The 72,089-nt window shown below is 38.2% G+C and overlaps 1 protein-coding gene and 1 long non-coding RNA gene across 2 annotated transcripts; one reads left to right on the top strand and one right to left on the bottom strand.

Moving 5' to 3' along the window:
- Positions 1-2,100: 2,100 nt before the first annotated feature.
- On the top strand, positions 2,101-3,276 carry LOC307055280. Its single transcript, XR_013810973.1, has 3 exons — positions 2,101-2,423; positions 2,863-2,894; positions 3,139-3,276. It is a non-coding gene; the product is annotated as an uncharacterized lncRNA (long non-coding RNA).
- Positions 3,210-51,589, bottom strand: CEP295 (centrosomal protein 295). Its single transcript, XM_079708569.1, has 31 exons — positions 51,490-51,589; positions 49,375-49,410; positions 47,195-47,334; positions 45,901-46,101; positions 44,622-44,746; positions 43,819-43,912; positions 41,405-41,500; positions 32,454-32,594; positions 29,857-30,040; positions 29,477-29,644; positions 27,754-27,975; positions 25,400-25,492; positions 25,143-25,246; positions 22,892-23,029; positions 22,378-22,475; positions 18,644-22,119; positions 17,411-17,575; positions 17,131-17,274; positions 12,929-13,081; positions 9,703-9,806; positions 9,105-9,201; positions 8,470-8,718; positions 7,542-7,663; positions 6,677-6,854; positions 5,439-6,061; positions 4,436-4,576; positions 4,071-4,164; positions 3,775-3,939; positions 3,602-3,701; positions 3,422-3,521; positions 3,210-3,335 (listed from the first exon to the last, which is right to left on the bottom strand). The coding sequence occupies exons 3-31, from the start codon at positions 47,309-47,311 to the stop codon at positions 3,297-3,299; spliced, it is 7,731 nt and encodes a 2,576-aa protein (XP_079564695.1). The 5' UTR covers positions 47,312-47,334; positions 49,375-49,410; positions 51,490-51,589; the 3' UTR covers positions 3,210-3,296.
- Between the last annotated feature and the right edge of the window lie 20,500 nt (positions 51,590-72,089).

The following is a 72,089-nucleotide window of genomic DNA, read 5'->3' on the forward strand; positions in this document are numbered from 1 at the left end:
CCACATTAACATTTTTCTGTATTTTTATAATTGATATCAACTAATGAGAAAATGCTTTATACAGTTCTTAAATTAAGGCAAAAATTCAGTTAAAGTAAAAATTTTGCAGTAATCTGGGAATTGCATAGGCAAAATTGCAGTAATGAAGTTCTTAAAATCAAGCTTAAATTTTTATGTGGAACTCTTCCTTTGTTTGGTTCATGTATAATAGCTAATAAGTACTTGCATATTTTTATGTTAGTATAATGCTATCTTTTCTAAGCATTGTTAAAATACCTACCATGTGATTCATTCATGGGATGATTTCCTTAAATTTCTTAAACATCCTTTGTGATGTCTGATTGTTAATGCACAGTTTTGAACTCATCTAAGACTGGAGCTCTTTCAAACAATTGTTCTCTTGTGGACTTGTTTATATTTTTTAAGAAGTAAGCAGTGGTTGAGGTCTATCCCGATGGGGCTTTTTTTATAAACCTACATCGTTGGAAACGCCTCATAGATTAACTGTGTGGTTTCCTTTACTCATAGAACTACCTGTTAGATCTGTGGGAAAGAACTACAAGACAGAGCTGCCAAGTAAACTATGAAAAACCTAACAAACTTTTTATCTTAGGTATTGGCATGTCCCAATGATCTGTACTGTTCTAGGGTGTGGTGGCTTAGGTAAGTTTTAATCAGTGACAGTGTTATTTGTGCGGGGGTGGGGGTGGTACCATTCCAGTTCAGATGATGAATTTAACCGTTCAACTGCTGAATGATACAGACATGAACTAAAACTTAATTCTGATAGAGCTGAGTATGCTTATTAGTATCTAAATATTTTAAGTTATATATTGAGGTTTTTTAATCACATGAGTATGGTATCCATCTTTTGATATTTTATCTGCAGGAGTGAATATGATTTGAACCTAATACATTTTTAGAGGTAAGTGGAATATTTAATTTCTATTCAAATTAAGGATTCAGAAGTTCTGAAAAGAATGTAAATTTTGAGTATAGCATTCCATTACTGTTGTGACTGCTAGTTAATTAGGTATAAAACAATTATCAGGATTTTGGCCCAAAATACTGCTGTAATATTTGTGTTTACAGAATTGGAAAAAAATGAAGAGACAGCACTGACATGTAAATATGTATAATTGGATAGTTTCCTATGTAAGTTCTATAGGTATAGAGAGGGTAAAGGTAGCAATGGCTAGGTTTATAGTTAAAAATGGAGTTAAGGTAGTTGTCTCGTTGGAATGACAAATTAACATGTTACAAGAACTTAAATTTTGAGAGATGTGTGAAGATAATATTTCTCAGATAGTAACATTACAAACTTGAGGTTGAGGGGTTTTTCTGGTTCAGTCATAATTGCACTGCATGGTATCTACATTCAGCAGTTTGTTCCTACTGGGTGTTCAAAGGACAGTGCAATATAAATTCAGTATTTGGCATCGTTGGTTTTCTTGGCTTTGTGCATGTTAGACCTGGTATTTCTACTGATACAGTATTCCGATAGTTTCTCATACTGTTCAGTTTGACAGTCTTCAATAGTAACTAATACTGTTTTTCTAGGGTGTCAAATTCAGAACCAGGCAGATCCACCTCCTGACCCTAAACATGTAAGGCTTTCTATTTCTATTGCTTCTGGTAGCTTTCCTTCATTGATAGCATTGTTAGCAAAACAGCAGAACTTCTATACAAGTGCAGAAGCCTTTTGCACAGTGTATATATAAGCTTGAGAGGAATGTTTATAAAGCCTCATACTATTGAAAATGGGCACTGTTGTTCATGGTGCCCGTAAATTGTTAATGTGGCTACATTGAGAACACAGGTTTTGCTTCCATCACTGTAATTTCATTGCGGTGGTGACAATGAGACCTGCAACATTTTTTTTTTTTTTTTTGCTAGGCTCATGAGTAAAAATTGGATATAACAAGGCTTTTCAGTATTAGAAAAGATAAAGGGATAAATAGCAATGTACTTGCTATATTTAATTTCTAGGGTCCTAAAGTAAATCGCTTGAGGAAATTGGATCCCAAAGATTACAGGTATGATTTTCATTTCATTTTTTTCCCTTGTATTTAGTGAAAAAGACTATAATGACGTTAAAAAGGCCATTAGTTGTTCTACTATTGACCAGTGATGTATGATGTCATGATGATGGGCAAAATGTTCAACTGCTCTGAATGGGCTGAATGAAAATAGCCTTTCTGAACATCCATCTTACATAAAGCTATACTTTAAAACATGAAAGCACTAAGATGAAAGTTGCCTGAAACATGCATGTTTGGAAACAATCAGCTAAATTTAGGTATGAATGAAAATGGAACCTAATCAGTCCCAGTTGCCATTACAATCGTTTTCTGTAGGTGGGGAATTTTGAAGTGTGTCCATATTTTATTGGCGATCGGAGAAGCCTAACTAAAAGAATTGTGGTAAGTAATTTTTTTTATTTTACCACACCAAATTATTTGTCAGGTTTTAATGGTCATTACCAAGGCTTTTAGAATGCAGTTTCTCATTTGCTGTGGACATGACCATAAAAAAAGCTTCCCACTAGGTTTTATTTCTGCTACTTTGTAGCATTCAGCCTGTTGGGAACATTTTATTATTTACTTGTATTTCCATTGCCTAGGTCAGCACTGTTCCAGTATAGATAGAACACAAGCCATTGTTTCTAATTAGATTTTACAATACCGATACATGGGTAGTGACTATTATATTGAACAGTGTGTGCCTAGATTGCTGGAGTTCTTTGTTTAATCCTGGGCTTTTAGTTTAATTATTACAGTTACTAAAGGAGGGGAGGCTGGCTTCAGAATTTTACATGAGCATCTCGGAAAATGGACCCTTATCTTTATATTTGTTATACAGGGCTGACTCACATGATAACTTCTTTTTGAAAGGTATGTACACATTAAAGAAAATAATTTTATAGGTCATTTCAAAGAGGGCTGATGGGACCAAATCCAGGAGCTCTTTACGCTGTGACCAAAGACTGAGTTCTCCACTGGATAGAATAGTAACTTGATAGTGCTATGTTTTCCAGATGGAGATACAAGACACTCATACCCATGATTAGTGATGTGGGAAAGTAAAAATAAATTTAAATATCTCCCAACTTTAACCAATGTCTACTCTCTTCTTTAGGGCTATTTTATCTTGAGGATTATGAGTTTGGAGGAACTAAGGTGATTGGCAGTGGAAAGAATCAGACCGTGTGAAATTCCTTAAAAATTTATTGACTTAAATAACTTTGTGTTACACATAATAAAAAAAAAAAAACCCTTTACACTTTGTGCGGAGAGTCAGCATATATTTTTGGCTCGAAGTTTCTCTAATGTTTTCTGTAGAGGGAATAATAACGTTTATCAGTTGTAGATATGATGTGCCTTAGACATGAAAAATTGGGGGGGGGGCAGTGGCTGCTCACCTTATGAAATTCTTTTGCCCTTGCTCTGTTTTGGGCATATGCATCTTGCTTTGCTTTCTCTTCCTTTTGCTTTTTCACTTCAGGTAACTGATGGTATAATCTGTAAGAAATTTATATGGAATTAAAGACAGACGCTTAAGCTATGTGAATTCATGTATCTTCATATATCCACATACATACCTTAGAGCCCTTTGGTGCATATGGGCTTGTGCAGTCTTTCTGTCTTCAGGAAGAGACACTCTAACCTTGTTCACACCCTTTAGGTGACTGACAAATGAACCTGAGTGGAGAACAAGTCATTTAATATATATGTAATGCCAGATTCTCTTTGAAAACTGATGTGGAGAGTATACCTGTAGGTTTCTCCTTTACTATTTTGGTTTGAGAACTTCCAGAGACACGAATTTTATTCCTTATTTCTTTCTGTCTCTGTAAGGATCTCTCCATAAATGCTTTTTTTCTTTTTATAAATGCTTCTTGTAAGCTTCCTGGAGTAGCTGTGAACTTTGAATGGGTTTCTGTTTAAAAAAAAAAAAAAATCGAGGCTATCTGTCAGCAGTATACGAACGAGTGGGGTTTCTGCTCAAGTAGGGGGAACCCCACTGGCCCCTGGGCTCACTCACTAATCTGATGCTCAGGGCATACATACCTGCACACACAGCTGGTTTCTCCACAGGATGTTCTGATGCAGCTGGACAATCTGAGTTTTGTGTTTCTGATAGAAGAGGCAGAAATTCACTCACCTAATTGTGAAGAAAGTCATAGACTTTACCACTTTACCTCACTGTACAGATTCACAGTAAAGGTTCTAAACTTTACCCATTCTAAACCCTAGGTCTTTTGGAACTGCCTTTCTAGAAAGTTCAGTTGTCAGCTTGTCCACTGTGAGCACATTCATACAACGATTCTAATGTAAGAGGAAATGCCATGTAGAAAGCTAAGTAAAACTATCCTTTTCTATTCCCTAATTCTCAACTATGGGTTGCTGTATAAAATGAGAGCTATGAAATTTACCTGAAAACAGCTCTTTGCCTCATTTTCTCTCTTTTCTTCTAGAGTTAAGTTTGCAAAATCCATTTCAGCAATACTGATATCACTGTTGCTTATCAGTGTAAGTTCTGGTTCTTCCATTATACCATGGCCACATTCTGTCTCCTGTACAGTAAAAAGGGAAACAGTATTCAAAAATCATAGCCTCAAAAACACCCAGAATGTGAAAAATACGTACATTATGGAGGAAGAACAACAGGTTCTTCAACTAAGGATACTGGAGGAAGACAAATTACTCCGTGGGTTACAGAGCCAAGTGCCTGCTGACTGACTGGGAGCTGTGCAGAACTGCAGAGTGTGTGTCCCTTACCTATCTGAATGGCCATTGGGCTGCAGCTGAATGCTGCGAGACCACAAATTGCTTCAACCATGTTTTGTTTGTTTTTTGATGTGGACCACTTTTAAGTTACAGTATTGCTTCTGTTTTATGGTTTGGTTGTTTGGCTGCAAGGCCTGTGGGATCCTAGCTCCCTGACCAGAGATGGAACCCACACCCCCTGCATTGGAAGGTGAAGTCTCAACCACTGGACCGCCAGGGAAGTCCCTAGACCACACTTTATTAAGGAAAAAACCTTTCAATACTGAACAAGAATTTACAAAAAAAACACAAAACTCCAAAAGCTGCCAAGTATTATCTATGTGGGGAGGGACAAATAGTACTAGAAGGTAAGCTGAAACCAAGCAGACTAATCCAGTGCAGCACAATGAGGTTCAACACTTACGTGCTGAAGCATAGGCTGAGCCACCATTTTTCAGGAAAGCTGGAGAAAAATGCAAACTGGGAAGATGTGTAAAATTCAGAGGAAGGTCAAATTTAAAAAATTTGTTTTCTCATTTCATTGGAGATTTCCTATGATTATGAGATTGACTATATCTCAGATAGTAGCTCTGTTGCATCTCTTGCAATTTTGTTTAAAAAGTCCTGAAAATGAAACCAAAAATTACATACAACACAGATTTCACTTACCCAGATTGGAATAGAGTTCTGTAATGAAAACGATCCAGAACTTACAAAGAGCTCTGACTGTGCTAGTTGAGTTTGGTTTCCTCTGATTGTTGGAGTTTCTGCAGTAGTTGAATCCTCAAGACATTTTTCATTCTGAACAGTGACTGAATGTGGTGTCTGAATTGAAGTTCTTACACATAATTGTGGATTTATATTTAAAACTCCACAGGTTTCTTTATCATCAGTGAGCCCTTGACCTTGTAACACTGTACCAACTCCTCTTTCTGATAGTTCTTCAAAGCCCAGTCTTTCTTTTCTGCCTTCTGGTTGGTCTTTTACTGAGCACTCACTAGAGGCAGAACCACATGGAGTGCTATGCTGTAGATTTAACTGATGAAATACGTTAGCCTCACCAGATGAACTGAAGACTGAACTTTGCAAATTTCCTACAGAGAGCTGGAAATGAACACTTTTTTGCTTGTTTTGTAATATTTCACTCTGTTCAGAGGAGGAGGATTGATTTTCCGCCCCTTGGGAAGAATCTCTCGCTTCAATGCTGCTAAAAATACTCGGTAAGTCAGCATGCTGGCTTCCTTCCTGTGAAGAAAATTCTGGCAGAAGTTGTTGAAAAGATTGTTCAGACCCTATAAGAAATCAGTTGATCATAATTATATGTTGTAAAACTTGGATAGAGATACAGTCTCTAATAGTTGCTGAGAACATTGCAAATAATAAAGTCAGGTTACTTAAAATTTTAGGAATGAAAACTGATGTACATAGACATGAATAGAAAGTTAAAGGATGGTCACAGCGATTTTCGAATAACTACTGCTCACACCGTGTATTTTCTCCTATAATATTTAACAAAGGAACTATGACTATTAAACACGAGGACATTCCCCCCCATAACAGAATACTGACTTTATAACAGAAAGACTTAAACATGCATGTGCATCTCATATATGTTGTGATGTGTGCATACTGTATATATAAAATTTGTATAAAAAGTTTTAGAAGGATACTTAAACTGATATCTGTAAGGGTGGAGGTAGGGAAGTTGAGCAAGAGGCAGCACTTTTTATTTTATCAAAATAAAAGGCAAACAGCATATATTACTTCTGTTATTTAAATATACAGAGAAACTGGTGAGGAGTGGAGACAAACCAAGAGCTACTAGGTACAATTTCCAAGGAAAATTGATATAAACAACCATGAAAAACTACTGAGCTTTTATTTAACTTTTTTGAACTTCTACATACCTTCAATAACATTTTCTGTAGCAAAACTCTGAGCTTCCTCACGAGCCCAGTTAGGGTCGGGCTGCTGGTTCAGGCTGGTGTTAAGAGAAGAATGCAGGCTGGTCCTCAGTGCTATAAAAGAAGCTGTACTTTTGGGTGACAGACTAGAATGGAGGCTTTCACAGGAGGAATCTGGCCTCTGATGGAAGACAACAGGGAAAGGCTGAAATATTAGTATTTACTATGTGTTACCAGTTGAATCAGTCTTTTATGTTTCTTTTGATACTATTCTTCCCTAATTACCACTTTACTACCACATAAACCCCTTGCTTATTCAAACCCAATTCTTTCACTTTAGTAAATATGAAACAGACTTTTTGCTTAGAAAACAAATTGTGAATTAACAAGACAGAGTTTAGAATATGACTGAATCATTTTCTGATAAGCAGGAACTATGCAGAGCTGCCTGGAAATAGAAAGACCCAGGTTTGAATCTTAGCTCCTTTATTGTATAGGAAGAGACTTTAAATTTTGCGAAATTCTGTTTACCTGACTGTCTAAGACTGAATTCCATTAAAATAACCCCATCCCCCAAAACCCTGAAGACAAGTTTTTATAGGTCATCATAGCTGGAGATAAAACTGTTGGGACAAAATTCTAATGCATCTATTTTCAATCTTGGTTCTGCATTATAATCACCGTATCTGACCATTCCTAGGGATTCTGATTTAATTGGTCTGAGGTACAGTCTGGGCACTGGTATCTAAAAGCTTACCAGATGATTTTAATTGGCAGCCAAGGCTAAGAAGCATTGTTCTGTTCTAACAGAAGAAAAGACAGACAGACTTTGGAAATCCACTGCAAAGAAGCATCTACTTTATTATACCTGGTAAAAGTCTTTGCTGTCTTGAGAAATCCCAGAGAAAGATGATGACGAATCAAAATCTGGATGTGGTTCTAAGGGTTTAAACAGCTGACGATGCAAATTTGGAAAACTGTGCTCCAGTTCTGGAAAGTCAAAGTCAACTGTTGGAATTTTAACGAAAAAAGACACTTATTTTAAAAATAAAGCCTAGAAAAGTAGTACTAAGAACATACTCATAAAGGTTATTTTAAGGTAACTCCAATTCAACAAAATTACTTGCATTTTTTTCATTACCAGCAGATGCTTTCAAATTAATCCTACCGTTCTCTCTCATGTACAAAAGGGGTGGGTGGTGGCAGTGGTTTGACCAGAACCTTTAACAAATGCAAGTTTCCATTTCTACTAGCCTCAAGGTCTTAATGGGGTTAGTTAGGAGTAAGATGCCATCATGGTCACTGCTTTGTTACAGTAAGCTTTGTTATTCTCAATTAGCTCATTTCAGGATCAATGATTTGAAAAAAAGAAGAAGAGCTCACTGTACCGAGTGTTGCCACAGGCCAGACACTGCACTTTATGTGCATTATCCCCAACACCCCTCCTTCCACAGGAGACAAAAGTGTAAGCTGCCTGTGGTCTCACAGTTAGGAAACGGTCAAGAGGTCTGATTTCTGAGTTCTTGTGCTCAGTATTGGCAATACTGAGCTACTGTAGTTAACTTTGCAAAGGTGAAGGAAGATCTGCTCATCTCTTCTACACTGTCTCAGTCAGTCTGTTTCCAGAGGCCCTCTCTCACTAAGTGCCCTCCTCAGCGTTTTCCAGGTTATAACTGCTACAGCAAGCCATCAAAACACACAGCTCAAACAATCACTACTTCCAACTAAAAAGGATGAAAGGTTATGAAAGTTAACACTTAGTTTACATGGAAGCATCTGTTCACAAATAATTTTACCCCACAAGTCTGTTTTTTCAGTCATCAAATTTGCTTCATTTATGTACTTGTCTATCATCTGCTGAATGTGTGTCTGACCAGATGTAAATGTTTCCAATGCTGGTAAAAGAGGTTTAAGGGCATCCTGATGGTCCTGTCTTTGATAAATAACTTGTGTTGAAGGAACTACAGAACTTAAAACATTTGTTTCCTCTTCTTTACTGGTGGGAGATTCTTGTTCCCTCTGGTCCACAAGCTCTGAAAACGACTCTGAAAATTGGGTTTAATGAAAATATTTAGCGTCTGGGTACTTCCTTTGAGACAGATTTTAGCAGAGAGGCATAGCAATATACATCGATAAGGAATCAGTGCAGCCAAGAAATGTGCTCCGTAGATTCCCACCAACATTAGCAGACCCTCCTCAACGTGCTACTGGAGATTGGCAGAGTGTCTCTGCATCTGCAGCCCCGTGACTTCAATCACGATTAGATTAGAATGTCATACTGTCCAATATTCCAAAGGCATGATTACTTTTGAGATTTAAAGAACAATCCCTTTCAGCACCTTGTGAAAAGCAATGTTGGCTCTCACCGCTGTACTGCAGTGCAACTGGTGCTTCTCTTTCAATTTATTTATAAACATTCTGATATTCTTACCTGTAAGGCTCGAATCTGTGTTTTCATAACTTAAAAAGCTCCCAGTAGAAACAGTTATTGAAGATAATGGCTCATGATAAATTTCTTGTGTTTCAGCCTAAAAATTAAGGAGAACATTAGGCCACAATGTAGGAAGTAATATCTAGAAAAAACCCACATCACCAACATTAGCAGTTATTTATTCTGAGCTCAGATCAAGTGTAGAAACCTTCATAGTTATAAAGGTCCGTAGTAAAACCTTCTCATCATTGCTCAGAACTGATCAGCCTTTCATACACACCACCAGCCCATTCTCACTCCCCCATCAATAAGTCCTCAGTTATCCACTGTCACCTTTACACACACACACACACACACACCCCTTATTGTTTTAAATTATTCTTTTGCTTCTCAGAACTATAGAGATCATGCATCAGGTAGACTAAGAGGTCTTCTGATGCTCAGATTTGGCTGTTTTCATCACTGATCCACTCCAGTAAGAGCAGATCTCAGAGAACATACACTTTAATAACACAGACTCCACAACTTCTGTAAACTAAAAAGACAATATGAAGCCAAGCAACTCTAACAATGCAGCACACATCAAGACATTACTAACCTTATCATCTGGCTTCACATTTGGACCCAGGTACGTATGGTCTTCTTCCTCCACAGCGTAACTTAATACTGCATGATTCTCGACCACAGCCTCACTGACTCTGACTAAAATGGGGAAGGAGGGGGAAGGTCTGGATTATGACAAATCAAATTTTTAGCACCAGAGGGCGTAATTTCCTGCTTTCCTACAATTTTCTTTCATATTTTGCTTTGTAGAGTTGCCTTACTTAGACCAAAAAGAAAAAAAAAATCATGTTATTATTCATTAAAAGCATTTAGGACTTCCCTGGTGGCACAGTGGCTAAAAATCCACCTGCCAATGCAGGGGACACGTGTTCGAGCCCTGGTCCAGGAAGATCCCACATGCCTCGGAGCAACTAAGCCCATGTGCCACAACTACTGAGCCTGCGCTCTAGAGCCCATGAGCCACAACTACTGAAGCCCGTGCACCTAGAGCCCATGCTCTGCAACAAGAGAAGCCACCGCGATGAGAAGCCTGCACACTGCAACGAAGAGTAGCCCCCGCTCGCCTCAACTAGAGAAAGCACGCGTGCAGCAACAAAGACCCAATGCAGCCAAAAATAAACAAAATAAATTAAGTAAAAAAAAAATTTAGCACAATATAATTTTTCATGGAAAACTGTAGTTGTCATTATTATTCTATGAATAAAACCCTTTAGAAAAGAGCCAGTGTGATGGGAAACGCTTTTGTCATTAATTTTAACTGAAGAAGGAAAAATATTCAATTATAAGTATAGTGTGATCTCAAAGGTGAGACAAATGCACATAATAAAGACAAAAACACCAAGTGCAACCAGTGGTTGCTTAAGAATGGTAGGACAAGGAGGAATTTTGCTTCTTTATAACTTGCAGTGCTGTCTAAAATCACAATGAGCATACACTGCTTTTATTATGAATTATCATTCCTAATTACATTTGACATATTAAAAATACATAAAAATTATACTTTCTGTCTCACTATTAGTAATCCGGGTATTCTGAGTTAGTTTTTCTCTTACTCCCAATAGCCAACATTTTTGAGAAAGCCGGCCAAGACATATGGTCATCTGTGGCTCTGAAATAGAATAAAAATAAAACTGCTCCATCAAATATAAACTAAAATTTCTGTTTCATTATCCCCATGATATTAAAAGAGATCATGAACATTAAAAGTATGTTTCTTAGATGTTTGGGTAAGAAATGTTTTCTAAGAGGTAACCCAGGACACATACGCATGCACACATATGTATCTGTATATGTGTGTAGATACATATATTTATTCATAAATGGTATCTACATTATGGATAATAAAGTAAAAATAGCAAATATCAAATATTATATTTAAATATAATTTGTTTTTAAATACAATTTTTTACCCTCTCCTACTTCAATTAAAAATATATTATTGTGATACAATTGATTTAACCATTAAACAGTTATTTGGTTGCTTCTTTACACACTAAAATTTTAAGTGAAGAAAGTAAGAGATGGTGAAACTTTATAGTGAGTTGTTATTTTTTCTTAAGCAGCTCATTTCAAAAGCTAGTTGTGAGATGAGAAATTACGGGTTTACCATTTCGTAATCACAGTTCTATAACTGTTATTATCTGTAACAAACCAAAGAAGATTCCCCCAGAGGAGGGTGACCAGGGTAGCACTTGGGTAGTGATAAGAATTGAAAAATAAAAATAAGGGAAAGAAGCAAGGTCAGAGTTAAATAAACTTCAGTGAAACTGCAGTTTTGTGAAGGTGATAAATGAGGGGAGAAAAGTCTGAACATGTCTGAACATAGACAAAACCATGAATACTGTCCAAACCACTAAAATGACCTATCATCTCCTTATCCTGGCTAACATGAGTGACTGCTGCTTAATCAAGTACAGCATTACTTAGCCTAACTCCATTATTCCTACTTCCTAGGGAAGAATTTTGTAGGTATCCAATAACAGGATCACCCTTGCTTCCTGATAATATCCAATACTAACAAGCAAAGCCCTATTTCAAAATACTTAAACCCTCCTCAAAATCACCTAATAAAGCCCAAATCTTACAGTAAGTCCCTTCTAATACCCTCTCACTAATTCATTGGCCTCATGGTTCCCCACGGTGTGCATTCTCCCTCACTACAAGTCAAAGCACCCAGCTTTCTTCAATTACATGTGTGTTCTTGGTGGTCTTTGGCTAGAGGACACTGACAGGTAGAATAAAAAGGAATGCAAGTATTCACTGGCTAAATCTAAAAAAATGGTAATGGTTTTTATTTTAAAATGTCAAAAACTACAATTCATTGGAAATTATATTTTGTAGTTATTTCAATCTCCAATTAAAAAAGGAGAAGCTAAAGTCAATTTTTCTATAAACCCTCAAAAAGAAAATAGGTCTTGCTCATCTCTCATTGTATTAAACTCTAGATACAACTAAGACAACAATTATCCAAGTATATGTGACAGCTAAAATAAAAAGAAATCTGGTTAGAAAAGGCAACTACTTAAAAGGTGCTTTAGAACTAATGAAGCAGTACTGGAACTATGCTTTGCAGGGTCAATATTATACGTATAAAGTAGCTTGTTATAAATATGCACAAATTCAAAAGCGAGAAAATTAACACCAGTTGTCTCTGGGTGGCAGAATTAAGTGATTTAAAGTTTTTTCCTTGTAACTTGTTCCTTAATACTTTCCAAATATTTAAAACTAAACCTAAAACAGCTCGTTTAGAATGCCACAGAATTTTTAAAAGATAATACTCAGTAGTATTTAATTAAATGTGGATTGTTACAAATAGGCTTAAACACAAAATGTGTAGAGTTTGCCAACTGTAAAAACCTCATACCTCCTACTAACATTTACTTATTTAGTGAAACAATTTAAAAGTGTAATTAATTATTCTCTAAATAAACTTCACTTCCCTCATTCAACTTTTTGTGTACAGAAATAATATAGGCTTCTTATGGAAAAAAAATTTCACAGTATGTCAACATATGAAATAGAAGTGTGAAACCCAACCTCCAACAAAGATTAACCCATACCTAAACTTTGGTGATTCTTATTCCAGACAGTTTTCAAATGCATGAACACAGACCTTTCTCCCCTCATTTAACACCTTCACAAAACTGCAGTTTCACTGAAGTTATTTACCATTTTTCATTACAAATAACACTACAATAACTATCTTTTGTCCACATATTCTTATGCACAGCAATTCCAGTTTCAACTTCTTTCTCTCTCACCTGCTTTATCAGAGTCATCACCACAGATGTTCTCCTGGGCAACTGGGTGAAGATGACCAAATGGATCACAGTCCAGGGGCCTCCCAAGAAAACTTTGTTCTCGGCTTACTGAGACCCTCAGTGGGTCTCTGTCTTGATAAAAGTCTGGTTTACCTGGGAGGGAAAAAAAATTGACTCATTGGATTTCCACTTAACGTTTCTAGTTAAAACTAAAATGGCAATTTAGATTATGGGTAAAAATCTAAACTCTTAAAGACTTAATCAGTGTAGCAAGAAAATAATAACTGCTTGACTTTCACACAGCCTTTAATTATTTCACTTCAATTTTACTAAGTTTTTAATGAAACTCCTATTTCCTAATAATAGAAAATGCTTCAGTACTGACTAATCACAGGAAAAATGCCTGGAAAAATTATTAACCATTAAGTTTCATAAGGAATAATATGCATTCATAATATAAAGTTCAAAAACAGCTACAGCTAATCTGTGGTATTAGAGATCAAGATAGGGGTTTACCCTGGGGAGAAGAGGAGGAAGAGTAATTGCGAGAGTACAAGGGAAGAGTTTATGGAGTTCTCTAACATTCTAGTTCCTGACCTGGATGGTGTTTACCTGAGGGTGATTATTAAAGTAATAATCACTGAAATAAACACTTATGACTGAACTAAACACTCATGAAACAAACAAAGGAGTGGGAGACACTCAGAAGTAGAAGCTAATTTACTGTGCAGAACCCCAGAAAAACTTGGGAATTAAAGGCAAGAGGTATTACAAAAGGAAGGTGTGAATCAGGGAACTGAAAACAGGGAGAATGTTTAAAAACATGTACATGGAAAAGATCCCTCCCATCACCTGAGATTCCTATCTCTCAACATCATCCTCAGAGAAGACAAAAGGTTTATCCTCTAGAGAAACTGAATCCTATACACTCTGCAATCAAATTTATAGCAGACTCTCAAACTGGTAAAGTGTCAAAGGATTACCTTTCTAAGGGGAAAGGTGCAGTAGTTGACAGGATTTGAACCTGTGTGGGGAAACCCCAATGGATTTCTAGTCTATCGTCTTAACCACTTGGCCACAACTACATGAATCCAATACACTCTGAATTTAGGGGGATCAGGCACTGAAAGGGGCAAGGGTGGAGGGAAGAAAAAGAATGCCATAAGGAAATCAGAGGTATTAAAAGAAAGTTTGCACCCTCGACTCAGATCCCCCCAGGTATGGTTCCATAACAGCAACGGCCAGGCTTGTATCAAACTTGGAGGATCTTTCTTTGAAGAAACTAAACTGTAAATTGCTCAGGGAAAAGAACCACAGATACTAAGTTGAGGGTCCTCAAGGAAAAGCCACATTTTCCAATGAAATACAGAAGTAAATAAGGTCCCCACCTATAGAATTTCCAATTAGCCATTCAGTGTTCCACTCAAATATGCAAGATATTAGAGAAAAGCCTCTAAAATTTCAGACAAAAAAAAAAAAAGGAAGAACCCAGACAAACAGAGAAAATAAAGGAACCCAAACAAACAAAAACCTATGAATATTCAAAGTAGGTAGTATTTGCATCCATGAAACAAGAGCAGGGTGCTACAAAAAGAAAAAATCAGAAAGGAGGGCAAGCTTTTAGAAACTATACTTTGAGAGCCAAAATAAAAATTCCTATGAAATGTTAGAAGAAAAAGCTGAGAAAATTCTCCCAGAAAGTAAAGCCAAAAGAAATAAGACTACAGGGAAGAAATAAGACTACAGGGACTTCCCTAGTGGTCCAGTGGGTAGGACTCCATGCAACCAATGCAGGGGGTCTGGGTTCGATCCCTGATCGGGGAACTAGATCCTGCATGCATGCCACAACCAAGAGTTCACATGCTGCAACTAAGGAGTCCACATGCCACAACTAAAAAAAAAGATTAAGACCCGGTGAAGCCAAAAAAAAAAAAAAGTAGAATACAGAGAAGAAAATTGGAAGAATATTATAGCTCAGTGTATCGCAATATTAACTTTATCATCACCCACCTAAGGAGCCCTTTCAAGACTTTTTTCCTAATTGCCTCCTAACTCCATGAAACTTAATAACTATATATATACTGTATATCTTTTTATGTACATTTGTGCTTTGGTACATAAAGAGTAAGACTTTTTCATCTCCCTGAGAACCAATTTTCATCCCCTTTGGGGACAATAATAACCTTGTTAAGAAGGTATCATCCAATATCGCACTAAAAGATGTTCTCACAAACAGAGAAAATGATGTGATCTCAAATTATTTTAGCGATGTTTAATATTTGGCTTAATTTTTGCTAAAATCCATTGCCAACTACAGAAGTAAATACAAGAAGCAACACCTAGGAGACTTGAAAAGTGACTGTGTCTGGTGAGTAGCATCAAGGGGTGGGGGGTGTGCAGGGGCAGGAAGAAATGCTGTTTCATGTTGTAAGCTTTTAGCACTATTTGCCTATAATATTTTGATTAAAAGTATTACCCAAAGAAGTGTGATGAAGGCTATGATGAAAGCTCCCAAAGAGCACATGAGAGGGATGCCTGATAGCTCATGGAAAGTTTATGCCACACAAGTGGCACTTACCTCAACTCTGAAGGGAGGGAGTGAGATCATGAAGGGCCTTGTGGGTGAAGCTAGGGACTTAAGACTTCATTTAGACTTACTCCTCCAGTCAAAGGGAAACGACTGAAGAGTTTAAACATGGAGCAATAGAGGCAGATTACTCTGAGTACACCATGGGAAAGTGAATGAGAGTAATGCTAGACTGGAAACAGGGAGACATGGGGAGTTGTAGCAGCCCTTCAAGAAAGAAATGACAGCCTGAATTACAAGAGTGGTAGTGGAAATGTAAACAAATGGACAGATTCCAGAGTTGATCAACTAGAACTGAGAAGAACTGGTACTCTATAGGGTGTCGCAGACGTATAGACAAGGAAACAGTCAAGACTTACATCTGGGTTCTTTTCACTGAAAAAAGGCTGAAGGATAAGGAGGTGGAGGTGAGGGAATATATAGCTTTCCCTTTTAGATAGGCTGACATTTTTGCAATCTCAAACACAACTCATTAAATTATAGGAATCAATGGTCAGAATTTCCCAGTGCTCATTCTGAATTAGGGAAAGCACCAATCAATTCCTGAACAGTTGTGTTTACCATATAGTGCAAAATGAAGAAAAGCTTCCAAAGCCTAGTAATAAATAGAATCATTACTTTGTTATAATTTCCATAAGACCTAAGAAGAAAGTAAGAAGGGGAATGATTCTTAAGAGTTATTCTGAGTCTCTACCTTCTTAAACTCTTAGCTGGAAACAAAGGTACAATATTTTATGGCTTTAAGACCAAAATAGCTAATATTAACATTACATTTCTAAGTACCTTTCTACTGACAAAGTTATTTTCCCCCTTAAAAAAGAATTTGCTTTGGGCTTCTCTGGTGGCACAGTGGTTGGGAGTCCACCTGCTGATGCGGGGGACACGGGTTTGTGCCCCGGTTCGGGAGGATCCCGCATGCTGCGGAGCGGCTGGGTCCATGGGCCATGGCCGCTGGGCCTGTGCGTTGGGATCCTGTGCTCCACAACGGGAGAGGCCACGGCGGTGAGAGGCCCGCGTACCGCAAAAAAAAAAAAAAAAAAAAAAAAAAAGAATTTGCTTTGATAGATTTGATCAAGAGAATTATCTGGTTGAGTCTGAAATCTAGAAATAATTATAAAATGAAAATAGGGCTATTTACCAAGGATCGCAGGGAGGAATTTTTCTAGATAATTGAATCTAGGAAGAAGTACAGTGAAGAAATATACAACTGCTCTTAAAGCCAGGGTTTTACGTACCATGATTATCCTGTGAAAGATACAGGAAAAGAGCAGTGAAGGTACTGAAGTGAAAGAGCAGCAAGGCAGAAAAGAAAAAACTGGGTTATTTCCTAGAGAAACTGGTTTAGAAAGGAAGCAGAGGGAAGCAAAAGTGTCAGAATAATGGATAGCAAAGAATTTTTGTCTACAATAAATTGCTTTTCCTCATATATAAAGAAACTAGTTACCTAATGACATATCTCTTTAAGTCCACATTTTAAATAGTTTGTACAAACCATTTTTCCCCTTCATGAGTACTCACAGTCTAAGTTTCCTCAACAAAATATTTAGCATCCTGAAAAAACTGTAGAAAACTGGCAAATATTAAAAAATCATATTTTATCAAACCATCTGTTTACCTAGTATAGAAGTTCTGCCACTTGCTGGTGATTCTACCTCTTGTATGGCACTAAGTTCATGTTGGTTCAAGTCCAATCCACCTTTAACTTTTGCTACAGGTGGTTTTGAGGATTTCCCACCCAGTTCTTTGTCCTGATGCTCCCCTATCAAGTCAAAGACAAAGTTAGGCACAATACAAATCTGTTAACAAAACAAACTTCTTCAACCGGCAAGTTGCAGGAGGTTAATATGAAGAATCATCATCAGGATAATCAGTACAATAAAATGCAATTATCTTACCACTTTGCTTGGCATTACTATCTTCTGAAAGGAGCTGATTATCATCACAGTTTCTCCTGCCTGCAGTACCAATGTTTTCCTGATTGTCTTTGACTAGATCTTGGAGATGAACAAGGCATTCTCTGAGCTTCTTAGTTTCAAAATCATTTTCAACTGTGGGCTTACCTGTCTGAAAAAGTAGACAGACGAGGGTGGGGATGACACAAAATGAAAGATCATGTGAAGAAGTCATTAGATTTGTATCTCCCTTCTTCAGTTAGAACCTCAACCACATGAACAGCTCCGTCAACCACATTATTACAATTTTATCTACAGATAAAAAATGAGAAGTACTTCTTAATATTGAAAGGGTAATAATTCCATTGAAAAGTACAACCAGTCACAGCCTCGGACCTTACAAACAGCCTCCACTGCACCTTTCAATAAGAGATATACTTGTGTATCCCTCTCTGCTTTTCTTTTCCCATCCCTTTTCCTTAAAATGACCAGTAAATCCCCAGAACTCAAGTTCTCATGAACGCAACTCAAGCTTCTCCTGAGCATCAAAGGATTGTAGAATTCTGTTTAGGCTAACTCATAAATTTAGGAAGTGGCCTTTTAAAATAAAATGGACACATTCATATATAGGAGAATATACTGTCTCCCATATAGAGAAACTATGAATAGTCATCTGAGTGAGCACATCAGAATCCTCTCAACAATTCAGTCACAAGCAGCCGGTCCGGCGGTCCATCAGCCTAAAATCGCACCACTTTTGTAACAGATGTTAATATTGTCATTTATGGAAAAAGATGGTATTGATTTTGATTCTACACAAATGTCAACAAAGTGCTATACAGAAAGCACAAAGTCTGCCATTTGCCTAAGAGAAATTCTGCTAACTAGTTACTTTACAATTTAATCTTCTTGTGGTAAGCTCAAAATCCTTTATAACAAAACTTCAAAAGGCAACCTACATTTTCCATGATGTTTGAGTTTGGTTGTATCAAACCAGTGGCTGAAATTAGTTGGGCTTCAAATAACTATTAACTTCATAAACGCCATGCAAGGTGGATCACTTTTTACCTTTTAATTTGCACGTTGTTTAAGGTAGAAAATTAAAGCACAGTTAAGGTCAAACCACTTATTCTCAATAACTAAGAACTTATTTCGACCTAGGATTGAAACAAATATTTAGCTTGGCTGAGTTGGGTTATTGTCGATGTTTAATTCTTAGATATTCAAGATTAATACATACCTGACTGTCTTTAAAGAAATCCTTCAAGGTCTCCTGATGTTTCTGAATGTGCTGCTGCAATGCTGTTTGTCTCTGTACAAGCAATTCTTCTTGGGCTTTTTGGCCATAATGCAGAACTTCCTTTTGTAGCTTCATCTGCTTCTGAAGTCCCAAATTATCTTGCTGAGCTAAGAGAGGTTGTGAAAAACTCAAAAATCTATCTTGAAGTCTTGGGCTCATAGAAGCACTTGAAGGAGCTGCATGTTCGTTCTTGGCTGAATACAATTCACAAATGTTTTTAGATTTTACTTCAGCAAAAGGTAGTGGAATAAATGAATGCTCTCTTTCCTTGGGTAGAAACATAGAGGTAACAGGCTGCTCAGAAGAGTCACCTTCAATCAGCTCTGCTTGCTTGTTTAAAAGCAGTTTTTCCTGAGCTTTTTCATTAAAATGCAGCACTTCTCTCTGTAAGCCCAACTGTGCTGACACATGATCTTGCTGAGGCAGAAAAGCCTGGGATAAACTCAAAAGCCTATCCTGAGACCTTGGAATCTCAGGATGACTTGAGGAAACAGTATTGTCACTTCTGGTTGGAAGAGATTTTTGGATTCTTTCAGAGTCAGCAACAGGCAGTGCTATGTGGGATAAGGATGAAGAGGTGCTGGTCTGCTCAGGTGAGACCCCTTTCTCCAATTTACTTAGTCTTTGCAAAAGCAATTCTTCTCGGACTTCCTGTCTAGATTGAGTGGCTTTCCTCTGTATGTCTAACTGCTCTTGAAGTGCCTTCAAATCACCATGGAGAGGTTGGATAAAATGCTCAGATGACTTTTCCTCAAATTTATATTGTCTGGGCAAAACCAACTCTTTCTGGGTTTTCTCGCTACATGGAAGGGGACCTGTCTGTGTATACACGTGTTCCTGTTGAAATGTAATCGGATAATCTTGTTGAGGTAAAACAGGCTGTGGTAAACCCAAAAGCCTATCAGGCAACCTTGGTATCTCAGAACGACTTGGGGAGACTATATTATCACCCTTGGTTGAACAAGGTTCTTGGATTCTACCAGCTTCACTAAGAGGTAATGGAGCAAAAGGACGCTGTACAACTAGGGGCAGGAAGGAAGAGGTGCCAACCTGCTCGGGAGATATTCTTCCCTTCCATTCATTCTGTTTATGCAAAAGTAATTCTTGCTGAGCTTCCTGTCTAGACTGAATGGCTTCCCTCTGTGTAGCTAACTGTTCTTGAAGTGCCTTCAAATTATCTTGTTGAGGCTGGATAAGCTGTGATATCTTCAAAAGTCTATCCTGCAATTCTGGGATCTGAAAATGGCTTGAAGGAATTCTACTCTCACTCTCTGTTGAAAGAGGTTCCCGGGTTGTAAGAGATTCAGCAGAAGGCAATGAAGGAAAAGAAAGCTGTGCTAACTGGGGTGTGAGTGAGGGAACAGTTTGTTCAGAAGATACATTCCCTTGGGTCTTCTGGCTAAACTGAAGGGCCTCCTCTTCTGTGTCTAACCATTCTTGGTGTCCTTCCAAATTATCTTGTAGAGGTTGTATATGTCGTGAAAACCCCAGAAGTCTTTCCTGAAATCTTGGGATCTTCCAATGGCTTAAGGGAACTGTACTGTCACTCCTGAATGACATATAGTCCTGGAATTTTTCAGATTCAGCTCCCTGAGACAGAGATAAAGAGGTGCCAGTCTGTTCAGAAGGAATTTTTTTTTCTAATTCACTTTGTTTGTGTACAAATTCCTGAGTTTCTTGTTTAGCACCAAGTATTACCCTCTGAATGTGTGACTGACCTTCGAGTGTTGTTAGATTTTCCTGCTGTGGCAGGCTACGCTGTGGAAAACTAAGAGACTCATCCTGAAATGCTGGCATTACCAAATGACTTGAGGGAATAACACTCTCCTTCTCAGAGAAATAAAAGCTCTGAATTCTTCTAGGCTCAGTTTTAGAAGAAGCTTGTGAAGCAACTGAACGTTGAGTGACCACTGGCAGGAACGAAGAACTCATCTGCACAGACTTAGAGTCTTCCAAGTCCCTTTGTCTACGTAAAAGTAATTCTGCCTGGGCTTCATGCCTGGCCTGAAGAGCACCCCTCTGTGTAGTCAGCTGTTCTTGGAGCAACTTCAAACTATCATGCAAAGGTTGGAACTGCTGTAGGAAACTTGAAGACCCATCCTGAGATTTTGGGATTTCAGATTGGATTGAGAGAATTTCCTTCCCACTCTTAGATGAATACTGGTCCTGGATTTTTCCAGATTGAGTACCAGCAGAAGGTAGTGAAGTGAATGTATGCTGAGCTCCTTGAGATGGAACAGAAGGGGGCTCAGTCTGTTCAGCCCATACTCTTCCATCCAATTCACTCTGTTTATGTACACATAATACTTCCTGGGCTTCCTGTCTAGCCTGAAAGCTGTCCCTCTGAATATTTAACTGTTCTTGGAGAAATTTAAAATTAAGCCTATCCTGAAGTTGTGGGACCCCAGGATGGCCTGAGGAAACTGTAGTCTCTTTCTTGTTTGGAGGAGATTCCTGGATTCTCCCTGACTCAGCTTTGGCAGAAGGCAGTGAAGCAAACGAATCCAGAGGTACCAATGGAAGGAATACAGAAAGGCCAGTTTGCCCTTCCAATTCTTTCTGTTTGCACAAAAGCAATTGTTCCTGAGCTTCCTGTCTTAACCGAAGAACTTCTTTCTGTAGGTCTAACTGTTTTTGGAGAGCCTTCAAATTACTTTGCTGGGCTATGATATTCTCTGAGAATGGCAAAGACTTATCCTGCGTTTGGCCAACTACAGAATGGCTTACAGAAACTACACTTTTGCTCCCAGTTGAAAAGCATTCCTGGATTTTTCCAGACTCAACTTTAGTAGGCAGAGAACTAAAAGAATGCTCAGCTACCAATGGTAGGAATGAAGAAGGTTCAATTAACTTAGACGATATACTTTCATTGTTCTCTGAGAACATTTGCTGGGAGTCAAAAGTTTGAAAAGTTGTTGCCTCAGATGTTTCAGCTCTTTCTCTAGCATCCTGTACTATCAGTGGCTTATCATGTGACAAAGCCCTTGAAAGTGTATGAGAGTCTTTAGGGACCAATTTATAGTCTCTCTGTTGTGTTTCAGTCTGTGAGAGTTGCTTTGGCTGTTCCTGTGATTCCAAAGCTTGCTTGGCTAAAACATCTGAAGTGACTAATGTTTCGGTTGTTTCTACCTGTCTTTGTGGAAAGCGATGTTGTCTTGGAACCTGAAAATCTTGCTCTAATTTGGAGATCTGTACGGGTTGCATAGGTTGTTTGTTAGGACTCAACTTGGGTCTCTGACCTTGATCCTCATGTTCTGATGTAACAGCGGGTCTTTCAGATTTCTGTGGTGGAACTGATGTAACAGAACCAGGTATCAATGGTGTAGCTGACATGGATGGGTACTTTCCTTTTAACATAGTCTGATAGTCGAGTAATCGTTTCCTGGCTGTTTCAACAGACTGTTTGTGAAGCCTACCCAAAACAAACAAGCATTATTCTTTTTTGATTAAAAAAAATGCCCCACATTCTGAAGTGTTTATACATTAAATTCAATCTAGGGGTGGCCATAATCAAGGCAGAAATGGAACAACGTTATTAACATTGCTCTTTGAGAAATCTACAGGCCATAGTTCTAAAGGGAATCCTGGTAAGACCTTCATATAAACCAAATAATAAATCCTGAAAATGTAACCACACACTATCACATATAAATTGTACCCTAGCTAATACCTGTTTTGCTGTAATAGCTGTTGTTGATAGTTATGAATCATCTGCCTGTGATTATCTTCATCAGAACTTATGGTGCATGATGTTGGTGCAGTGCCAACCTAATAAAAGACAAAGATACTAACTAAAAGGCAAATCCAGAAATAAGTACTAAAGTACTTTACATAAACTGACGTTCTATAATTGTAAACTTCCATATAGCTTTACTTTTTATAAAAAAGACTGGCATTTCCATTGTTAAGAAATGAAGTAATCTACCACTCTCTTTTAGTGTCAAGCCCAAGAGCTCAACATACACGTTACATAGAAGTCATGGTCACGTATATTAGCACCCTCTAGAAACTGAAAGATGAAAGTCATTAGGTTTGTATAAAGTTATTTTTACATATACATTATTTTTTTTAAAAAATTATCAAATACAAATTAGAAATGCACTTTACTTTTCTGAATGCTAAGATTGCCCACACTTCTTTATCCCCCGACCATCTATGTAGGGATGAGATTTCCTGCATCGTACCCCAGTCTGTTGAGTTTTTTTTCTTTTTTCTTCTTCCAGCTGAGCTCTGAAGCAATCAGTTTCTAATCTTAACTTCTGTTGTTCAATTTGTTCAAGTAATTCCAATTGCTTTTGCTTCTGTTCTTCTATTTCCATTATCTAAATAACAAAAATACTATTGATTTATTAACAACAAACTCATGCCAAAGAAAAGTTTATATGCATTATAATGAAAAGAAACAGGTCTCATCACCAAGAGTACCAATTATCCAAGAAGAAAGTGGTGATGTTTTATCTGTTATTGCCACTGCCAGACGGAGGAAGGAAGCAAGAGATAGGAAAACGGGAAAGGAGGAAAAGGGAGAGAAGTAAAAATAAACATATTAACTATTTCTATTTCCTGGGAGCACAGGGAAACCTTGATCACCACTGAAGCACCACCTCCAGAGAAGTAGCAAACTCTGCGTTCACATCTTTAATTTTACCTTGTTCTCAGTAAGAATAATGCCTAAGAAATTAAATATCGAGAACGCTCACAACACTTTGATTTCTTAGGCATACTCATAGAAGGGTGCAGTTATCTACAAGCTAAATAAAAGTACAGTGAGCAACATTCGGTCCTTACTGTCAGGCATTAAAGAGATGGAAAATAATGGCAGAGTGATGACAAATAAACTCAAAATTATACCAACACACACACACACACACATAAATCCAAGAACTAAAAACGTGTTAAAGTAACTGTAAGATTCATGAGGACAGGGACTAGTCTGTCTGGTTGCCTGTTAAATCCAACACCTAGTAGTCCTTGAAACATATATAAGAAACATACACTGAATAAATAGAAAAGGGAATGTATGTGAAGTTTTATTAAGAGGAATACATCTACTAGAGATAATGAAGAATGATCTTGTTTTCAAAATTAAAAATGTCTCAATATGATATTACCTATTCTTAATCAGGCAATAGTGGCTATAGCTTAGTTCCTGTCTTCACCTTCCTTTCGTTCACTCATAGGAGCAACGGAATTTAAACCATTTACAGTTTTGTAGTAACTCTAGAACTGCACTATCAATATAGTAGTCACTAACTACATGTGACTATTAAAATTTACATCAACCCAAAACAAATAAAATTGAAAATTCAGTTTCTCAGTTGCACTACTCATACTTCAAGTATTCAACAGCCCATGTAGGTAGCAGCTACCATACTGAACATAGATATGGAACATTTCCATTACTGTAGAAAATCTATTGGACAATACTGCTTTAGAATATTGATTAGAAGGCATTTATCTGAGACAAAATACTGGCTCATAGAATTGTCATCCCTCAGCTGCATTTTTAAAAAAACTATGACTATAAACTGACTGGCTTAGTAACAATTAGCCTCTTTCGAGGCAATCTGTGTTAAGAAAATCTTTCATTAAAGTAGAAGGGACAAATATTACAGTTACGGAAGTTGAATTTTAAATTTTTCTTTGAAATACAGTTTTTCAAAAAAACTTTTGGGATTACAAAGCCCAGATCAATGTTTAATATTATGACAGGGACTCATTTATTCAACAGATATTTATTGAGTACTTACTGTGTATAAAGCATTGTACAAGAAACTATGTAGGATAAATTGACTTTTTAAAAAAGACAGTCTTGGACTTCCCTGGTGGTCCAGTGGCTAAGACTCCATGCTTCCACTACAGGGGGCATGGGTCGATCCACGGTCAGGGAAGTTCCACATGCCCATGGTGAGGCAAAAAAAAAAAAAAAAAAAAGACAGTCTCTGCCTTTAAAAAACTGATAAACTTTATAGGGAAGATAAAATACACACCAGAGTATAAAATACAAAGCAGAATGCATTAAGGGTCAAATGAGTAGTACAAGTGAAGATGAAGTACCTTCTATCAAATGAATGTGTAAGACAAGGCAGAAGAAATGGTAGCAAAAGTAGCCAGATGTTAAGACAAATTTCACTGGTCAAATAAAACTACAGTACATAGGGGAAGAAAGAAACCTTTAAAAATAAAAATTTCAGGGACTTCCCTGGTGGTTCAGTGGTTAAGACTCCGTACTCCCAATGCAGGGGGCCTGTGTTTGATCCCTGGTTAGGGAACTAAGATCCCACTTACCTCAACTAAGCCTGAGCACTGCAACTACTGAGCCTGCGCACTCTAGGACCTGCTCGCCACAACTAGAGAAGCCCGTGCACCGCAACGAAGACCCAGTGCAGCCAAAATAAATAAAAAAAATAAAATAAAATAAAAATTTCAAATTACCTGTTTCTGCCTTGCTGCCATTCTAATTCTAGCTGCTTCTTCCTGAGGATGAAGTAGAACTGAACTCTGAGCTACAGCTGTGATAGGCTGAGTCTCTTCCATTTCTAAGAGAATCCCCAAAGCAATAATTAGTTTCAATAATTTAGAATTTGATACCACTGTAATGTCTTTTGTTCATTTATTACATGTAATTTTATTAGGAAAAAGATGTGAAGAATCAAGCAAGTTTAATTTGAGAATATGATAAAAAGAAATACCTTGTTCCTTTTCAGAGTCTGTGTTGAATGAAAGTGGTTTATCTTCACTAGTAAGTGGTCCAGAGTCAACTGTTAGCGTGTCACTTTCAACAACTGTAATAGATACATCATTATGAACATATTATCACCGTCAAACTTAAATCTGACAAATGTAACAAAAATCTACATTCAGATTAACACTGGTCCACCTGAATGTCTTATTTAGTTAAGATCCAGCCACCTTCTAGAGACCACATATTTTATGCAATAAATTCTAGCCTAATACAAAAGACCTAAGACTAAAATTATAAACAAAAAAGAAAAAACGAAGGAGAACTGACTTAAAAGGTAGGCTGACAGAGTTTCAAACACAATGGGAAAGCATAAAAAGAGCAGAGTAAGCAAGGCACCAACGTGTAAAAAGAGAAGAAATTTAAATGTATCTTTGACATACTTAGGTGTTAGGATTTTTATTATTTATGAATCCAGAGCAGAGAAGGAACTTAAAGCAGTATACTTTGATCACATCAGGGTAGCCAGAAACTGAACGGAGCATTCAGTCACCTCATTCATTCAGCACCTACTTATGTGCTGTATGTACATTTACCATGGTCAACAAGAAAAGGCCTCAAAGGAGGTAGGTGGGGGACAGAACATTATCTAATTATCCTAGAAAAAAATTATAAAATTAGAAATGGTGCTAAGTACTATATAAGAAAAAAGGGGGCTTATACAATAGAGTATTTCAGAGGAATCTGAATTAGACTAGGAACTCAGATGAGATTTCTCTTAGGAAATGGCATTTAAGTGGACATTTGAAGGGTAAGGAGGAATCAAGCAGGTAAAGAGTGTGGGGATGTACAGGAGACCTTTCCAGACAGATCAGCAGGTATTAAGACCCTGTGAGGAGTGAAAAACTTGGCTCAATCAAGGGGAGGAATGAAGCCAGATGAGGCCAGAGAAAGCCTACTCACACAGGGCCTTTTCCAAAATAACCTGGTTATGGATTAAAGATGAAAGTGTCCCTTTGTATTAAACGCCAACACCATACTCTCTCTCCTTCTTCTCACTCCTTTTTACTGCCTTTGCTGCTTGCCGCTTCTCTAGCCATCTTCTAAATGATGCAGTCCCTTTAGATGGTCTTATAAGCCTTTTTCTCACTGAATTCTTTCCCCTAAAGAATTCTTCCATGCCCATGTGCTTGAATATCATATGTGTATCTGACTTCCAAACTTACCTCTCTTTGCTTTAGGCTAGTCAATTAATTCAACAAATATTAACTGAGCACCTTTTATGTATAAGGCACTAGTCTAGGCTCTGGGGATACAGCAATGAACAAAATTAAGCCCTATATTCCAGGACTGGAGGGTGAGGAAGGTGAAGAGGGGTAGGTGTCAAGACAAGAAGCAAATAAGCAAGAAAGTAAATTTATGGTCCATCAGATGTTAAGAGCTATGGAGTAGAGGTGATAGGGAGTGAAGATTATGGGGGTGGGGGAAGGCATAGAAGTTTGTTGTTTTACATAGAGTGGTTTGAGAAGGAGTTACTGAGAAAGCAGTATCTGAGCAAATATCTGAAGGAAGTGAGACAGTGAACCATAAAGATATCCAAGAGCATTCCTCCCTCCCCCAAACAAGACCAGCACTTGCAAAGACCATATGACTCGTATTTGCTGTGTTGGAAAAATAGCCAGGAAGCCAGTGCCTACGGTGCAGCGGTTAGGGAGAATATGAAGTCAGAGAAGTAGTGGGGAGGGGTGTGTGCACAGATCATGTAAAGCTTTGATGCCACTGTAAGCAAAATGGTTTTCCTGAGGGATATGGGTAGTTGTTGGAGGGCTTCTCCCAGAGGAATGATAAGCTGATGTGTTTTAACAGGATGTCTCTGGAAACAGATTATTGCAGGAAGGTGCAAAAGCTGTGGATAGAAGACCAGTTAGGAGGCCACCAGTTAATACAGGCAAGAATCTACACTAGAGAATGAACATCACTTAAACTAGGATAGTAGGTGGTGAGAAACAGTTGGACTCTGGATATATTTTGAGGGTAGGACCGACAGGATTTGATGATGGTTTGGATGTAGGATATAGAAGAGCAGAACCAGAATAATAAGCTTTTTGGCTTAAGTGAGAGAATTTTTTGCCACTTACTGAAATATGTAAGATTATATATATATATAATTCTACTACACTTAAAGTGCTCTGGAAGATTCACTAAGGTTTCTAACATTTATTGCCTTTAAGTGGCAGCACTATGGGCTTTAAAATATTTTCTTCCTTTTGACCTCTATTCTTCGATTTTTCAGAAATGAGCATATTTTTGAACAACTTAGAAAGGGTTTATGTGCTACAAAATGAGATGACTGGAGAGAACTACCTTGTTTCTGCCCAGAGGATAATGTTCTGTCTTCACTCACAGTTGCTCCTGATTCAACTGTCAGGGCTTTACTTTCAGTTTCACTAACAGTTGTAATCATTTCGCTTTCATCCTCAGACATGGATTTAATTGTCCAGAGAGACTTTTGGTTTCGGATCTTATTTAATAATTTTTTAAAAAGAATTTTTGAAGGAATCTGGTGGGTCTTCATTGCCAAGGGAACTAAAAGAAAAGAAAAAAAAATTTATTCAGCACCTATTACAAAGCAGGTAAATTATTCTATCTTTATACTCAGTTATTATAACCACCACTGGTTAAAACAAAAGCACAACTTTATTTTCCTCAATATTTATAATTTAACACAATTTTATAACCAGGAATAATTTTTTCAACTTAAATAAGGACACCAAAATTCAACTATAGTTCACCCTTGAACAACATGCACTTGAACTGCACAGGTCCACTTATTTGAGGATTTTTTTTCAATAAAGACATACTACAGGACTGCATGATCCAGGGTTGGTTGAATCTGCAGATGTGGAACACTGGATACAGAGGGCAGACTCTAAGTTATATGCAGATTTTTCGACTGCGTGGAGGGCCGGCGCCCCTAACCCCTTGCTGTTCCATGGGTCAACTGTATTTTTCAACAATAGGCAGCAACATAAATTTCAAGCGTAAAAATGTATCAGAAAGATGTTTATTCCATTTGCTAAATGAGGACAGAATGCACATCTCTTAATCTGTGTGTAAGACTAGCATTCAAAATATGTGCTATAAGGTTCACAAGAAAATAAAAGGTTCTGCAGAGGCCAGAAACGAAGTTTCAAGGGGAATTCACGGCAATTGAGCCCTAAACCCATCTTCTGAAGTTTATGCCAAACCACAGGAAGCTTACACTTTGTTTGGACAGCAGTGTGGGCACAGGAGACAGGGATAAAGCTTAGAGCCCTCACCCAAGGAGTCTAAGAGGAGACCCACATAAAATTGGAACCCCAAGGACTACCTATCCACAGTATACGGTGAAGACGAAAAGAAAGCCAGAGTGGTTTTGAACAAAGGCGATACTCATAGGTATGGGGAGAAAAGAAGTCAAAAGGAAGAGGACTTGGTCTCTAAGAAGACGTGGCGTAAGAGACACCTTTATCTTTTTAGAGGTACCTCTCATGTCTCTGGCTTGGATTACTGCAGACTGTGGTATCATCACTAACATGAGGAAGGCAGGAAGATAAGGTTTCAGTAGGCAAGAGAAGATGATAAATTTATTGTCAGACACCAAGTTCTAAGTACCTGTGCAACAGCCAAGTGAAAAAGTTCAGAATGGTGGAGCTAGAGATGAAGTTTAGAAGAGAGACCAAAGTTTGTGCTGATCACCATTATACATGAAGTGCCTAGCAGTAATTAATATGGTAGGATTTCCGGTGATTTGATCAAAGTCTTAAAAAAAAAAATGCTGACCTTTCAAATGAATTCAAAATTGATCATCTAACTTAAATAACCTAGAAATCTTTAGACTATATGTACATATAAATAAAATAACATTCCTCCTATGTATATGAAAAGGATCTTTAGTGATGGAAATCTGAAGTTTCCTCCTCCCATCACTCCCATGAGTATTAGTCACTGTTTGCACTTAAAAGAGACCAGACTTTCCTAACTGCTGGCAAATGATTAGCATTTTTTTCCTATGAAATACTGCAATATTCAGCTCAGAAGTTTTTACCGTCTGCTTCACTAGAACATATTGTTTCAGCTTCTGTCACTGGAATGTTTTCAGTCTCCCCTGAAATTTCTTGTTCCATTGAAAGGTCCAGTTCTTCATCTTGGATCTGATCAGTCACAGCGGGCAGAGGCTCTGGTTCAAGGTGCAAAATCAGGTTTCCTTTCATCTCTCAATAAAGAAATACAGAGACATGTTTCCATTCCAAAATGACTAAGAACTTGAGCATAAAATTTTAAAGACCATCATAGTTTAAAGTCTAAAATATGAGAGCCTCTTTCAAACTGAGAACTCATTTCAAAATAAAAACTGCTTCAAGACAAATGTATTTTCCCACCAAAACGTTTCAAAGCATTGTTGAAAGTTTACTGAAAATATCTTACTCCTGTCTGCATTGTACATGTCTTCAAAGGCAAATTCTAGCTCTCTCTGCCAATCATCTTTCATTTCACTGCGTTTGTATGGAAGTTCAACTAGTTGTGGTGGCATCCGCGCTACCATCTGTCTCCTGCGTGCCAGGTCCTCTTGTTGTAGCTGTTTGAGTTCTTTCATTAGTTTCTCCTGATTCTTCAAGAATAAAGAGAATTAATTAACAACTGAGTAACACACTTTGGACAGTGGACAGTAACGTGAATAGTGAGGGAAAAGTGGAGAAATCATGACGACAGGGACTTTAGTACCCTCCCCTCCTCTACCATTTGTTCAAACACAAAGACACTAATTAAGAGTCGGCCCTCCATACCCGCGGTTCCTCCACATCCACAGATTCAACCAACCATGGACCATGCAATACCACAGTATTTACTATGGAAAAATATGTGGGTGTAAGTGGACCCATACAGGGCCAGGGTCAACCGTATGATGTTAGTAAGTACTATGAGAAGATGGCTCTGGTTAGGCCTCAGGGCTTCAAAGTGTCTGCCAGGCACAGGTCTTCTTCCTCAGGACAGTCACGAAGCTACATTCTAACTAAGCTGCCACCGTTCCTGCAGTGTACTTTGTTCCAGCTCTCCACACAGCCAGCAGCAGCAGCCAGTCTCAGGTGAGCACCAAGACCCAGCCAGGGTAACTGTGGCTTAACAGATATTTCTTGTTACTCCACACTCTTATTAAGATTAAAGGGGATTTGTACGTATCTCTTTTAAGTTTAAAGAGTCTGGCAAATATGAAAGTTTAAGCACAATGTTTTAGTGAAGTCATCTAACTTAATTTTGGTGGTGGAGGATAAGGAGGGGGGGATAAGGGAAGACCTCTCACCCCCGGGATGAGGATTTAGCCAGATATAAGTGGGTGAAGGAGGAGGAGTACAAGTAAGAAATAACAACTCCAGCACGGAATTATGCAGATGAAGGCATGGGCAGTCAGGGAGAGTACAATGTTCATTATAGATAGGGTATGGAGGGCAGGGATGGTTAAGGAAAAAAGGTAAAGTTGGAGAGGCACGTAGAGGCCAAATACAACACACTATGGCAGGAAGTAAGATCCCAGGGCACAATAGGGTCTGCAGCAAAAAGGTTCAAACAGGGGAAAGGAAATCCTATGTATTGCATACCATTCTTGTGTAAGAGATACAGTCTAGAAAAAGGTAGAGAGCCTGTATAACAAAGTTTTTGTTAAGTGATTACACACTACTTATTTGTAAATATTTTGTCATTTGGAGATGAGGTTGTTTTGCCTGACCTTGAAAAGAATCAAATTATGAACAAATTCATTTTTTATATTGAGTCAAACCATCATTAAATTATCATTAAATTAACTTTAAAGTTATTTGAATAAGCATACTATTTCTGGCTCACTGAAAGTGTGGCATAGTATTCTACTTGAATTATTTATAACAACTACTATGACCACTGACAATGTGAGCTTATGAAATTCTAGGCACAATTCTAAGGGTTTTACTAAACTCATTTAACCCTCATAAAACAGATGATGAAACAGAACTCGGAGAGGTTAGGTAACCTGCCTGTGATCAAACAGCTAAGCAGTGACGAAGGGAGGAAAATCCAGGAAGACTGACCACAGAGTCCAGTTTCTTAAACACTAAACACTTCTGATTTATGGAAGAATGTGCTCTGTTTACCAACTGCTTTTTTCATGTTTTTTTTTTTCCTATAGGTTTAAATCTTAGATGAAAATTATGGGTAATAATTCAGACATTCAGTTATTTTACATTCAGTAAGTAACTGAATGTCTGAATTATTACCTATAATTTTCATCTTTTAGTTTTTATAAACCAGGGTTAAGTTATGATAATCACAACTTACGTTTAGTTTATAAGAACTAAAAATTTAAGGGAGAAGGTCATAATTCAGTTCAAACCATACAAAATAATTTTAAGGCATTTAATTCCCACAGAAGTACTTAAAAACTCATTCTTCAGATGAATGTTTAAAACATCTAAATGCATTAGTCAAATTCAGACTTCTAAAAAGATGAATCATTTTTATGCTGTTTCAAGAATAAACACTCAACAATAAGCAAGACAGATGTAAAGCTGTTGACTACAAAGCCAGTTTGCACGATACATATTTTACAGCTCTGTAACAAAGTCAAAGCTCCTTGACAGCAAGGATCATGACTCTACCCTTGAATCAATATTCTGCAAAGCCAACGAGTGCTTTGCTCAATAAATATTTAATGAATCGAATATTAAAATTTGCAGAGCACAAATGTAATTCAAATAATTAAATTAGAAAAGTGATTAACTTCTTCTTGGGCTATTTTTAGACTGATTAAAATATTAAACTTTTAATACATTCATCAGTAAAAATTTTAGAAGAGAAATGAGAACAGCTTCACCCAACCTGAATTTGAAACAGGAGGTTAAAGCAAGTTGGGAAGCTTGAAATGACATGAATCAGAGAGAATATGTTCCCATTCTTCACAACTCTGTCCTCTGAGCCTGTTCACGACCAGTTAAGTTTTACAGTGCCATTGCTAAGGCCATCAGTAGTGGTCACAGCCAGAATTTAATTCTTACTTGAGCCAAATGGATCTTCTTCATTGCTTGGAAACCCCGTGCATGTGCCTTCTCACACTGCTCCATTCTCTCTTCTGCTGCTTGTTTCTGTAGTTCTTCCAATCTTTTAGCCTCTTCTTTAGCAGCCAAACGAGGATCTGGCTAGCAGTCAATCAGTAACATTTTAGATAATTAAATAAAGTGTGAAACAAAGTGATAACTAAAAAACAAAACAACCTTAAAATCATGTTTTTCTACTTACATCAAATTAAATGATAACAAGTTATAGTTTTAAATGCCCACAATTATCAACAGCATGTACGTATGAAAAAAGTCAAACTGTTAGTGTAAAGTTTTACAAGTTGTACATTTTAAAGCAGAGTAAACTATACTCATCCAAATACATTCTTCCATCATTTTTTAAAGAAATTCTATTAAAACAACAGTGTTGAAAGGTAAACACCTGCAAAGCTAGTAGTTAAGAAACCACAAACACTGAAGGTCATGTAAGCCATTTGGGGAAGCACTAAGATTTGTCTTTGGTTTTTAGCCAAAATGTACAGCTTGGCTTCAGCCTCAGGAAAGCAAAATCACCAAAACACCTACTTTAATGTAATTTCTGGCTTCCTAGAACTTGTGCATAATCAATGATTATGTGGTTGCACAGTGAGCCATCATCTCATTGACGTAACAATAATATCAAATGTGGGAGGACACACAACATGTATTACACATAAACATTCACGGGGCTTCCCTGGTGGCGCAGTGGTTGAGAGTCCGCCTGCCGAAGCAGGGGACATGGGTTCGTGCCCCGGTCTGGGAGGATCCCACATGCCGCGGAGCGGCTGGGCCCGTGAGCCATGGCCGCTGAGCCTGCGCGTCCGGAGCCTGTGCTCCGCAACGGGAGAGGCCACAACAGTGGGAGGCCCGCATACCGCAAAAAAAAAAACCAAAAAAACATAAACATTCACTTTGTAAAAAATCTTATATATTCTATATGTTGACAATTAGTCAAGTGAAACAATAATGACCATGAAAGCTGTTAACTATATATCTAAAATTATTTATAACTCTCAAACAGTGAGATAAATAGGTAAAGAGACAGTTAACGTATTCAGAAAGAGTAGGAACTTCCCTGGTGGTCCAGTGGTTAAGACTCCACATTTCCACTGCAGGGGGTGTGAGTGGGTAACTAAGATCCCCACATGCCGCTTGGTGCAGCCAAAAAAAAAAGAGTGCACTGGCCAAACAAGTGTATGAAAAATATTAAATCCCTTTGGAGCTAATAAATATTTACGCATATCTAAATAAACACAGGTCAGATTGCATTAACGCATAACATTAAATAAAATAATCTTTAGGAGTAACATTTCATTTCATTTAGGCTGTGAGGTTTTCAAGAAAAAAGGTATTTGGGAATTCTTCACATCATGTGGGGGTGAATTAAAAGCAGAATGGCAATTTTGGTAAACCAAAATTTGAAGGGAAGGAAAAACTTCAAAACATACAATGTGTATAATAAACATGTTCAGTCAGATATAATGAGGTACATAAAGAATATCAAGTAAATAAAGGGTTAGAGAAAAATTAGGCACCCCAAACAAGTTTTAATCTGACTGCCCAATGTCAAAACAAGATTTTACAAGAATGTTTTAGAAAGACAATCCCTTAAAAATTTGTGTCAATACAATTAAAACTTTAAACAAAAATCTGGTTGAAATAATAGTTAGATTCCATTTTTAGCAGTTGAACTCAAAAGATATGTGAAATTTGCAAAAAACCGTGAATCCTAAGCAAAAAATTCTTTCTAGAAAACATGTTTCTGAAAATCTTTTCCGTGAACTGCAATCTGCAGTGCACAAAACAAGTGATTACTAAATATGCTACTTCTGCATCTTCTACATCGGACTTATCTTAAGTATGATGGTAAACTAAATTTAAGTGTTTCTGCTTGTCTGCTGACATTTCTGGGCCTCACAACAAACAATATAATGGATCTGACTGGAAAAATATTTCTAGGATGAAAAATCCATTTTAACAAGTGCTGTGTTAACTGTTGCTGACAAAGGAACAAACAGGATGAGGGGCACGAGTAATTCAGAAATTTCAAGCATACGAAGTTTTGTTTAACTGTGTGTAGAGAATGTAAATGTAGCATAAAACAAAATTTAGAGAATAACTGGCTCTAAGTAGGAATACAGCAGATCAAATTCATATTCTTCTTCAAAGACAAATTTTATAACATACAAGAAATTTTAGAACAACTTTATCAAGATATTCAAACAAAAAATGATAGCAACTCTTACATGCTAAAAGGCTGACTGAACAAAAAGAAAGTAGCTTATTTGGAGAAAGCAGCTGAAGGAATAACTAAAATGTATGCCAAGAGTGCAAGTATTTTTTATATAATACCTGCTGTAAAGATCCTATTATTCTACTCCAAGAAAGATTCTAAATTATTGTGCATGTGAAATAAGCTTAGATGCAGATGAAAATGCAGAGATTTGTTATATGGAAAACCAAGCACATTGCTCCACTGTCCCATTTTAAACCCAAGGTTTAAGGACAGATTTTTCCTAAGCGATGGTGTGAGGAAGCAAATAAAAGAAAATACCAGAATGCTTTAGTTGTGGGACTGTTTTTATAAAACTGCCTTATAACTACTGATATAATCTTCAAGTCCAGAAATTGAAAAGAAGGTAGGTCTTTTAGTTACTGTCAAACAGGAAAGTTTAATAACCTACTGTGATACCATCAGCGGCACACTATATTACAGCTAGAAGAAAAATGTCTTTCTTCATCAATCTTAGTATTAAACATCTATTTAATACTGTAAAAACATGTAAAAACAATGTTTTAGTGAAGTGAACAAACATATAGGACAAAAGCAAGTTAGCAATAGATGGACGTTATTATTTCTGTATTATAAAATACTGACCTTGTAATAATATTTTACAATTTTAAACAAGTTTCAAGATTTACTCTTATTTCCTAGAAGTTAATTCTATGATGACATGCACAGAAAGATAGACAAGATGAAAAGGCAGAGGGCTATGTACCACATGAAAGAACAAGATAAAACCCCAGAAAAACAACTAAATGAAGTGGAGGTATGCAACCTTCCAGAAAAAGAACTCAGTATAATGATAGTGAAGATGATGCAGGACCTCAGAAAAAGAATGGAGGCAAAGATCAAGAAGATGCAAGAAATGTTTAACAAAGACCTAGAAGAATTAAAGAACAAACAGAGATGAACAATACAATAATGAAATGAAAAATACACCAGAAGGAATAAATAGTAGAATAACTGAGGCATTAGAATGGATAAGTGACCTGGAAGACAGAATGGTGGAATTCACTGCCGTGGAACAGAATAAAGAAAAAAGAATGAAAAGAAATGGAGACAGCCTAAGAGACCTCTGGGACAACATTAAACGCAACAACATTCACATTACAGGGGTCCCAGAAAGAGAAGAGAGAGAGACAGGACCCGAGAAAATATTTGAAGAGATTTTTTTCAAAAACGTCCCTAACATGGGAAAGGAAATAGCCACCCAAATCCAGGAAGTGCAGAGAGTCCCATACAGGATAAACCTAAGGAGAAACACACCAAGAAACATATTAATCAAACCGGCAAAAATTAAAGACAAAGAAAAATTATTGAAAGCAACAAGTGAAAAATGACAAACAACATACAAGGGAACTCCCATAAGGTTAACGGCTGATTTCTCAGCAGAAACTCTACAAACCAGAAGGGAGTGGCATGACGTATTTAAAATGATGAAAAGGAAGAATCTACAACCAAGATTGCTCTACCCAGCAAGGATCTCATTCAGATTTGATGGAGAAATCAAAAGCTTTACCAACAAGCAAAAGCTAAGAGAATTCAGCACCACCAAACCAGCTCTACAACAAATGCTAAAGGAACTTCTCTAAGTGGGAAACACAAAAGAAAAGGACCTACAAAAAAAACCCCAAAAGAATTAAAAAAATGGTAAGAGGAACATACATATCGATAATTACCTTAAACGTGAATGGATTAAATGCTCCAACCAAAAGACACAGGCTTGCTGAATGGATACAAAAACAAGACCCATATATATGCTGTCTACAAGAGACCCACTTCAAACCTAGGGACACATACAGACTGAAAGTGAGGAGATGGAAAAAGATATTCCATGCAAATGGAAATCAAAAGAAAGCTGGAGTAGCAATACTCATATCAGATAAAATAGACATTAAAATAGAGAATGTTACAAGAGACAAGGAAGGACACTACATAATGATCAAGGGATCAACCCAAGAAGACATAGCAATTATAAATATATATGCACCCAACAAAGGAGCACCTCAATACATAAGGCAAATGCTAACAACTATAAAAGAGGAAATCAACAGTAACACTATAATAGTGGGGGACTTTAACACCTCACACCAATGGACAGATAATCCAAGCAGGTAATTAATAAGGAAACACAAGCGTTAAATGACACAATAGACCAGATAGATTTAATTGATATTTATAGGACATTCCATCCAAAAACAGCAGATTACACTTTCTTCTCAAGTGTGCATGGAACATATTCCAGGATAGATCACATCTTGGGTCACAAATCAAGACTCAGTATATTTAAGAAAATTGAAATCATATCAAGCATCTTTTCTGACTACAATGTTATGAGATTAGAAATCAATTACAGGGAAAGTAACTTAAAAAACACAAACACATGGAGGCTAAACAATACAGTACTAAATAAGCAAGAGATCACTGAAGAAATCAAACAGGATATAAAAAAATACCTAGAGACAAATGACAATGAAAACACGACAATCCAAAACCTATGGGATGCAGCAAAAGCAGTTCTAAGAGGGAAGTTTATAGCAATACAATCCTACCTAAAGAAACAACAAACATCTCAAATAAACAATCTCATCTTACACCTAAAGGAACTAGAGAATGACGAACAAACAAAACCCAAAGTTAGTAGAAGGAATGAAATCATAAAGATCAGAGCAGAAATAAATGAAAAAGAAACAAAGAAAACAATAGCAAAGATCAATAAAAGTAAAATCTGGTTCTTTGAGAAGATAAACAAAATTGATAAACCATGAGCCAGACTCATTAAGAAAAAGAGGGAGAGGACTCAAATCAATAAAATTAGAAATGAAAAAGGAGAAGTTACAACAGACACCGCAGAAATACAAAGCATCCTAAGAGACTACTACAAGCAACTCTATGCCAATAAAATAAACAACCTGGAAGAAATGGACAAATTCTTAGAAAGTTATAACCTTCCAACACTGAACCAGGAAGAAATAAGAAATATGAACAGACCAATCACAAGTAACGAAATTGAAACTGTGATTAAAAATCTTCCAACAAACAAAAGTCCAGGACCAGATGGCTTCACAGGTGAATTCTATCAAACATTTAGAGAAGAGCTAACAGCTATCCTTCTCAAACTCTGCCAAAAAATTGCAGAGGAAGGAACACTCCCAAACTCATTCTATGAGGCTACCATCACCCTGATACCAAAACCAGACAAAGAGATTACAAAAAATGAAAATTACAGACCAGTATCACTGATGAATACACATGCAAAAATCCTCAACAAAACACCAGCAAACAGAATTCAACAACACATTAAAAGGATCATACACCATGATGAGTGGGATTTATCCCAGGGATGAAAGGATTCTTCAATATACGCAAATCAATCAATGTGATACACCATATTAACAAATTGAAGGATGAAAATCATATGATCATCTCAACAGATGCAGAAAAAGCATTTGACAAAATTCAACACCCATTTATGATAAAAACTCTCTAGAAAGTGGGCATAGAGGGAACCTACCTCAACATAATAAAGGCCATATACGACAAACCCACAGCAAACATCAATCTCAATGGTGAAAAACTGAAAGCATTTTTTCTAAGATCAGGAACAAGACAAGGATGTCCACTCTCACCACTATTATTCAACATAGTTTTGGAAGTCCTAGCCACGTCAATCAGAGAAGAAAAAGAAATAAAAGGAATACAAATTGGAAAAGAAGTAAAACTGTCACTATTTGCAGATGACAGGACACTATACATAGAGAATCCTACAGATGCCACCAGAAAACTACTAGAGCTAATCAATGAATTTTGTAAAGTTGCAGGATACAAAATTAATGCACAGAAATCTCTTGCATTCCTATATACTAATGATGAAAAATCTGAAAGAGAAATTAAGGAAACACTCTCATTTACCACTGCAACAAAAAGAATAAAATACCTAGGAATAAACCTACCTAGGGAGACAAAAGACCTGTATGCAGAAAACTGTAAGACACTGATGAAAGAAATTAAAGATGATACAAACAGATAGAGAGACATACCATGTTCCTGGATTGGAAGAATCAATATTGTGAAAATGACTATACTACCCAAAGCAATCTACAGATTCAATGCAATCCCTATCAAATGACCAATGGCATTTTTTACAGGACTAGAACAAAAAACCTTAAAATTTGTATGGAGACACAAAAGGCCCTGAATAGCCAAAGCGGTCTTGAGGGAAAAAAAAAAAAAAGCTGGAGAAATCAGACTCCCTGACTTCAGACTATACTATAAAGCTACCGTAATCAAGACAATATGGTACTAGCACAAAAACAGAAATATAGATCAATGGAACAGGATACAGAACCCAGAGATAAACTCACGCAACTATGGTCAGCTAATCTATGACAAACGAGGCAAGGATATATGATGGAGAAAACACAGTCTCTTCAGTAAGTCGTGCTGGGAAAACTGGACAGCTACATGTAAAAGAATGAAATTAGAACACTCCCTAACACCATACACAAAAATAAACTCAAAATGGATGAGAGACCTAAATGTAAGACTGGACACTATAAAACTCTTAGAGGAAAACGTAGGAAGAACACTCTTTGACATAAATCACAGCAAGATCTTTTCTGATACTCCTCCTAGAATAATGGAAATAAAAACAAAAAGAAATGGGCTCTAATGAAACTTAAAAGCTTTTTCACAGCAAAGGAAACTACAAACAAGATGAAAAAAGAACCCTCAGAATGGGAGATAATATTTGCAAACGAATCAACAGAAAAAGCATTAATCTCCAAAATATATAAACAGCTCATGCAGCTCAATATTAAAAAAACAAACAACCCAATCCAAAAATGTGCAGAAGACCTAAATAGACATTTTCCAAAGACATACAGATGGCCAAGAAGCACATGAAAAGCTGCTCAACATCACTAATTATTAGAGAAATGCAAATCAAAACTACAATGAGGTATCACCTCACACCAGTCAGAATGGCCATCATCAGAAAATCTACAAACAACATATGTTGGAGAGGGTGTGGGGAAAAGGGAACCCTCTTGCACTGTTGGTGGGAATGTAAATTGATACAGCCATTATGGAGAACAGTATGGAGTTTCCTTAAAAAACTAAAAATAGAATTACCATATGACCCAGCAATCCCACTACTGGGCATATACCCTGAGAAAACCATAATTCAAAAAGACACATGCACCCCAATGTTCATTGCAGCACTATTTACAACAGCCAGGTCATGGAAGCAAATGCCTATCAACGGATGAATGGATAAAGAAGATGTGGTACATATATACAATGGAATATTTGGAATATTACTCAGCCATAAAAAGGAACGAAACTGGGTCATCTGTAGAGATGTGGATGGATCTAGAGACTGTCATACAGAGTGAAGTAAGTCAGAAAGAGAAAGACAAATATTGTACATTAACGCATATATGTGGAACTTAGAAAAATGGTACAGATGAACCAGTTTGCAGGGCAGAAATTGAGACACAGATGTAGAGAACAAACGTATGGACACCAAAGGGGGAAAGTGGCGGGCGGGTGGGGGTGGTGGGATGAACTGGGAGATTGGGATTGACATATATACACTAATACGTATAAAATCGATAACTAATAAGAACCTACTGTATAAAAACATAAATAAAATTCAAGAATTCAAAAAAAAAAGAAGTTAATTCTATGATAATACTTATCTCATGTCTTGACTGAATACTGACTTGCTCTTATGGAATTTGTTGAATTCTAACCTCCACATGAATGCTATACTATGAAAGTTTATTTTCCTAGTAGACAGATATATCTAATACGAAAAAAGTGAAAACCCACTGTTACAAAGAAATAGCAATTATAATGAGTGATAATCATTTGTCACTCTTAAGACTGACAATATTTAAACCACAACATTTCATACAGACAAGGGTATGATAAAATGGCCATTTTCATATGTTGCTGATGTTATTTAAAAGGCAATTTAATGATCTGTATTAAATATCTGTTATCAAATGTTGTATAGTTTGGAACCTATAATTTCTCTCTAGGAATCTATTCTAAACATACAGTCAGAGTTGTAGACAAAATGTGCAAGATGATTATGTTTGCATTTATGAAGCAAAAAAAAACCCAACACAATAGAATGGTTAAATAATTCTATAATGAAATATTAAGTAGCTATTAAAAATCATGTTTTGAAAAGTATGTATATATGTTTATATATAAACACTATAACAAATCCATTAATGTATTAACTGTATTACTTTTTGATGATGGAATCATGGGTGTTTTTCCTACTTTGCGCCTATGTGTATAGTTTCAAATTTTCACAGAGTATGTATTATTTTTATGTCAAAAAAAGTTTTATGGTAAAAAAGAAAACTATTTTAAAATATAACTGTTTAAGTAGCCAACTCTTTTCTTTCATGTTAAATCAGCATTCATAATAAACATGACATCATAATTCAAAGCATATTTAAAAGTTTTTTTTATCACTATTACCCTAATATGGTTGGCAGAGCTTTTCAAATTTTGATATCTGAGAACAATAAACATAGAACAAAGGTGTAACTCAATTCAATGAACAGAGAAATAATTAAGTGAGGGTCATGAAAAAACAGTCAATCACCTGCTTTGTGTCCACCTCTCTACTAACAAAAGTATAAAGATGATGGTAAGTAGAACTACTGGTTTTCACATTAGAAGTTTTCTTTACTTCAATGTTCTGAAAAATGAAACAGAAAATAGACTGTTAGGTTAAAAGTATTAATTTTCATTTAAAGCAGGATCCAATGAAAAAATTAATTTTGTATTTTAATCAGTTATTCTTTTTTTTCATGAGATCATGCACTGTATTTCCATTAAGCTGGAATTTAGGTTTAAAAGCCAGATTATATTTCTTTTATTTTTTAAAATAAATTTATTTTATTTATTTTTATTTTTGGCTGCACTGGGTCTTTGCTGCTGTGTGCGGGCTTTCTCTAATTGCGGCAAGCAGGGGCTCGTCTTCGTTGCAGTGCGCAGGTTTCTCATTGTGGTGACTTCTCTTATTGGGAGCATGGGCTCTAGGCACGTGGGCTTCAGTAGTTGTGGCACACGGGCTCAGTAGCTGTGGCTTGCGGGCTCTAGAGCGCAGGCTCAGTAGTAGTGGCGCACGGGCTTAGTTGCTCCGTGGCATGTGGGATCTTCCCAGACCAGGGCTTGAACCTGTGCCTCCTGCATTGGCAGGTGGATGCTTAACCACTGAGCCACCAGGGAAGCCCCAAATTATATTTCAACAAGAATACTCAATAGGTGATGCTGTACAGTTTACTACATGATATCAGGAGGCACATAATGGCAAGGTGCTCTGCTATTACTGATTCTAAGTTTGATCATCTGATTATGGTGGTTCATAATCACTGATAAGAGAAAGTTCTCTCCTCTTTTGTCTAACAGAAGTAGGCCAATGAATAAATGTAGAAGGGTGATAGATACCTATTTGGTGCCAAAGTATCACTTCCCAGATTACTTGGCAATTGAAAAGAGAAAAATATACCTTTATAATGGAGATCTCTTGTAATCACATAACCACATCAGATAAATACAGAATATAAGAAACTAGTCTAGTCTATTCAAAAATTCTGAAATAAAATGTTAGCTAGGGTTGGGGGAGATAATGTTTCACATTGAAAGAGACCAAGAGACAAAGCAAGCAGAAGCAACAGGTAAACCTTGACTGGATCCTGATAAATTTTCTTAGTGTGATATTGTGGTTGCATAAGAGAATGTCCTTATTCTAGCAGAGGCACGCTGAAGTATACAGGGTGAAATGCAATCTCTACAATCTATATTCAAACGTATGTATCTATTCATTCAAATGTATACACAACCATTTGAAATCCACACAATGCAAACAGCTGTTCCTTTGTACTCTCCTTTTAACTTCTCTGTATTTTGAAAATTTTCATAATAAAAAGTTGGGGGGAAAAAAGTACAACCACACTTTTACATATAATGCATATTTGCCAAATCACTTACACAGACAATGTTTTGCTTGCTTTAAATTTTTGACCTTGGCTTGTTAGGAACATTAGGAATTATGACAAAAGTAATCAAAAAACATGGATAAAATACTGCCTGCCTTTTAACAAGGTACTGAGGGAGTGGCTGAAATTTGCCTTTTCCATTTGGATCTTGTTGGATCAAATGTCACATGGCAGATGGCTCAACATAAAAGCAGGAAGGCTGACAAAACCAGAGGCTTAAGACAAGAATATCTGGTACTTAGGCTGATCATACATACATAAAATACACTTGTCTATACAACTAAATTAGATATCCCTGTATGTGTATTTTTTTTTTTTACTTCTACTTAACTTTTTTGATAAAAATAACTATGTAATTTTGATAATCATCCAAACTAGCCATTTTAATAACCATAACAAGATAATCTGAATGAGAGGCAAGACCTTTCAAAATTAATTTCTGCTTAATAAGTTAAATGTTTTTTTAAAAAAAAATAAGCTCCAAATCACAAAATCAAACATTTTACTCCCATAAAGAAACAGGCCTCTTTGATCACTTTACACAATCTTGTGTAAATTTATTAATTTATCTGAATCTAATTTCTTTATCTGTAAAATGGTAACTATTTACAATAGTCAAATCTTGAATGTAGGAAAGTCTTTAGGGCAAATAATCCTTTTCTTTCCCAATAAAATAAAAAACATTACAGTTTTTCAAACAACAAAAGAAAATTTTGAGACAACTGGGGAAAACTGAACACAGACTGGGTATTAGATTATATTGAGAACAATATTATATTAGTATTGTGCTTTTTAAAAAGTCCTTAAACATCAGAGATATCTAGGATTATTGATATCTTTTTTTTATATTATTTATATTATTGATATAAATGATATCTAGGATTATTTTTAAATATTCCAGATATGTGTTACCTGTACAGTTAAAAATTAATACAAATGGTATTTTGACCTACACTGAATTCTAATAGTAAAGGAGAATTATTATAACCTAGCTCCAATACTCAAAGTAATTCACCTCAAAAAGAGTTGGAGGAGGAGGTGGCAGACTTGTAATTTTGGCAGATCTCTCTTTTTCTGCAAGCAGTGCTTCTTTTCGAGCTTTTATATGCCTTAAAAAACACAAGATGTCATAAATTAATCTCTCAGATAATATTACAGTACAACTCTTAGGGTTAAGAATATAAAAGCCATTACAATCTCAAGAAATCCTCCAGTTTGATCCCACAGGCTCAATATGCTGTTTAATAAAGAGTCTATACACAGTGAACAGGTAAAAAGATGTTTACCAAGTGAAAGAGGTATATCTAAAGATATAAAGCTCCACAATGGGGAGTGACCCAACAAACACCGAATGTTCTTTACTTGAGAATAATTTAGAGTAAAAAAACTAGAAATTATCAATAAAGACAGGCCACTGTATAAAATGACCACTGCTGACTAGTAACACACTCTTTCATTTTTACAACATGCAAAAATCTCATCAATGACTTGCAAAGAGTCTACAACCTCTTTTAATGTTCATAATTGCACTGATATTTTTCTTTTTATATCAGAGGCAGACAGATTTTGGTTGACTTGCATTCTAAACTAGTAATACATTTCTCCAAAAACTTAGTAATTGCCACTACAGTCACACTAGAAGAGAAAGCTCATTTGTTAGTATGTTCATCTAAGCAACCACTCCCCCACTGCATTATTTTAAACCAAGTTTAACAAACACAATGGATATACTGACTTTTAAAAAGTATCCAGTGTACCCTTTACTTCCAGCCATATCAGTTTCAGTGGAGAATATGGTAAAAATCACTATTACTTTACCAGGTTTTCTGTTTCATTAACATTTCTTTTTGATTTTTCTGTACTTTCAGGGCCTCTTTATGCCTCATTTCTGCTTTTTTTTTCCTTTCTGCTGCCCGGTGTGCCAGAGCATTTAAATCAGGCTCCTAAAAACAAATATTACTTAAAATGTCATGTTAAACAGGATTAAAATGTCAAATATATGATAATATGGGTGGTACCCAGTAAGAGTAAAAATCATGAAGGTGTATTCAAATGAAACACTGCACTAAAGCACAAAATTAATGATGGCATACATAAAGCTACAAAAATCTGATGTCAGAACTTATGGCTATTACTAAAAAACACAAACTAAAACCAGGGACTGAGAATATTTTGATAGCCACATTCTTTAAAGAGTTCTCTTATTCCCTAAAAGTTTGGTAACAAAGACGTGCCTTCTTTGGAACCCAGCTTGTTTATTTTGTGTGACTACCTCTGGGACCACAATCTAGCATTTTCCAACCATAAAGCACAATAAACAACAAAATAAGGTCAGGGAGCAGTCTTAAATACTGAGTTAAGTTTTACTTTGCCTGTGTGAAAGTCATCAAAGAATTTTTACTGTCTGTGAATGAACTCAAGTGTATACACACTCCACTACACGTTTTGGAGGTATGAGGAATAATGAATGATAATGAAAATGAAACCAGAAATCTGAATTCACTCCACTGAATCTGTCCAAAATGCCTGAAATGAGTAACAACTTCTAATTCTGAAGGTTACTATTTTATTTACACAGATAGTTAAGGACTGGAAGAGAATGTTTGTTTTTTTTAATTGAAGTATAGTTGATTTACAATGTTGTGTTAGTTTCAGGTATACAGTAGTGATTCAGTTATATACATATATATATTCTTGTTCAGACTCTTTTCCTTTATAGGTTATTACAAAATATTGAGTATAGTTTCCTGTGCCATCCACTAGGTCACTGTTGGTTATCTATTTCATATATATTACTGTGTATATATTAATCCCAACTTCCTAATTTATCCCCCCCACCTTCCCCCTTTGGTAACCATAAATTTGTTAGAGAATAATGTTAACTTAAACATCATTGGAAATACATTATTACTGACATGACTCTTACTAGGAAATGAACCTAGCAGAATTCTTAAATTATATTAAATTTACAAAAAAGTTTGGGCTGCCCACAGCAAATTCTACACATGAAAACATTTTTATAAGTGTCTAACAACTGTAATCTGCTTTTAACAAGTATCACTACCACAGGAAGGTAGTCAAATAAGTGCTCACTTACATTTTCTTTGGCTTGTTGATGCCCCTCTCCCATATTTCTTAAACTTGCCAAATACAGTTTTTCCAAGTTCTTTATTTTCTGAGTTTGTGATTCCTCCCATTCTGTCCTTAGTTCTTCTGCCAAACGAGTGAGTTGCTGATTTCTCCTCTGCTTTATATCTTCTCTTATTTGTAAAGCAATATCTCTTTCTTGTTCTCGAACCTGAAGGATGAGTATTTAACACATTTTATGAAAAGAGGCTTCCTTCAACTTTTTTGAAAAGCTATTTGGAAAGAGGAACTTAAATGAATTCTCTTTAGGTATTAGCTACATCAATTCTCCTGAATATTCATATTATATTAGATAAGGCCTATTTAAAGCAGAAAAATCCAAGTGATGGAGGAAAAATTAAAATCTCAAGACTACTTCTAAACTTCCGTGATTAGCAATTATGTTCCCTCCCCAGAGATCTAATCGGACTGCCATTATCATTCTAATAACATCCAAGAGGCTAAATTGGTAAGCATGATTCAATAAAATTTATAGCCCAGACAAGTACAGAAAGATCTAGATGAGAATTCCGTATCTGTGATACAACATCCCCAATTCTAGACAGAATGGCACCTAAAATGTTTCACAAAGACTTAACTACGTAACTCTACAAAGACTTCTAGAGAAGAATAGACAACTTCTGAATAAATTTATTTCAGTAGCTAATTACCTTTCCAGTAAATCTTCTTCAAAGTCATTCTAATATTCTTGCTCGAATCTTCATCAGTTACATATGATTTTTAAAATGAACTATTTTCAGCAATGGGGTTGGGATGTTGGCCTATGTTTTTGTATTGATTCATAGGTTTTTTTGTTTGGGTTTTTTTGTTTTCTTGGGTTTTTTTTTTTTTTTTTTTTGCCTTTATGTCAGATGATGTATTCTGCAAATTTATTGGGGGAAGATTTTGGGAAATAAGTATTGCATATATATGTTATATATATATATATATATATATATATATATATATATATATAGAAAAAAGAAAAGAAAAAATATTGCTAAATATTTAATAACCTCAAAAAATGAACTATTTCCTAATAATTACTGAGTCAGTCCTTATCCTCAAACTCTTCTTCAATTTATTTACTGTTTCATCATACTTTTCAAATGTTCCAAAACTAGTTAATACGCAAGAACCAGGGCTCTTGTACAGCCAGAAAAGACTGTTAAATGCGACATTTTATTTAAAACACTCTAATGTAAAAAATACTGATAATTTGGGTAAGACAAAGAATTTGACACTATGTTCCAAATAAATCTTACCTGTAGCAATCTTAGTTTTCGTCTTCTTTCATAATCTTCCTTTAAAATGAAGGCTTCCTCATTAGGACTCAATCTCAGCTTGCCGGCAGCATTCACCACCTTTCTTTTCATTTTCATGTAGTAGTTTAAATATGAAGGTTCTGATTTTTTAAAAATATATATCTATTAAAGTAGGGCAGCAAAGATTAGAATAATTTTTAAAATTCATATTAATATTTTCTACCATTTAAAGGGCTGTGTACTTGCAAATAAAATAATTTGGGTAAACTAAGTCTAACTGATTTACAAATAGCAATTTTTTTTTCGGCTGCATCAGGTCTTAGTTGAAGCACATGGGATATTTCGTTGCAGTGTGAGGGCTCTTTGTTGTGCCGTGCGGGCTTATCTCTAGTTGTAGTGCACAGGCTCCAGAGAGTGAGGGCTCAGCAGGTGTCGTGCAAGGGCTCTGTAGTTGTGGCATGCAGGCTCAGTAATTGCAGCACGTGGGCTTAGTTGCGCCACGGCATGTGGGATTTTAGTTCCCCAACCAGGGATCGAACCTGGGCCCCCCTGCAATGGAAGTGCAGAGTCCTAACCACTGCAGAGTCCTAACAACTGGACCACCAGGGAATTCCCTTTCTGAAGCTTAAGCACCACTTCTCCTTGAAGCTGCCCTCCAGTGATTCTTGTTCCACCCACCTACCACTCATTCTTGACTTGCCCACCTATAACGAATATTATCTTCACATTCATATGGGGACTAACCTTACGCTATCTTGGTATCACCTTCCTCTCGTTTTTCATCAGTTACAGCTTGTCCTTTCTAGTTAGATTCCTAACAATTAAAGGACAGAGGCTCTAGTTTTTTTTTTAGTTTTAATATTCAAATTAAAATAACAATGAATAACAACTACCAGGCATTATTTCACACACTACGGATAGATACTGCTTTCACTCAGGTGTAAAAACAGCAGCCGGAAGAAGTTGGGGTTATCTAACAGGAACTAATATTTTCTCAATGAATTCTCCACCAAAATGTAAGCTCAATGAGGGCAGGAATGATGTTATTCATGGTTTTATGTGCATAGCCTAAAAACAGCGCCTTGCATGTAAGCAGCTCCTTCAGTGTGTTGACTGAATGAATGAATGACTCATTCAATGAGTTAATTCATGTAAAGTGTTACATACATATATGTGGTCACTGTTACAAGCTGATGCCAAAAAAGGAGTAATCTTTTCCAGTGCATCCCACTCAGCTGATACTCACAAGGCTTTGGTAATGTACTCACAAAACTTTGGAAAAGTGCCAATTGTTCTCCTTATTTTAGACAAGAAGAAACAAAGGCCTCTTAAGTTAAAGGACTTGACCCAAATGACAATATCTACCGGCAGAACCAAGGGAAGAATCCCGTTTTCTTATTCCATATGGCTCCTAACTTTCTAAAATGCTAAAATATATGGAGTGAGGAAAATTCTGTTTAAGCCAGTATATTTTGCGAGTGGGGACTGAAAAACAGGTAAGAACTAAACAAAGAAGAAAAACTTGAGCAAGATTAAATTGTCTTCACAATGCATCTTTTTTTTTTTTTTTTTTTTTTTTTTTTTGCAGTACGCGGGCCTCTCACAGCTGTGGCCTCTCCCGTTGCGGAGCACAGGCTCCAGACGCGCAGGCTCAGCGGCCATGGCTCACGGGCCCAGCCGCTCCGCGGCATGTGGGATTTTCCCGGACCGGGGCATGAACCCGTGTCCCCTGCATCGGCAGGCAGACTCTCAACCACTGCGCCACCAGGGAAGCCCCACAATGCATCTTTATTCATTTGTCTGAAGCTCTCTGAAAAATCACTCATATTCAAACTATTAAAACTAATTTCTGATAAGTCCCACAGACATAGTACCAAAGGAAAAAAAGCAAAAAAAGAGACATATTATAAAATTCCATTTACATGAAATTCAAAAACAAGGAAGACCAATCCATGATGAATGAGGTTAAAATAGGGGTCAGTCATCTTTCTGAGACTACTGAGAAGGAGGGGGCACAAAGGACTCTGCTGGAGTACTAAAAATATTCCATATTTTAATCCATATGATGGTTTTACACAAGTGTAACAGGTGTATACATATGTAAGGATTCCTCGAACAGTACACTTAGGTTTGTGTATTTAATTCTAAGTTAAACCTCAACAAAAAAGAAAAAAACTTAACTTTTCAGTGTTTTGAGTATCCATCCATTTCATTTCCTAGTGGATTACAGGAAAACATAATACACTTGTTATTTTTACCTCCTAACATGTGATAGAATAACTGTTTTCTTTTGTATATCATTTTCTTACTTTTTAAACTTATTTGGAAATAATTTGACTTAGAATTCCCAGCTTCTCTAAATGTCAACCGTAGTACAATGACCAAAACCAGGAAATTAACACTAGCACAATACTTTTAACTAATCTACAGACAGTATTCAAATTTTGTCAATTATCCCACTAATGTCCATTTTCTGGACCAGGACCCAAGCCAAGGGAAACATATCCTTTGACTGTTGTGTTACTCTGGGTCCTCCAAGATGCCAAGTTGGGATGAAACCCACAAAGATTTTATTAGGAGAAATTCTGTGTGAGGGAAAATGGGGAGGGAGCTGGTAAAAGATGGGAGCATTTCAGACTTCCATGCAAATCAGACACTGAGTGAAGGAGGGAGGGAAAGTTGGATAGATGCCTCTTAGACTGCCATGCAGTCTAAGGAAGGTTCAGCAAGACTTCCGGGGAGTCCTTAAGCCAGAATCCCTGTGTCTTAGGAACGGGCCTGCCTTCACATCCACACCAGGCTCAGTCATTAACTAGGAGCAGTCCATGGAAGGCACCCATGCAAACAGATTTCAGAACACCGGGGCTGAGAGTCTATGAATTACGTTCTAATGGCTGCCAAGGTTGTTTTGCCTCCTTCAACTCCTCTAATCTGAGACCTTCCTCAGTCTGTTTTTTTTTCCCCTCAAAATCTTGACATTTTTAAAAGATGCCAGTCAGTTATTTTGCAGACTGTCCCTCAATGTGGATGTGTTTAATCCCTTCTTGTGTTTGGACTAAGATTATGCATTTTTGCCAAGACCACTGCAGAAGTCACTAGGCACCCTTCTCAGTGCATCACACCAGGATGTAAATGATGTTAACATGATGCAAATTTTGATCATTTGATTAAGGAGGTGTCTAACACGTTTATCCACTGTAGATACTACTTTTCCTTTTTAAGTATTTGATGGAGAGATAGTTGAGGCTCTATAAATATCATGTTCCTCACCATACTTCTACCAACTAAATTTAGTATCCATTGATGACTGCCTGAAACAATTACTAAGGCATTTGTCAAAAGGTATTCTCTATTTCCATTATTCCTTCTACACTTACCAACTGGAATCCTACTGTAAGAAAGAGTTTCCCCCATTCCCTCACTTTAGTATTTATTCATATCAATATGGATTTTCAAACTGTATGTATTCTAACTGACAAATAATAAAGGTGATGCTACTTATCTTGCAAGACTTTGTCCTGAGGATTAAATGGCAGCTAGCACATCGTAATCACATATACCAGACTTAGAAGATCTGGGTTCAAGGCCCAACACTACCACTTTAAAGAAGGAAGACCCTTAAGTCACTTTGGTCTCGTTTCCTTAAACTATATAAGGGGAATCACAATATCGTGTCCAACAGGTTGTTCTGATGATTATGTGACCTAACGAATATAAACTGCCAAATATTTTCTAAATATTAAAGATACAAAATTCCCCACTGTTGTAAAAGCTCGGGTTTGTGGCAGGACTTAATATCTAAGAAATTAAAGGTGAGAGACACCGAGAAAGAGTACGCTCTCCGCATGAAACAATTCCAGGCAGTGCTCTTAAACGGCTACCAGGATTGAGGCCACTCCGCAGGTGACCTGGGGGCAGGGTGGGCAGGACAGAGCCAGAAGCGTTCGCAGTAGCGACCGCGAAGGCCCTCCCGGCCGTCCTGACTTGGAAGCTCAGGGACCCCGCGAGACCCGATCCCGGGAGAACGCGCAAAGCCACCCGCGCCAAAGGCCCCGGAGTGGCCTCTCGCACGAAGCAGGCGGGTCTGGGTCGGGACGCGCGTGCCCGCTGCGCCGGCGCTCCTCCCGGCCGCCTGCCCCGACCCCAGCCGGGGCCCGCGGCCCGCCGAGGCCGGAGAACCGCGGGCCGTGCTGCGTGCGCGGCACCCCCTTCATTCGGAGCATACTCCCGGTTCCCGGCCTCGGGGAGTTGTGCACGCCCGCGGCCGCAGGGGAGCCGGCGCGGCCGTCACTCACCCGAGAAACGGGACCCCGGACTCAGGAACCGCGGCTCAGACAGAGAAGGTCTCGGCGGCCGCCACACAGCAGCCTAGCACCAGCCGTTTGTGCGCCTGCGTGGCGGCCATCGCCAAGCTCTCGTCACTTCCGTCATTCAAACCGCCCGCCAATGGCGCGGCGGAACCGCGGGAACCCGCCTCGTCCCGCCTCCTCCGGGGGCCGCCGGGACTGCCGCGCCGGAAAGCCCGCTCCCTGCGCACGCGCACGAGCAGGCACTCTGTCGACACGGTTATTTCTCACACCGGGGGCGGCTCACGGGTTTTATCTCACCTCTCACAACGTGCTCATTTTGCAGATCGCGAACAGAGGTCCGGAAAGGGGAACACGTTTACCTAGAGCCATGAGGGTGACGTTAGTCTTTAGTGCCGTCATGAAGATTCCTTGGGATATGCATCCTTTTGTGTACTGACTATGCAATTCATGTAGTACTATTACGGTGCAGTTGTTTTTTTGTTTTTAAAAATTTTTTTTGAAGTATGGTTGATTTACAATGTGTTCATTTCTTCTGTACAGCAAAGTGACTCAGTTATTCACATATATTCTTTATCGTATTCTTTTCCGTTATGCTTTGTCACAGGATATTGAATATAGTTCCCTGTGCAATACAGTAGGACCTTGTTGTTTATCCATCCTATATATAATAGTTTGTCTCTGGTAACTCCAGATTTACATTCATTCCCTCCCCTACCCTGCCCCCCCAAACCACTAGTCTGTTCTCTATGTCTGTGAGTCTGTTTTTGTTTAGTAGATACGTTGATTTTGCAGTTATTTTATGATAGCTTTCAACTCGTGCAACAGTGAACCGTATCATGATACTCTGTGCCTCCAGAGGTCTGCCACACCTAGAACATGTCAAGGATTTATCTGCTGTAAATAACGGAGAGTCAGAAAGGGGGTGAGCGCGGGTTCATATTTATTGAGCACCTATTCTGTGCCAAGTACAATGTGGTAGGTGCAGGGGAGACAAGGGTGAATGGATTATGACCCCATCCTAGATTTTGTAGTCTAGAGGGTGAAACATACCAGGAATCAAAGAATTAGAAAATGGGGAGTGGGGGAGAGGGAAGTTGCTGATATGATCAGATCTGGCTTCATTGTGGAGAAGAAGGCAAAGGAAGTTAAGACTGAAGCCAAGGCAGGGAAGCCAATTAGGATTCTGCTGCAGGAAGTGAAAGATGATCACAATAAGAATGGATAAGTGGATAGATTTAAGAGGCAAATAAGTCAGACATCGGGAGTTGGTGGTTATCTGGTTATGGAAGGCAAAAAAGAGGGAGAAATCAATGGTGATGCCCAAGTTCCATATTTAGCAACTGAGTGGATGGGGATAACATTCTCCTAGAACACACAGGAAGAAGATCAGGTTTGGGAAGGGAAAATAATAAGTTTTGAATATTTTTAATTTGAGCCGTTTCTGGGATATCTTGGAAAAGGAATGAATTCCAGAAATATTTAGGTGGCAAAATTAGCAGTACTTGACAAACAATTACTTGTGAGGTTAAAGGAAAAGGGGGAGTGAAATTAACTTCACGGTCATTGGCTTGAGGAGCACTATTATGGTGCTGCCAGTAACCAAAGGGGAAGTCAGAAGTGGGAGTCAGTTTAGTGGGCAAGGTGATGAGCTCAGCTCCGGACATGTTGGGCTTCACGTGCCTGTGGAATGACGTGCAGCAAGAAGAGGAATACAATGGTAGACAGCCCACAGAACTGGGCTAGCGTATAGACTCGGGTTTCATTTCCATATGAGTTATAACCAAAGCTATAAAAGTGGATGAGATCATTTAGGGAGAATTTGCAGAATGAGAAGAGCAATGAACTAAGGACCAAACTCTGAGGAACACCAAGTCTTAAAGGAATTGGAGAAAGGAACTGTCAAGTACACAAAGAAGAAATAGTGTGGGGACTTCTGTCGTGGCACAGTGGATAAGACTCTGCTCTCCCAATGTAGGGGGCCCAGGTTTGATCCCTGGTCAGGGAACTAGATCCCACAAGCATGTTGCAGCTAAGAGTTCGTATGCCACAACTAAGGACTCCATGTGCTGCTGCAACTAAGGAGCCTCCCTGCCACAACTAAGACCCAGTGCAACGAAGTAAATATTTTTTTTAATATCAAGAAAGAAGAGAAACCATTATGTTAAAAAAAAAAAGAGGAAGAAGATGAAGAAGAAATAGTGTGATCCAACTTGGTTTTACAGACAAGGAAGCTGAGTTACAGAGAAATTCAGTGACCTGGCCAAGAGCACATGTAAGGGAAGGGTGCAACCAAGACTAGAGTTCATGTATTTATCCCAAATACTGGGGTTCTTCCTCCCTGCTTCCCTATCCGTTTCCTGTCACATTTATCTTAATGAATAGATGTATTTATTCTAAACATACCTCTTCAACATCCTCAACACAGATTCATAGATACTCTCCCACACCCAACAAAAGGTGTGCCCATTATTTCATGTCTTGGGCTAGTTTTAGTGCCCACCATGTTTTCCAGGAGCACCCTGCACATTCCCCATCATGGCACTTATCAATTCTTATTGAAATGACCTGTTTATTAGGCACTCTGTTGATTAGACTCTGAATTCCTCAAGAATCAGGAGTGCATTTTGTTCAGTTGCCTGCCACATAGAGCTTCTCAAATGTTTGTTAAATGAATGAATAAATGAATGAATTATATGCATCACTTCCTCTACCTCCATCCTGGGCAGAAATCTTACAATTGAAGATTTCGAATTACGACTTGTTATGGTTTTAATAGGAGGCACTGAGGAATCAAAGAAAGCCCAGTGGGCCTACAGTCAGAGTGTTTGGTTTAGCATCATAACTCTGAGACTTTCCAGCTGTAGGACACTAAGCCAATGAGCCTTAGTTTCTAGTTTGGTTCTCTACTGTTGCCAACCAGACCAACCCAGAATGTCCAGAATGGCTCACTCATTATGACTAGCATTTGATTCTGATTGTCATTTGAAAACTTAGCTGCAACTATTGACTGAAGTGCCTTCATGTGGCCTTTCCTTGTGGACTGGACTTCTTACTAGCTGAGTTTCAAGAGGGTGTCCAAAGAATAAGTATTTCCAGGGCAAGAAAGTGAAAGCTGCAAGTCCTTTTAAAGGCAAGGCTGAGAAATAGTTATAGTAAGTTCTGCCACAGTGTATTGGTTGTTTCATAGGGCCAGCCCAAATTCAAGTGAAGGGGAAACAAAAGCCATCTCTCAATGAAGTGACAAAAAAATCTGCGGCCATCTTTAATTTACCACCATTTCCTTAGTAATACTTGACCAGTCCTCTTCACAGGCTCGTTGTGAGACTCAAAGGCATGAATCAAAAAGAGCACTTATAAACTCCAAAATCATGTTAGATACATTAGCAGCTATTTTATATATAGGAAACTTCCTCTCTTGTTCTCATACAGACCCAGCCCTCCAGGCCACAGGAGTAGGCATGTGACCCAGACTGGGCAAATCACAGTTCTCTATCTCCCTTGCCATTGAGATTGACCCAAGGATAGGAACATAATCTAAATTGGGTCAATCAGAGTCTTTCACAGGAATTTTCTTGCTGGAGTCAGCAGGGATGAATATTTAACTCTCTGAGCTCATGTTATGATATGAAGCTGGAGATTCCCCAGCAAGATTTCCCACCATGTGGTCACCCACAAGCTGGTCTGAAAGAATAAGTTTGACACTCATCCAGGAACACAGAGAGAGAATCCTGACAGTTGTCAAGTGCCTGGATCCAGCCATCCCTGATGTGAGCTCTTTCTAAAGCTTACTGGTAGGAGCCATTAAGCTCTCCCTGACCTTTTAATTAAGGTGCTTTGAATGGGAGTTTCTCTTATTTTTGCAAATTGAAAGAGGCTGTAGGTTTACATTTAAATTCTCACAGGCAAACAACATCTGGGCATCTTGGGAAATAGCATAGAATCAAAGTTAAGATATTGGACCTACAGTCCAACTGCCTGGGCTTAAATTTATGGCTTAGCAACTCTGTGACCTTGAGCTAGTTCCTCAACCTCCTGAGAAGTCAGTTTACTCATCTTTAAAAGGGATGTAGTAAAAGTACTCAAAAGGTTATGAGGTTTAAAACTCTTAAGACAATGCTTAGCACAAAGCATGCCAGAAATGTTATCTTTTTTGGTTTTTATTTTAATACATTCATCTCAGACTGCAGGAGGCAAAACCAAAACCAAACCAAACCAAACCAAAAAACCTTTGAAATGTGTTTATTAGTGTTTGGGGTTTAATTTTTTTTCCATATTAGTAAAAAAGGAATAATAATATCCGCTATGCCAAACTCACAGGAATGTGTTAGAGTCGAACAAACTGATGCATCTGACAGCACTTTGCAAAACACCAACACAATGTTACTAAGGAAATGTGATTATTATTATGATGGTGCTCTTATCCATCCAACCTTATTTCACGACACCCTTCACACTGCTCTTCAGCTGGACAACGATGTGCTGTGACCACTCCCGTCTCTGATTTGGGGCTCATACCAGTCCCCAGCACAGTGGGGAAGAGAGCCGACCGTGAGGCCAGACTGGCTGGGATCCGGATGATAACAGTACTTGCTCTCAAGGCTGTAGTGAGGATTAAATGGGTTCCTGAGGATAAAGCCCCTAGAACGTGCTTGGCATGTCACATCACTCCTGGCACTGTTGTAGCAAGTGCTTTTCATACCTTACCATGTCTTCCAGTTCTAGTTCATGTCCTGTTTCATCCATGAAGTCTTCTCCCTTGGTTTTCTCCTGCCTATAAAATGTTATACATAGAACTATGTCACATGGGTTAACTATTTGTTTATTATTTCATGAGATGATTGTCTTACCTGGTTAGATGCATTAATTCAACATTTAATGAACACCTGTAATGACCAGGTTCCTTATTAGACCATGAGAATAAAGAGATACAAGACACAGAGCCCTCTCTGTGGGGATGATGATCACTTCCCCATCTGTGGTCAGATGACCAAGCACACAATTCAGCTATAGACTGAATGTTTGTGTCCCCCCCAAATTCATATATTAAGTCCTAACCTCTACTGTGGTGGTGTTTGGAGGTGGAGCCTTTGGGAGGTGATTAGGTCATGAGGGTGGGTTCCACATTTGGGTTCCTGTCGACTCTTCTCCTTTAGAAAAATCCCCTGTCTTATTTCTTTTTTGTTTGTTTGTTTATTTTGCAGTACGCGGGCCTCTCACTGTTGTGGCCTCTCCCTTCACGGAACACAGGCTCCGGACGCGCAGGCTCTGCGGCCATGGCTTACGGGCCCAGCCGCTCTGTCGCATGTGGGATCTTCCCAGACCGGGGCACGAACCCGTATCCCCCGCATCGGCAGGCGGACTCTCAACCACTGCGCCACCAAGGAAGCCCCCCCTGTCTTATTTCTGTGAGTTAAATCTCTTACCTCCAATAGCCCTTCTCAGGTTTCAAGTTTCTGTGCTCTTTTTTTCCCCTTTTCTTTCCCTCCCCTTCCATCTTTGCTCCTAAGACTTCACTATTAGAACCACAACTGAAATTTCCCTCAAACATTCCAGTAGGGATCTACTCATCCTGTGCTCTCTCTCCGCAGCTTTTACTAAAGAGCCTAATGACTTCATAATCCATTCCCTGATGTCCTAAAGCTCAGCTCAGATGAGGGGTGTCTTTTAAGTACGTGCCCCTCTTTCACCTTCAACACCAGTCCCAATATACCATGTTCAGAGAGACTTAAAATAACAAAACTGTTACATGATCTATGGCTTAGCAAGCATTTCACTGAGAGCAGAATTATCACCATCATGCCTGTGCTACAGATGGGAAAGCTCATGCTCAGAAAGACTAAATAGTGTGCCTGGTATTACACATCTTGTCTTCTGCTCTTTACATTTGGAATAGCCAGGGGACCCCTTTATGGCTCACTTTTTGGCTGACTTCCCATGGAATTCCCTGACCTCATCCCACTGAGTCTCATTCCTCAGGCTGGCTACATTCAAGCTAAAGGATTCTCAGGCAGACCACTCCTCCTAGGCATAGGCATAGGCACAGGTGTGTGTTTTTAGAAGGACTGTCAAAGCCTTAATACAAGGAAGTGAGCAATGGGCTAGTTTTAGGCACTTTCCTCGCTTTACATGGTGGTTGCAGAACCAGTATTGGGAGGTGAGGCGAGCACCTCAGATGCTGTCCTTTATGCCTTTATGGGCATTTTTCTATTTCAACTCCAGTTGGAGGAAAAGTGGTGGAAATTATTATGTTTACCACTAGAGGGCAGATTAGTCAAATTTTAGAATGTCTGCTGGCCGTTGAGAAGCCGTGGGAATGTGTTTTGTTTCACATCCCCTCCACCCTCTGCCCCGCCCCACCATTAGACAAGGGAAGAGAGAGACAAGGGTCACCAGAAATAGGAAAAAGCAAAGGCAGTGCCATTGCTGTTGATAAGAGCGGGTCCGCCTCATCTTCTCTACGTGTGTACAGCATGCTAGACCTGCCCTAGGGAAGCAAATAGGGAGTACATCCGGGTAATAACAGCTTAGTATTTAGTGCCTGTTATATACGAGGCACCTTACTAGGCATTTTACCTACAATATCTTCTCTGATCCTCACAACAGCCTTCTGAGGCAAATTTTTAAAATCATTACTTTACAGATGAAGGAAAAAAATGATTTTTAAAATCATTACTTTTACAGGTGAAAGACATGCTTGTTAAAGTTAAATATATTGCTCAAAAGCAAGTGACTAAGTGGCGGATGTGGGGTTTGAGTTGATGTTTATGAAGGAGGGTGTTGATAGGAAAGGGGGAGTCTTGAAAGGGCCTGAAATTAAGTGGTAAATTACCATTCAAAGCCTCCAAGAGGGCTTCTGGGCTGGACACTGTCTTATGGTAGCCACTCTAAGTGGAGAAAATACCTTTAAGCAAATTTTGTATATTCACTGTAAAAAAAACCCCAAAAATCAACACAGAATATCTAAAGAAGAAAGTAAAAACTATCTTCAAATCTTATCATATAGGTAAAGCGTGTTTAACCATTTTTAGTCAGGGTCCTACGATACTGTTTTTATTTTGCTTTGTTTTTTTATTAATGTTTTGTTTTTTATGGATCCATGTCACTACATGGATACATTACCATGTAGGTAAATACAGAATCTTCACTATCAATTTTAATGATTGTGTTTTAATCTATTGTACTTAGATCCCTAAAATCACTTATCCAGTTTCTGTTGATAAACTTTTCATTAATTTCCGGTTTCTTTTTTTACCATTAGAACAATTGTGTAACAAATTCTTTGTATCTGCTTCTATCCAAATCATCCCCCTCTTTTGTTAACTAGATCCCATCTCATCTCCCTAAATTCCTTTGCTATTTTTTCCTTTCTGCTATACCATTTCTTTAGCAAACAGATATCAGATAATAGCTCCCATCTTAAAAAAAAAAATCTTCCCTGATGTCACTCCACCTCCAGCTGTAGCCCATTTTCTTTGTTTCTCCAGACACCTAAAATTGTTGAAAAATTGCTTAGACTTGCCAGTCTCACTTTCTATACTTCTGCTTTCTCTCCAATCAGATTTTCATCCACAGTCCTCCACAGACAGTTCTTGTCAAGGTCACTGTGACTGTCACGATGTCAAACTCAATGGTCATCCTCCATCTTCATCTTTCTTGCAGCCTTTGACATATTGGCCATTCCTTTCTTTTTTTGGAGTTCTTCACTTGCCTTCTAGGAAACCACTTTCTTGGGTTTTCTCCTGTTTCATTGGCCACAGTCCCCTTTGCTTGTTTCTCCTTGTCTTCCTGACCTCCAAATTTTGGAGCATCCCAGTATTCAGATCTCAAACCTCTTCTCTTCTCTATCTACACTCATCTGGTCTCAGGACTAAGAACTATCTGTATGCCCAGACTTCTCCCTGAACTCCAGATTCATATCCAAGTGCCTTCCTGACAGCTCTACTTTGATGTCTAATAGACATCTCAAACCTGACAAGTTGAAAGCCTCGATTTGTCTCACCTCACCCTCTTCCTACAGATTTCCTCACTTCAATAAATATCATACTTCTTAGCGCCAAGTCTCAGTCATCCTTGGCTTCTTTATTTCTCTTACAACTCACATCTGCTCTGTCAGGAAATCCTGTTGGCTCTACCTTCAAAACATGTCTAGAACTCAACCACTTTCAACCACATCACTGTCCCCCTCCCCCATCAGATCTCATGTAGATGATTGTAATCTCACCCTAAGTGGTCTTCCTACTCACGCTGTTGCCCACTTCCAGCCTACTCTCCACCCAGCAGTCAGCGAGTCTTTACAAACTCAAGTCACCTACCATCACTGCTCTGCTCAAAGCCCTCCAATTCTGCCTGTTTCATTGATGGTCAAACCCAGTGGCTTTATCATGGATTGACAAGGCCCTGTGTGGTCTCAGAGCACCACGCCCTGGGCTTTTACCACTTAACCCCACCCCTCATTCTGCTCAGTCTCACTGGTCTCCTCCCTGACCCCACTTTTGCACCTGCTCATCCCTTTGCCTGGAGTCATCTTTCCGCAGGTATCCCTAGGCCCTGCTTCCCTACTTCCTTCAAGTCCCTGCTCAGTGTCTTTATCAGAGAGCCTTTCCTAATCACCTGGCTAAGAACAGCACATTCCATTTTCTATTGCCCTTACCCCTCTGCTTTATTTTTCTTACCATTATCACCACAGACACCCAGACACAGACACACACAGAGACACACACACAGACACACACACACACACACACTATATTTGTCTTTGTCTCCCATGACTATAACGTATGCTCTTGTGAAGGCAGGCATTTTACTTGTTTTGTTCTTGGCAGTACCTCTAACTCCTAATCTAATGCCTGACACCTATAAGGGCTCAATACATATCTGTTGAACGAATGAATATGCATCTTCTAGTGCAACGATTTCCTTCGGGTAGATTTCTAGGAGTGGGATTATTGACTCCCAGGTTATGAATTTTAAAGACATATTTGACCAATTTATATTCTTGTCAGCAGAGTACATGACAGTGCCATTTACTCAATGCTCACTGAAAAGGGTTTTGTCAATACTTTTCATCTTTAGTAATCTTACAGGCAAAAAATTTTCTTTTCATTTGCATTTTGGGATTATTGGCATGTTTTTATGTATAGATTTATTGACCGTTTGTACATGCATTATTTGTGCAAATTCCTAGATTGTGTTCTTCGTCTACTTCTCTATTACGGTTATTTCCCTTATTGATTTGTTCTTTGTGTATTAAATCTTTGTTTAAATTGCCAATATTTTTTTCCAGTTTTTCATCTGTCTTTCAACCTTGTTTTTGGAGTTTTTGCCTAAAAGAAGTTAACAATATATTATGCAGTCAAATTTATTCATTTTCCCCTGGTGATTGTTTATTTCTCCAATAAGAATATAGTTATATGAATGAATACTTGAATATTGAGCTTGCTCAGGCTTTCTTGGAAATGTTTACTAAGCATATTCTTTTCTTGTGGATAAATTTCCTGCTAACGTATTATATTATGGGTCCAGGTAGAAAGAAGTGGTATAGTACTACCTAACCCATCAAATATATAGTCCCAGGAATCTGGGGGTGGTGGTGTAGGAATGTTATATACCAAGGCAAAATACCATGAACCCAATTCTCTGGGAAGTTCACGGAAGGGCGAGCTGACTACAGCTGCTAAACACCTATTCATAGAGCAGGTGCCAGAGACAGGACATTGTGTAGCTCCTGGAAACTGTGTGCTCACATTGTTCTGCTCCAGGGAGAGACACACAAAGGAACAGAACTACAGAGTTCCAGAGAATCAGAGAGGTTTACCTTGACAGGTTTCCCTGCTTTCAGAACTATATAATCACCAGCTATTTCCCTTCCCTTGTCAGCGCTATTGGCTGACATATACCTCACCACAAAGTGGTATATTTATGCACGGAGGCAGATGTCTTCCCATCCACCCTGACACCATGTGCATCAGGCACTGAAGATGTCCCCAGGTTCAGAAACAACATCGTCTGTTCCCAATATATATGATGAATTCACTCAAATTAATATGCGTGAGGATAGCACTTCCCATCCATTGTGCCACAGATGTGTTGAGGTGTCCTAAGATATTTACTCCTCCCTGGCCCTCTGGGCTGCTGGTAGAGGGCCTGGGGGGGGCCCTGAATCCCCAACTCTTATGCCTCAAATAACTGTTCATAGACAAGCAGCATCTTTTGGGAGCTTGTCAGAAATGCAGAATTTTAGTCCTCATCTCAGAATCTGCATTTTCACAAGATGCCCAGGTGATGGTCTGCTCATTTAAGTTTCAGAAGCAGTGCCCATAACATTGGACTCTGGTCTTGAACAACCCCATCCTGTTGTAAACATTGTTATTTATTTTTTGATTGTGAAAACCTTTGGAGAGCACTGATTATTACAAACAGAGCCAGAAAGGATGTCAAATAATGTTGCTGCTGCTGCTGCTGCTGTTGTGTTTTTTAATGGAAAAGTGTGAACACTACTTAGCACCTGATTTTGTTGGCTTTGTCCCCATATCTAATTGCTCATGTAAAATACAAGTCTTATTCCTTTCCAGTGAGACTGTAGAATCCTAAATGACAAGGGTTATTTCACCCTTATAACACTTCCCTACAATTTTTTTTAGTGCCATAAAGCAGTGTTTTGCAAACTTTGCATAGGAATCACAGAGTGGATGGTGGCGGGAGCGGGGGTGTCATTAAAAGGCAGATTCTTATTCAGCGGCTCTGAGATTCTACATTTCAAGCAAGCTCTCAGGTGGTGCTGATACTGCTGGTCCATGGACCACACTTTGAGTATCAAGGTTTTATAGTGTTCATCTGACTCTCATAACAAGCTTATAAGGTAAGTGGGCTAGATGTTATCCCCATTTTATAGATGAGGCTTTTGAGAAGCAGGGAGTTACAGTACCATGCCTGAGATCCCACAGCTAGTAAGTGATGGAGTTGGGTCCCCCATGGTGTTTGCCTCTTGAAACCCTTCTTCCTTTGCAAGATACAGAACAGCAGTTGAGGCTGGCCCCATAATGAATGGTTAGAGCAGTCTAGGGACTAAGACCAGAGTTTTCTCTCACGCTCTCCTTTCCTTTTTTGATGACCATGACTTAGGCAGTACACTTTAGTCAGTTCAGGATGCTATAACAAAATACCATAGACTAGGAGGCTTATAAACAATAGACATTTACTTCTCACAGTTCTGGAAGCTGGGAGGTCCAAGATCAAGGTGCCAGCAGATTTGGTATCCAGTGAGGCCCCTCTTCTGCTTCACAAATGGCTGTCTTTCTGCTGTGTCCTCACATTGTGAAAAGGGCAAAGGAGATCTTTGGGGCCTCTTCTTATAAGGGCACTAATCCCATTCATGAGGGCTCCACCCTCATGACCCAATCACCTCCCAAATGTTCCACTTCCAAATAACTTGGGGATTAGGATTTCAACATATGAATATTGGGGAGACACAAACATTCATTCACTAACAATGGTAAGTAAGAGTTTTGTACTAGGGGGCCATTTTGACATTTCTTAGTGGCTACAAAATAAATTTCATCCAAGATACTAATTACTTTATATCCAATGGCTCTCAATCCTACCTCACTTGTGGAACTTTAAAAACATAAATTCCTGGGCTTCACTATAAAGATACTAAAGTCAGAATCTTCGGACATGGGAGCTCAGTCCATCTACATTTTTTGAAGCACCATACATGATTATAATGAATTATTGGGATTTTAAAAAACGATTACTCTCTCTATCTTTCCATCATTGTCAAGTCAGATTTTTTTATTGAGATGTAATTGACATACAGCACTGTGTGAGTTAAAGCACTGTATAAAGTGTACAGCATAATGATTTGACTTACATACATCACGAAATAATTATCACAATAAATTTAGTGAATATTCATCACCTCATATAGATACAAAATTAAAGAAATAGAAGAAAATATATATTCTCCCTTGTAAGGAGAATGCTTAGGATTTGTTCTCTTGACAACTTTCATATATAACATACAGCAGTGTTAATTATATTTATCACATTGTACATTATATCTCTAGTACTTATTTATATTATAACTGGAAATTTGTACCTTTTGACTGCCTCCATCCAATTTCTCCTCCCCCTGCACTCCAGCTCTGGTAACCACAAATCTGATCTATTTTTCTATGAGTTTGTTTGTTTTCTTATTGGGGTATAGTTGCTTTACAATGTTATCTTAGTTTCTGCTGTAAAATGAAGTGAATCAGCTATATGTATACATATATCTCCTCCCTCTTGGACCTCCCTCCCACCCACCCCCATCCATCTAGGTCACCACAGACTACTGAACTGAGCTCCCTGTACTATACAGCAGGTTCCCACTAGTTATCTGTTTTAAACATGGCAGTGCACATACATCAATCCCAAACTCCCAATTCACCCCCATCCCTGTGCCCACACATCCATTCCCTACCTCTGTGTCTCTATTTCTGCCCTGCAAATAGGTTCATTTTTACCATTTTTCTAGATTCCACATACATGCGTTAATATATGATATTTGTTTTTCTCTTTCTGACTTACTTCACTCTGTATGACAGACTCTAAGTCCATCCATGTCTTAACAAAGGACACAATTTTGTTCTTTTTTATGGCTGAGTATTATTCCATTGTATATATGTACCACACCATCTTTTTTTTTAACATCTTTACTGGAGTATAATTGCTTGACAATGGTGTGTTAGTTTCTGTTTTATAACAAAGTGAATCAGCTATACATATACATATATCCCCATATCTCCTCCATCTTGCATCTCCCTCCCATCTTCCCTATCCCTCCCCTCTAAGTGGTCACAAAACACCGAGCTCATCTCCCTGTGCTATGCCGCTGCTTTCCACTAGCTATCTATTTTACATTTGGTAGTGTATATATGTCATACCACTCTCTCATTTCATCCCAGCTTACCCTTGCCCCTCCCCGTGTCCTCAAGTCTATTCTCTACGTCTGCATCTTTATTCCTTTCCTGCCCCTAGGTTCTTTAGACCTTTTTTTTTTTTTTTTTTAGATTCCATATATATGTGTTAGCATATGGTATTTGTTTTTCTCTTTCTGACTTACTTCACTCTGTATGACACACTCTAGGTCCATCCACCTCACTACAAATAACTCAATTTCATTTCTTTTTATGGTTGAGTAATATTCCATTGTATATATGTGCCACATTTTCATAATCCATTCATCTGTTGATGGACACTTAGGTTGCTTCCAAGTCCTGGCTATTGTAAATAGTGCTGCAATGAGCATTGTGGTATGTGTCTCTTTTTGAATTATGGTTTTCTCAGGGTATATGCCCACTAGTGGGATTGCTGGGTAATATGGTAGTTCTACTTTTAGTTTTTTAAGGAAACTTCATATTGTTCTCCATAGTAGCTCTATCATTTTTACATTTCCACCAACAGTGCAAGAAGGTTCCCTTTTCTCCACATGCTCTCCAGCATTTATTGTTTGTAGATTTTTTGATGATGGCCATTCTGACCAGTGTGAGGTTATACCTCATTGTACTTTTGGTCTGCATTTCTCTAATAATTAGTGATGTTGAGCATCTTTTCATGTGTTTGTTGGCCATCTGTATATGTTCTTTGGAGAAATGTCTATATAGGTCTTCTGCCATTTTTTATTGGGTTGTTTGTTCTTTTGATATTGAGCTTCATGAGCTCTTTGCATATTTTGAAGATTAATCCCTTGTCAGTTGCTTCATTTGCAAATATTTTCTCCCATTCTGAGGGTTATCTTTTTGTCTTATTTATGGTTTTCTTTGCTGTGCAAAAGTTTTAAGTTTCATTAGGTCCCATTTGTTTATTTTTATTTTAATTTTCATTACTCTAGGAGGTGGATTAAAAATGATCTTGCTGTTATTTATGTCAAAGAGTGTTCCTCCTATGTTTTCCTCTAAGAGTTTTATAGTGTCCGGTCTTACATTTAGGTCTTTAATCCATTTTCAGTTTATTTTTTGTGTATGGTGTTAGGGAGTGTTCTAATTTCATTCTTTTACATGTAGCTGTCCAGTTTTCTCAGTACCACTTACTGAAGAAGCTGTCTTGTATCCATTGTATACTCTCGCCTCCTTTGTCATAGATTAGGTGACCATAGGTGCGTGGGTTTATCTCTGGGCTTTCTATCCGGTTCCATTGATCTATATTTCTGATTTTGTGTGAGTACCACACTGTCTTGGTTACTGTAGCTTTGTAGTATAGTGTGAAGTCAGGGAGCCTGATTCCTCCAGCTCCATTTTTCTTTCTCAAGATTGTTTTGGCTATTCGGGTCTTTTGTGTTTCCGTACAAATTGTAAAATTTTTGTTCTAATTCTGTGGAAAATGCCACTGGTAATTTGATAGGGATTGCATTGAATCTGTAGATTGCTTTGGGCAGTACAGTCATTTTCACAATATTGTGAAAATCCAAAATATGGTATATCTCTCCAACTGTTTGTGTCATCTTTGACTTCTTTCATCAGTGTCTTATAGTTTTCTGAGTACATGTTTTTTACCTCCTCAGGTAGGTTTATTCCTAGGTATTTTATTCTTTTCGTTGCAATAGTAAATGGGATTGTTTCCTTAATTTCTCTTTTTTATCTTTCATTGTTAGTGTATAGGAATGCAAGAGAGTTCTGTGCATTAATTGTGTATCCTGTAACTTTACCACATTCATTGATTAGCTCTAGTAGTTTTCTGGTGGCATCTTTTGGATTTTCTATGTATGGTATCATGTCATCGGCAAACAGTGACAGTTTTACTTCTTCTCTTCTGAGTTAGATTCCTTTTATTTCTTTTTCTTCACTGATTGCCATGGCTAGGACTTCCAAAACTATGTTGAATAATAGTGGCAGGAGTGGATATCCTTGTCTTTTTCCTGATCTCAGAGGAAATACTTTCAGTTTTTCACTATTTTGAATGATGTTGGCTGTGGGTTTGTCGTATATGGCCTTTATTATGTTGAGGTAGGCTCCCTCTATGCCCACTTTCTGAAGAGTTTTTATCATAAATGGGTGTTGAATTTTGTCAAAAGCTTTTTCTGCATCTACTGAGATGATCATATGGTTTTTATCCTTCCGTTTGTTAATACGGTGTATCACATTGATTTATTTGCATATATTGAATAATCCTTGCATTCCTGGGATAAATCCCACCTGATCATGGTGTCTCATCCTTTTAATGAAGGGATCACCAACCCCTGGGCCAGGGACTGATACCAATCTGCAGCCTGTTAAGAACCAGGCTGCACAGCAGGAGGTGAGCGGCAGGCAAGCGAGCGAAGCTTCATCTGCCGCTTCCCATCGCTCCCCATCACTCTCATTACCACCTGAACCATCCCCCCCAGCCCCATCCGTGGAAAAATTGTCTTCCACGAAACCAGTACTTGGTGCCAAAAAGGTTGGGGACCACTGTTTTAATGTGTTGTTGGATTCTGTTTGCTAGTATTTTGTTGAGGATTTTTGCTTCTATGTTCATCAGTGATATTGGTCCGTAATTTTCTTTTTTTGTGATATCTTTGTCTGGTTTTGGTATCAGGGTGACGGTGGCCTTGCAGAATGAGCTTGGGAGTGTTCCTTCCTCTGCAAGTTTTTGGAAGAGTTTGAGAAGGATAGGTGGTAACTCTTCTCTAAATGTTTGATAGAATTCGCCTGTGAAGCCATCTGGTCCTGAACTTTTGTTTGTTGAAAGGTTTTTAATTGTAGTTTCAATATCATTATTTGTGATTGGTCTATTTATATTTTCTATTTCTTCCTGGTTCAGTCTTGCAAGGTGGTACCTTTCTAAGAATTTGTCCATTTCTTCCTGGTTGTCCATTTTATTGGCATATCATTGCTTGTAGTAGTCTCTTATGATCCTTTGTATTTCTGTGGTGTCAGTTGTAATTTCTCCTTTTTCATGTCTAATTTTATTGATCTGAGTTCTCTCCCTTTTCTTCTTGATGAGTTTGGATAAACTGTTACCAATTTTGTTTATTGTCTCAGTGAACCAGCATTTAGTTTCATTGATCTCTGTTCTTTAGTTCTTCTAGGTCCTTGTTAAATTTCTTGTACTGTCTTGATCCCTGCCTCCATTCTATTTCTGATATTCTTGATCATTACTATCATTTACTATCTGGATCATTTACTATCATTACTCTGAATTCTTTTTCAGGTAGGTTGCCTATTTCTTCTTCATTTATTTGGTCTTGTAAATTTTTACCTTGCTCCTTTGTCTGTAAGGTATTTTTTTGTTGTCTCATTTTTTTTGATGGGTACAGCTGTGTTCCTGTCTTGCTGGTTGTTTGGGCTGAGGTGTCCAGCACTGGAGTTTGTTGGTAGTTGGGTGGAACCCAGTCTTGGTGCTGAGATGAGGACTTCTGGGAGACTGCACACTGATTATATTCCCTGGGGCCTGAAGTTCTCTGTTAGTCCAGCAGCTTGGACTCAGCACTCCCACCACAGGAACTCAAGCCTGACCCTGGGCCCAGGAACCAAAACCCCACAAGCCACACTGTGCAGAAAAAAACAGAAAACAAAAAGCAAAAACAAACAGATAAGAGCAGAACAATAACAAAGAATAAAAAATAAAATTAGGGGGTGAAGTCAAGATGACGTACTAGGAGGATGTGGAATTCGTGTCTCCTCACAACTAGGGCACCTACCAGGCACCACTGGGGGACCACGGACACCTAAGTGGATGGGAGGAACCCCCAGTGACCAGGTAGGACGTGGGGTGTTGGGGGAGTGAAGGGGGAGGAGAAGTGGAGGCAGGACGGGACTGGAGCCCCTCAGGGTCAGATGGGGGAGGTGGAGGGATCCCACGTCTGAAGGGGGAAATTTGGGAACCATTGGGAGGGCAGAGGATCAAAAGGGGGTGTGGCCAGGTTTCCCCTGCCCACATGGACTCCCAGGAGTTGAGATCCAGGGCCTGATCCTCTGCCCACAAAGGCCCCCTCCAGCTGCGTGGGTCATGAGGGAGTGGGAGGGAGGGAAGGGGGAACAAAAGTAAAGGCTGGATCCCTGGGACTGGCACCCAAGAGGGGTGGCTGGGGGAGGGAAGGAGTTCCTACACCCAGTGAGACCTACCCATGTTTAGGGGTCCAGCAGCAACAGGGGAGACCCTGGGGGAGACAGTGGGGGAGGGGTGCAAAGTAATGGAAAGGAACGGGACCAGTGCTTTCCCTGTCCACTTAGGCACCAGGAAGCTTGTTGGGCTCCCAGGCCTAAACCTCGGCCCTCCGAGCCTCCCTCCTGCCGTGCAGAGCCCAAGCCCCAGCCCTATACTCCCACCCAGGGCCCTACCTCTACACTTGGAGACCCCCTCCAAGGAGCTGGGCCTAAGCCACACACACACGCCCTCACTCAGGGACCTACCTCCAAACTCAGGAACTCCACACTCCAGAGGCCCTCTTTTCCACATGCTGCCTCTCCCCCTCTGTGCAGGTCCTGAGCAGAGGCCCCACCCCCAAGGTCTTTTCTGGCTCTATAGGTTCTGAGCCTAGGCCCCACCCCATGCTCAAACGTCACCACCCAACCCGCCTAGGTCACACCCTACCCTAAACCTGCCCCTGCCTAAGTTCCACCCACCCCCCCACCTAAACTCCGCCCCCATAGCCAAGCCTTTTTTTTCCTTTTTCCTCTTTTGGATTGGGGTTCTGTTCTACCTTGTTGATTCATTGTTGTTGATACTTTTATATTTTTATTTTTCCTAAGAATTCTTTTATTTTTCTAATTTTATTTTATTCTTTATACTTTGTTAGTGATCTCTCCTTTTGGCTTGTTCCCCACCCCTAACCTTTTTTTTTTTTTTTTCTGTTGTGGCTTTATTTTACCTTGTTGCAGTTATTTCAATTACAGTTTTATTTTTTGTAATATATTTTTTATCTTTCTAATTTTATTTTGTTTTTTATTCTTTGACATTGTACTGCTCCTTTTTTTCTTTCTTTCTTCCTTTTGTTTTTTCTTTTCTTTACCGCGCCATGAAGCTTGAGGGATCTTGGTTCCCAGGCCAAAGGTCGGGCCCGAGCTCCTGTGCTGGGAGACCAGAGTCCAAACTGCTGGACTAACAGAGAAGCTCAGACCCCAGGGAATATCAATTGGAGTGAGGCCTCCCAGAGGTCCTCATCTCAGCACCAAGACCCAGCACTATCCAACTGCCTGCAAACTCCAGTGCTGGACATCTCAGGCCAAACAACCAGTAAGACAGGAATACAACACCACCCATCAAAAAGAAAAAAAAAGAAACCACCAAAAATGATGTTACAGACAAAGGAGCAAGGTAAAAACCTACAAGACCAAATAAACGAAGATGAAATAGGCAACCTACCTGAAAAATAATTAGAGTAATGATAGTAAAGATGATCCAAAATCTCAGAAACAGAATGGAGAAAATACAAGAAACATTTTACAAGGATCTAGAAGAACTAAAGAGCAAACAAAGAGTGATGAACAGCACAATTACTGAAATTGCAAATACTCTAGAAGGAATCAATAACAGAATAACTACAGCAGAAGAACGGATAAGTGAGATGGAAGATAAAATGGGGGAAATAACTGCCAGGGAGCAGAATAAAGAAAAAAGAATGAAAAGAATGGAGGACAGTCTCAGAGACCTCTGGGACAACATTAAATGCATCAGCATTCGACTTATAGGGGTCCCAGAAAAAGAAGAGAAAAAGAAAGGGTCTAAGAAAATATTTGAAGATATTATAGTCAGAATCTTCCCTAATATGGGAAAGGAAGTAATCAATCAAGTCCAGGAAGCACAGAGAGTATCATACATGATAAACCCAAAGAGAAACATGCCAAGACACATATTAATCAAACCATCAAAAATTAAATACAAAGATAAAATATTAAAAGCAGCAAGGGAAAAGCAACAAATAACATACACGGGAATCCCCATAAGGTTAACACCTGATTTTTCAGCAGAAACTCTGCAAGCCAGAAGGGAGTGGCAGGACAGATTTAAAGTGATGAAAGGGAAAAGTCTACAACCAAGATTACTGTACCAGCAAGGATCTCATTCAGATTCGATGGAGAAATTAAAAACTTTACAGATAAGCAAAAGTTAAGAGAATTCAACACCACCAAATCAGCTTTACAACAAATGCTAAGGAACTTTTCTAGGCAGGAAACACAAGAGAAGGAAAAGACCTACAAAAACAAGCCCAAAACAATTAAGAAAATGGTAATAGGAACATACATATAGATAATTACCTTAAATGTAAATGGATTAAATGCTCCAACCAAAAGACATAGACTGGCTGAATGGACACAAAAACAGACCTTTACATGTGCTGTCTAAAAGAGACCCACTTCAGATCTAGGAACACATACAGACTGAAAGCGAGGGGACGTAAAAGATATTCCATGTAAATGGAAATCAAAAGAAAGCTGCCATAGCAATTCTCATATCAGACAAAATAGACTTTAAAATAAACACTATTACAAGAGACAAAGAAAGACACTACATAATGATCAAGGGATCGATCCAAGAAGAAGATATAACAATTGTAAATATTTATGCACCCAACATAGGAGCATCTTAATACATAAGGCAAATGCTAACAGCCATAAAAGGGGAAGTCGACATTAACAAAATAATAGTAGGGGACTTTAACATCCCACTTTCACCAATGGACAGATCATCTAAAATGAAAATAAATAAGGAAACACAGGCTTTAAATGGCACATTAAACAAGATGGACTTAATTGATATTTATAGGACATTCCATCCAAAAACGGCAGAATACACTTTCTTCTCAAGTGCTCATGGAATATTCTCCAGGATAGACCATATCCTGGGTCACATATCAAGCCTTGGTAAATTTAAGAAAGTTGAAATCGTATCAAGTATCTTTTCTCACCACTACACTCTGAGACTAGATATCAATTACAGGGCAAAAAATATAAAAACTACAAACACACGGAGGCTAAAGAGTACACTACTAAATAACCAAGAGATCACTGAAGAAATCAAAGAGGAAATCAAAAAATACCTAGAAACAAATGACAGTGAAAACACGATGACCCCAAACCTATGGGATGCAGTGAAAGCAGTTCTAAGAGGGAAGTTTATAGCAGTACAATCTTACCTCAAGAAACAAGAAACACCTGAAATAAACAACCTAACCTTACAACTAAAGCAATTAGAGAAAGAAGAACAAAATAACCCCAAAGTTAGCAGAAGGAAAGAAATCATAAAGATCAGATCAGAAATAAATGAAAAAGAAATGAAGGAAACGATAGCAAAGATCAATAAAACTAAAAGCTGGTTCTTTGAGAAGATAAACAAAATTGATAAGCCATTAGACAGACTCATTCAAGAAAAAAAGGAAGAAGACTCAAATCAATAGAAAAAAGAGAAGTAACAACTGACACTGCAGAAATACAAAGGATAATGAGAGATTACTACAAGCAACTATATGCCAGTAAAATGGACAACCTGGAAGAAATTGACAAATTCTTAGAAAAGCACAACATTCGGAGACTGAAATAGGAAGAAATAGAAAATATAAACAGACCAATCACAAGCACTGAAATTGAAACTGTGGTTAAAATCTTCCAATAAAAAAAAAGCCCAGGAGC

This window comes from Hyperoodon ampullatus, assembly GCF_949752795.1.
Source record: "Hyperoodon ampullatus genome assembly, chromosome: 7".
NCBI classification, from domain to species: domain Eukaryota; kingdom Metazoa; phylum Chordata; class Mammalia; order Artiodactyla; family Ziphiidae; genus Hyperoodon; species Hyperoodon ampullatus.

Excerpts from the sequence above, each read along its gene's own strand:
- CEP295 (XM_079708569.1), bottom strand. The coding sequence starts at position 47,311 with ATGAAAATGAAAAGAAAGGTGGTGAATGCTGCCGGCAAGCTGAGATTG. Across the intron at positions 30,041-32,453 it reads AGAAGATCCATTTGGCTCAA|AATCAGGAGAAACTAATGAA; the intron begins GTAAGAATTAAA and ends TTATTCTTGAAG. Across the intron at positions 25,493-27,753 it reads ATCCTCTGGGCAGAAACAAG|TTGTTGAAAGTGACACGCTA; the intron begins GTAGTTCTCTCC and ends TATCTATTACAG.